Raw genomic sequence first — 66151 nt, 5'->3', positions numbered from 1 at the left:
TGGAATATAGGGTGAAGTTCGGTGGGGTGAGGTCCGGAGCCGACGACCAAGAAGGAATTCTTGAGACATCTTTGGTGCAAATAGGTGGTTTATTAAAGCACGGGGACAGGACCCATGGGCAGAAAGAGCTATTGCCCCGGGGTTGTGAGGGGTGACTGATTATATACTATACTATAGACCAACTAGGTATATAGTTATATACCAACTAGGGTTGGGGGAGGTAAGAGAAGGGAGGTTTTCAAAAGGTTTTTCATATGTTAAAGAAGATTCACAGGATACCCGAGGCCTTGCATTGTCAAGTTAAGGTTGTTTTTCCCTCTAGCAAGGCATGAAGATAGTTGGGAGCTTCCCAGAGGAACACTACACTTTGCCCGCTTCAATTATCTGTCAATAGGCTGCAGATTATAAGGACATTTAATTGTATCTACATTCCCTTCTGGAAGCTAGGCCATTGATAGAAATGCTTTGTTCTTGTAGATCGCTAAGACATTTGTAAACGGAGGGAGACTCATGTCTTGCAGGATTGTGATCTCTATAAGTTAACTATTTGTTTTTCCTTTCCTTAGCTTTAGGGCAGCCAGGGGTGCCTGAGAAATGTCACATATGTCCCATGGGGGGGGTTGTGGGGTGTCAGCTACTGCTTTGTCCTCAGCTTGCCTTCTGTTTCCTCATTAGTATTGTGCTCACTTATACGTGTTACATGTAATATGGTTGATTTTCTTCAGTAGCTGGTGGGCCTTTGTGGGTGGTCAGTATTCATCTGTGGCTGACCAGCAGGGATGGTAGTATGGGCACTTCCTCCTGTTCCTGGTGATGCTGGGCCTGTGGGGTGGGGCTGGGTGGTTCTTCCCCTGGCTTTGTTCCAAGGATGGATAGGGAGCAGGCAGGTAGGCTATCACTCCTCCAATCCAGACTATTGAGTAGGTAAAGGAATATAACTTATCCCAGGGCAAAGCTGACTCCCTTACTATTATCCCATCCATGTGCTCTGAGGTGGCCTGAATTGCCCCGGGGTTGTGAGGGGTGACTGATTATATACTATACTATAGACCAACTAGGTATATAGTTATATACCAACTAGGGTTGGGGGAGGTAAGAGAAGGGAGGTTTTCAAAAGGTTTTTCATATGTTAAAGAAGATTCACAGGATACCCGAGGCCTTGCATTGTCAAGTTAAGGTTGTTCATCTCTATGCTTTTGAGATTCTTACATCCATACCAGACTTTTAAAAAATTATTAATTTTAAAAATAATCAATTTTAATTATTAAAAATTATTAATTCTTATTAATCTCTTGTTTTAGAACTGTTCAGATTTTGTACTTCTTCTTGAGTAAATTTTGGTAGGTTGTCTTTTTCTAGAATGTGTCCATGTCATCTGGGTTCTCTAATTTGTTGAACAGTATCCGATTGTTCATAATATTTCCTTATACTCCTTTTTATTTCTGTGAGACCAGTAATAAGGTCCCCACTTTGATATTATTTTCATCTTTTCTCTTTTTTTCTTAGTTTCACTAAAGGTTTGTCAGTGTTGTCAATCTTTTCAAAGAACCAACTTTAGGGCTCATTGATTTTATTTTTATTCCTATTTCATATATCTCCATTCTAATCCTTATTGTTTCCTTCCTCTGCTACCTTTGGGTTTAGTTCGCTCTTCTTTTTCTAGGTTCTGAAGGTGGAAATTTGTTATTGGTATGAGATCTTTTTAAATGTAGACATTTCTAACAATGAATTTCGCTTTGAGCACTGGCTTCACTGCATCCCATACATTTGGGTGTGTAGTGTTTTCACTTCATCTCAAAGTAGTTTCTAATGTCCTTTGTGATGTCTTCTTTGACCCATTAGTTATATGGGAGTATGCTGTTTAATTTCCACAAATCTCAATTTTCCAGTCTTCCTTCTGTTACCGATTTCTAGTTGTATTCCATTGTGGCTGGAGAACATACTTTGATTTCAATCCTTTGAACTAGCTCTAGACTTGTTAGAGTCTAATATATGTTCTGTCTGGAGAGAGTTCCAAGTGTACTTGAGAAGAATGTGGGCTCTGCTTTGCTGTGTGGTATGCTTTCAATATGCCGTCTGAGAAGCTGCGTCTGTCTGGGGAAAGCCTGTCAGATGCAGCACAGGCAAGCCCTTCAGCCAATCCTTCAGGGACTGACCAGACACTTCAAAACCCACAGCCATGATTCCTCGGGAAAAAGGTCCATGTTGCTCCCTCCGGTAACAACCTACACCCAAAGGTGGGCCACGTTCTTCATGGCTGCTCCTGAGCTGGGGGTGGGAGATGTTCAGCAGGTGAGATACAATGTCACAGCACTCTCAGAAAAATGGAGGTTCCTCAAAAAGTTAAAAATAGAACTACCTTACGACCTAGCAATTGCACTACTAGGTATTTACCCATAGGATACAAAAATAAAGATTCAAAGGGGCACATGCACCCTGATGTTTATAGCAGCATTATCAACAATAGCCAAAATATGGAAAGAGCCCAAATGTCCATCGACAGATGAATGGATAAAGATGTGCTATGTGTGTGTATATATAATGGAATATTACTCAGCCACCAAAAAAAATGAAATCTTGCCATTTGTAATGACGTGGATGGAGCTAGAGTGTATGATGCCAGGTGAAATAAGTCAGTCAGAGAAAGACAAATACCATACGATCTCACTCATGTGGAATTTAAGAAAGAAAACAGATGAACATACGAGAAGGAGGAAAAGAAAAAAAGGAGAGAGGGAAGCAAACCGTAAGAGACTCTTAACGATAGAGAACAAACTGAGGGTTGATGGAGGGAGGTGAGTGTGGGATGAGCTAGATGGATGATGGGTATTGAGGAGGGCACTTGTTATGATGAGCACTGGATGTTGCATGTAAGTGATGAACCACTGAATTCCACTCCTGAAACCAATATTGCACTACATGTTCACTAACTAGAATTTAAATAAAAATTTGAAAAAGAAAAAAAAGAAGTGTATTATTTCCTTAAAAACAAAGGTCAGAAAACAAAGGTCAGAACCAGAAACATTCGTGGTTAATTTTTTTTCCTATTTTTTTTATTATGTTATGTTAATCACCATACATTACATCATTAGTTTTTGATGTAGTGTTCCATGATTCATTGTTTGCGTATAACACCCAGTGCTCCATGCAGAACGTGCCCTCTTTAATACCTATCACCAGGCTAACCCATCCCCCCACCCTCCACCCCTCTAGAACCCTCAATTTGTTTTTCAGAGTCCATCGTATCTCATGGTTCGTCTACCCCTCCGAATTCCCCCCCTTCATTCTTCCCCTCCTGCTATCTTCTTCTTTTTTTTTTTTTTTAACATATAATGTATTATTTGTTTCAGAGGTACAGGTCTGTGATTCAACAGTCTTACACAATTCACAGCACTCACCATAGCACATACCCTCTCCAATGTCTATCCCCAGCCACCCCATCCCTCCCACCCTCCACCACTCCGGCAACCCTCAGTTTCTTTCCTGAGATTAAGAATTCCTCATATCAGTGAGGTCATATGATACATGTCTTTCTCTGATTGACTTATTTCGCTCCAGTTCCATCCATGTCATTGCAAATGGCAAGATTTCATTCTTTTTGATAGCTGCATAATATTCCATTGTGTGTGTGTGTGTGTGTGTGTATACATATATATATATATATCATGGTTAATTTTTAAGACATAAATATTTTCATGAACTAGGTGTTCAGTACTGTTGAAGAAATGTGAAAATACAAGATATAACACCAGGCTCTAGAAAACAAAAAACAAACAAAAAAAACAACCCTTTAGCCTCAAGCCAAAGAACAGATATGTGTAGGTAGCATTTAAAGACTCTCATTGGAATAGAAGATGTCCAGCCTCACACATACTCAGAAATATTAACTCTCTTAGTAAAGACATTTTATATTGGGATATATGGTATAAACTTGTGTGTTAAACTTTTTTTGTGTGTCCACCAGTACTCATCCTCATCTAAACAGTAATTCGCTATGCTAGGACTTGAAAACTATCAAAGAGTAACAAAAAACTCAGAAATCTATGATTTATAAAAATTTTGACTAGAAAATCATATTTCCAGCCCATTTTCAAATAATAATCTGACATAGGATTTATATCCAAATAATCTAAATTTTATGATGATCTAAATTTAAAAATCATATTCCCGGACCATTTTGAAGAAAAATCGCCTTAAGACGTATGTCCAAAACACTCTACAATTTGAATATGGATTTAAAAACTTACATTTCTGTGCCATTTTTGGAAAAAATTATGGTGAAGAATTCATGTCCAAAACCTCCCAAGATTTAACAGATTTGGATAAAATATTTTGTTTTTGCACTATTTTGGTGGAAAAATATGGCATATGGTTATGTCCAAAAATACATTTTGGGAAAATTTGGATGAAAAGCCATCTTTCTGAACGATTTTAGAAGAACCATGGGACTCATATCTGAAGAACCCACTTTTTGGAAGAAAAAGCTGGCATAGAACTTATGTCCAAGAAACTGCATTTTGGAGTGAATTTAGGTTTAAAAAATATGGTTGAGGGCCACTTTGTAAGAAAATATGCCACAGGACTTATGTCTAATAAACCTCATGATATTAGTAAGTTTTAATAAAAAATAATATTTTATGGCCATATGCAAAGAACAATCTGGCACAGGGCTTACCAAAAAAACCTCCTACCATTTGAGGACATTTGGATGAAATGTCACATTTTTAGGCCACTCTGGAAGACAATCTGGCATAGAAATTATGTCCAAAAAAATGATAAAAAACTATTTGAGCCAATTTGAAAAATCACATTTCCAGGTCTTTTAGAATAAAAGTCTTGCATAATACTTATGTCCAAAAGATACTAAGATTTGAGTGAATTTGGATCAGAAATCACATGTTCTGGGGCGCCTGGGTGGCTCAGATGGTTGAGCGTCTGCCTTTGGCTCAGGTCATGATCCCAGGGTCCTGGGATCAAGTCCCGCATCGGGCTCCCTGCTCAGTGCAGAGCCTGCTTCTCCCTCTCCCTCTGCCATTCCCTCTGCTTGTGCTCTTCTGTCTATCTCTCTGTCAAATAAATAAATAAAATCTTAAAAAAAAAAAAGAAATCACATGTTCTGCATATTTTAGAAAAAAAAATCTGATGTAGGACCTAGTTCCAATAAGCCCCCAAATTCGAACAGATTTAGATGAAAACATCACATTTCCAGGGCATCTGGGACGAATATCTGGCATATGACTTATTTCCCAAAGCTCCACTATTTATATGAAGTTGGATTTTAAAAATCATGTTTCTTGTCCATTTGGGAGGAAAATTTGATGAAGGATTTGTACCCCCCAAAACCAATGATTTGAATGAGTTTGGATGAGAAAGTGTATTTCTAAGTAGTTTTGTAAAATAACGTAGCATAGAATTTATAACCACACCACCCTAACAATTTGAGCATATTTAGATGGAAAGTCACACTTTTTTGTCATCTTAGAAAAGTCTGGCAGGGAGCCTGGGTGGCTCAGTCAGTTGGGTGCCTTCAGCTCAGGTCATGATCCCAGGGTCCTACATCACATCTGGCTTCCTGCTCAGCAGGGAGCCTACTTCTCCCTCTGCCTCTGCTACTCCCTGCCCTGCTCTTACTCTCTCTCTCAAATAAATAAATCTTAGAAAAAAAAACTTTGGCATAAGAATTATTTCCAAAAACCCATAAAACTTAATGAATTTGAATTAAAAATTGTATTTCCAAGACCATGGTGTAGTATTACAGACACAAAATCCCACTTATTGCGCTAATTGGGATGAAAAATGTCTTTCTAGGCCATTTTAGAAGAAAAGGCAAGTGTGTAAGTTTAGGTGCAAAACTTAAAACTATTTGCGTGAATTCATATGAAAGGCTACATTTCTTGGACTATTTTGGAAGAAAATTCTGCTGTAGGGCTTCTGTTGCTGAAACTCCACTGATTATTGCTGTAGCTTTAGTAAGTTTTGAAACTGGAAGTGTAGTCCTTCAACTTAGTTCTTATTTTCTAAAAACATGTTCTATTGTTTTTTAATGTAAAACATAGCACACTGGCTGTAGCATTCTCAGACTGTTTTCCCCAACCCTCCTCCCATTTGTTAATCTTGGAGATCTTCCCACGTCAGTACATAGAGATGCTTCTCATTCTTTGACAATATACAGCATCTTGTTCTATTTAAGCATGGTTGACTTTAATTAGTTCCTCTATTGGTAAATGTTTTCTTCCTTACTAAAATTTGAAGTTACTACTGCACTGAAGAACTCATGTAAATCATTTTGCACATGAACGTGTACAGCTATTGGATAAATTCCATTGAGGTTATGGGCTCATAAGGGGAATATGAATTTTTAATTTTGGTAGATATCATCATGTTGTCCACCACAAGACTTGTACCAATTTATACTTCCAAGACTAACATGTAAGTGTACCTGTTTCCATAGTCTACAAGAGTATGTTTTCAACTTTTGTAATTTTTGCCAGTCTGACAGGTTAAATATCACTGTGTGGTTTTCATTTGTATCTTCATTAAGTACATTTTCAAATGAAAAAGGACTTCCTACACTGTGATCTGAGTCTGATCAGTCAGTTTGAGTATTTTTTGTTGCATTGTTGATTTTAGAAACTCTGTTTCTAGAGATATTTTGTAGATCTCTTTATAATACGGACTTCAGTATTTCCCTCCAGTTTGTCTTTTGTTTTGGCTGAAGGTGTGGGTTGTCTTGCAGAATTTATTTTGTGTAGCCAAACTTGACCTATTTTCATTATGGCTTCAAGATTTTGTGTCATAGTTAGAAAAGTCAGTCCTATGCTTCAAACGTGTTATGATTATCTATTGCCATGTAACAGGCAACACTACAATTTAGGGCTTAAAACAATTTATTATCATCATCCCTCACAGTTCTGTAGGTTGACTGAGCACAGCTGAATGGTTCTCCCCTGAAGTGTGAGGGCTTGGCAGAATGGGATTTCCAAGATGGCTCTATCATGCAACTGCACTTGAAGTTAGCTGTTGGCTAGTTCAGCTAGGGCTATTGACCCTAATACCTTCATGAGGCCTCTCAATGAGGCTTTGAGGTTTTTCACAGCATGGAAGTGGGATTCAGAGTAGAAACTGTAAGGCTTTTCATGAACTAGCATCAGAAGTCCCATAATATCACTTCTCCTATATTCTCTCGATCAAGCAAATCACTAAGGCCAATCCAGATCCATGGGAGGATAAACAGACTCTCTCTCTCACACACACACACACACGTGCGCGCGCGCACACACACACACACACACACGAAGGAATTGATGTCCATCTTGGAGATTATCTCCACAGTCTACCATCTGAACACCAAACTTCATGTCCATCCCATGTGAAATACACACTCACCCCTAAGACCCTCAAAGTCTTATCCCATTATGGCATCGACTCAAAGTTCAGAATCTTGTTATCTAAACCATATCCAAGCATAGATGATTCTTTATCTGAAGACTTGAGAGCTAAAGACACGTATCTGACATTCAATGTTGATTTAGGGATAAAATAGAACCACAATAAATGCTTCTATTAAAAAAATGGCGAAATAAAAGATATACAGCAGGTACCAGTTCATAGACATTCTGAACTTCAGTGGGACACAGGCCATCAGGTTCTTAATTAGTGTCCAGTACTGCTCCCTGGCAGTGATTCTCCATTATTTTTATGTCTACACTGAGTTATTCTTCCGAAATAGCCTGTATTTGCAGCTTAGATTTCTCAGCCTGCCTCCCCGTCCATAGAAAAGTAGGGATTTTAGGGCACCTGGGTGGCTCAGTTGATTAAGCATCTGCCTTCAGCTCAGGACATGATTCCAGGGTCCTGGGATTGAGCCCCGTGTCGGGCTCCTGGCTTAGCGGGGAGTCTGTTTCTCCCTGTCCCTCTGCCCTGCCCCCTGCTCATGCTCTCTCTCTCAAATAAATAAATAAAAATCTTAAAAAAAAGAAAAAAAGAGAGAGAGAAGTAGGGATTTTTCTGTCCTTTTCAGACTAGGCTGGTGTTTCTATTACAAACTCATGTTTCCCATGCCTCTTACAGAATTTCATTCCATTAGATAAAACCACATCTACAGAGCTTTCAGGGGAAGGCTCTCTCTGGTTTGGGTTGCCAGGGTGCGGTAGGATGACATCTTTATAATTCATAGAAACCTAGCTGAGAGTCTAGGAGCTATACACTTCAATCTTAAGTCTTAAAAAAGGGTTTACAGCTGCATCCTTGAGATGGGTCTTTACCCTAAAGGTCATTTGTTTTGAGCAAAGCCACTTTGGACCGGAACATGGTTAAAGTATGGTTAGGAGTCTTTAAATATGGCTGAATATCTTTAACCTTGAGACTGGAGAATCGCTGAGGGTGTGCAGCTAAGGGACCTTGGACCAGTTCCTGGATGGCTGGCATTGGGGCCTGGGCCTGGGACGGAGAGCTGAGGAGCCTGACTTAAGTTCTAAACCCTGGTATTCCAGGACTGATTTGGGAGAATGGCTTCAAGAGTCTTCTCCCTGTTAATGGAGGACTGAGGAGAGCATGTGGTTAAAGGTCATTATATTATTGGAGTGCCAGTGTGGTGGTGTGGCTGGGGGGTGGCTGGAGATCCTCCATGTTCTTGGTGGTCTGATAGGAATGTGACTGGAGACCCCAGGCTCTGAGATGAAGGAACCGGTTGGTCACAGCTGAAAAACTCCAGGCCTGAGGGACTGGAGTGTTGGGGACAATGTACTGTTGGAGGGGCCCCACGGTGGGAGGACCAGGGACTAAATAAAGCCTGAGAAAAAGCATTTAAGGTGGGTTAGGGGAGGATTCAGCAAAGTAGAGACATTTGAGAGCTAGGAGGAGAGAAGCGAGAAAGGGGGCTGTCACAGAAGTCAAGGGAAAAGGGTAGTTGCAGATCAAAGTGGACCTGCTAGAGGAAGCCATGTTTTCTGGAAGACACCTGGAAGATTCCCTCCCCTCACCTGAAATCCCTGAACACAGTTCCTCGATTTCCCCCCTCTACCAAGGACCAGACTTTCCAGTAAATATTCTAGTGACTCAGTTCCTGTCTTCCAAGGAAGTGAATTCTTGTGGAAGAGTGGACTTAGGAGTTCGAGCTATCTGTACCACTCCTTGTCCCCGACCTTTACAGATGAGTGAGTGAGGTATATAGTCAAGGTTACCGATTTGTAAAGAAGCAATGTTTATTAGAACAAAAGGCCACAAAACATGAAGACTTAGTGTGGAGAAAGTGAACTAAGTCAAATGTCCTCTGACCACTCCCGGAATGCACTTCTCTACCCCATTTCATGAAAGTGTAACAGTTTTGATGACTTAGTCCGCACCACTACCTTCGCTCTCAAAGACCGTGTAAGAGGTCAGGAGATTGTCCCGCACAGGCCTCAGAGTCGGGCTGGAGTGGAGGTTTGTAGTGGACAGATTTCATCCTCCTGTGTCTGCTGAGGTGGGACTTCTGGCTGAAGCCTTGGCCGCACATCTTGCACACGTAAGGCTGCTCCCCCTGGTGTGTCATCTGATGTAAGAGGAGGTGTGACTTCTGGATAAAGTCTTGGCCACACTCTCTGCACACACACGGCTTCTCTTCTGAATGTACCCGTTTGTGTGTGATTAAAGCCGACTTGTTGCTAAAGCCTAGTCCACACTGTCTGCACATGTAAGGCTTCTCCCTCGAGTGCTTCCTCTTGTGCCTGATGAGACCTGCCTGGTGACTGAAGCCTCGCCCACACTCCCTGCACACGTACGGCTTTTCCCCTGAGTGTGTCCTCTGGTGGGCAACGAGGTTCGACTTCTGGCTGAAGCCTCGCCCGCACTCCTCACACACCATGGGCTTTTCCCCTGAGTGTGTCCTCTGGTGTCTGATGAGATTTGACTGCTGGCTGAAGCCTCGCCCACAATCCTTGCACACGATGGGCTTATCCCCTGAGTGTATGTTCTGGTGTCTATTGAGGTGTGACTTCAGGCTAAAGCCACGCCCACACACCCCGCACACGTAAGGCTTCTCCCCGGTGTGTGTGCGTCTGTGTGAGATGAGAGTTGAATTCTGGCTAAAGCTGTGCCCACACACTCCACACACGTAAGGCTTCTCTTTGGAGTGTGTCCTCTGGTGGTTGACCAGGGTCGTCCTCTGCCTAAAGCAGCGCCCGCACTCTTTGCAGGCGTAAGGCTTCTCCCCGGAGTGTGTTCTCTGGTGTGAGATGAGGTTCGAGCGGTCACTGAAGCCCAGTCCGCAGTCACCGCACACGATGGTCTTCTCCTCTAAGTGTGTCCTCTGGTGTCTGACGACAGCAGACTTCTGGCTAAAGCCCTTCCCACACTCCCGGCACACGTAGGGCTTCTCCCCCGAGTGTGTCCTCCGGTGTATGATGAGGTTTGACTTCTGACTAAAGCCTCGCCCGCACTCACTGCACATATACGGCTTCTCGCCTGAGTGTGTCCTCTCGTGTATGATAAGCGTTGACTTCCGGTTAAATCCGCGGCCGCACTCCCTGCACACAATCGGTTTCTCCCCCGAGTGGGCCTTCTGGTGCCTGGCAAGGCTCTTCTTCAGACTGAAGCCCTTCTCACACACCCCACACACGTACGGCTTCTCCCCGGAGTGAATCCTCTGGTGACTGAGTAGGTTTGTCATCTTGCTGAAGCCCAGTCCACACTCTCTACAGTTGACCGTTCCAAATCCTAAGACTTCTATCCTCTTCAATAGTCTGTCTGCTTCCTCGGGGTTCCCCTTCGGGGCGGGGCTGGACTCTATTTCCACGCCTCTGAGGCCACTCCGGGAGCTGACCGGCTGCCTTTGGGGTGGCCTAGAGAATGCCCCCGAAGTCCTCTTCTTTGTCTTGCCAAACAAAGGCTTGGCGCCTTCTCTCTCTTGACCTTCTGCTTTATCCCTCCAGGGCTCTCGATCAGAGGCCTGTTGCTGCTGCTTCTGGTCCCCTGGGCACGGATCCCCCGGCTCGACAGGAGCCTCTGCACACAGGCACGTGAAGACCCAGGGGGGATGATTACACAGCATGTGCTGCACGTGGTCTTTCTGACTGGAAAAATCCGAAGGGCAGAAAGGACAGAGGTGGAGTTCTGGCTTTGGTTCCGCTGCAGAGGGAAAAGTCAGAGTCAGAACTGAGACGCCGTGGGGCAGCCTGAGCAATTCTGCCCAGTTTGCTGGGAGACCCGCTTCCCCGCTCTTCAAAATGCTTAAAACTTGAGAGCTACCCAGTCAAGACTTCCTTTAGATGACGTGCTCTTCCAGCCTCTTCCATTACAACCCAGAAAGCCCCCTCCCAAGCCTCTCCCATGTAGCCAGCTACAAAAATCGTCCCAGGCAGTTTCAGCTCTTTTATATAGGGCCACTAAGCAACAGTCCTCCCCGGCTCCCGCAACTGTCTCCTCGCCACCACGCACATGACCGAAACCGTGTCCACAAGTATCTTCTCTGACTGAGAGAGATCTGACCAGAGGACCTGTATGGAAATGTCAGGTCTTTCCCTATTTCCCCCTGAGAACAAAGGGACAGATGGAGAGAACACTCATTCAGAATGGAGAACCCCTAGTTGTAGGAAGCAGCATAAAAATGGTTAAAGAGATCATGTGTGAGATGCCTGGAGTTCCTCTACTCACTAACGAATATTTATTAGAGGATGACTTTGGGCCAGAATTTCCACAAGGCCATAGGGTTTCAGCAATGGATGACACAAACACAGGATAGTCCCCTACTCCCTTAAAGATGTTCCCTCCTGGGGTTCCTGACCAGTTGAAGCCCTGTTAATTTCCATAATTAATCTAAATAAAAATCTTCCCAGAAATCAGCATAGAAGCAAAAATTTCTCCGTATAGTACCTCGTGTGTAGAAGATGCTAACATTGAGTGTATTGTTTTATCACAGCTGCTTCTAGTCTTCTGAAGGCAAAACATGACCAAATAATTTGAGAAACCAGGTTGTGATGGTACTGGACCAACCTGAACACAATTTTCTTGATCAATGAACTGAACTTTTATTTTTTTATTTTTTTAAAGATTTTATTTAGGGGCACCTGGGTGGCTCAGTCGTTAAGCGTCTGCCTTCGGCTCAGGTTGTGATCCCAGGGCCCTGGGATCGAGCTTCACATCGGGCTCCCTGCACCGCGGGGAAGCCTGCTTCTCCCTCTCCTACTCCCCCTGCTTGTGTTCCCTCTCTCGCTATGTCTCTCTCTGTCAAATAAATAAATAAAATCAAAAAAAAAAAAATCTTAAAGATTTTATTTATTTATCTGTCAGAGAGAAAGAGAGCACAAGCAGGGAGAGGAGCAGAGGGAGAGGGAGAAGCAGACTCCCTGCTGAGCAGGGAGCCTGACGCGGGGCTCGATCCCAGGACCCCGAGATCATGACCTGAGCTGAAGGCAGACGCTTAACCGACTGAGCCATCCAGGCGTCCCAATGAACTGCACTTTTAAAAATCAACTGTATACACATCTATATTCCAGTATTCGATACAGAATGTTACTGTATTTGGAGATGGGGCCTTTAAAGAGGTAATTAAGTTAAACCTTAATTAAGCGGTAATTAAGGTTAAAGGGGTCACAAGGGTAGAGCCCTTATCCGATGTGAGTAGCGTCCTTATAAGAGGAGGCAGAAACAGCAAGGATGTGCACGTGCAGAGAAGAAGCCATGTGAGGACATAAAGAGAAGATGGCCATCTGCAAGCTTGCCTTCTTTCTGTAGCTCGCTGGGTTTTTTCTTACATTCTTACTCAATCTTTTTAAAAAAAGTAACAGAAAGAAGTCCATGAGGGGCGCCTGGGTGGCTCAGTGGGTTAAGCATCTCCCTTTGTCTCAGGTCATGATCCCAGGGTCCTGGGATCAAGCCCCGCATCGGGCTCCCTGCTCAGCAGGGAGTCTGCTTCTCCCTCTGCCTGCTGCTCCCCCTGCTTGTGTTCCCTCTCTCTCTCTCTCGCTTGTTATCTCTCTCTCTCAAATAAATGAAATCTTTAAAAAGAAAGGCAAAAAAAAGAAGCCCATGCCTACAGAAGAGATCTGAGTGAGGGAAAGAGGGCAAACCCAGTGGGAGGAAGAAAGACTTCTAGTGGCAGAAGGAGATGAGAGACACTAGGAGAGCCCTGCCCTCAGGTGAGGATGAAGGTCTAGAAGGGAGGCCATGCCAGGCAACGCCAACCACAGCGCGGGAGATCAGAACAGCTGCTCTCTAGCACCGGCGCAATGCCTCCTGTCTCCCACGCCGAGCTGCCCGCAGCTCTGTGCTCCATTTGCCCAGCACTCCCCACTCACCTGGACGGGTGGCTGGTGGGCATGTTCTCTCCTCTCTCCAGGTTTCCTTCCCTTGCTCCAGCTGGGTGATAAGTTTTGGCTTAGAAAATGGAATTCCTGCTCACAGGAAAAGAAAAAACAAGGTGGCTGTAGGTTAGGGGCACAAGGGCCAACTCAGAAAGCAAGATGGCTGCTTCAAGCACAGCCTAAAACGCCCTGCAGCAAGGACGTGAGTCCTTAGAGATTCCAGGGCTTACCCAGTGAGACCAGGTTGCTGTAGTTCTCCAGCATCACCTCCCTGTACAGGGATCTCTGAGCGGGGCTCAGCAGCAGCCACTCTTCCTGGCTGAAATCCACAGCCACATCTCTGAATGCCATGTGTGCCTGTAACAGAAAACACAGCTCTGCTCACTGAGGAGCCAGCCTTGCCCACGACTCAGGCTGAGGGGAAGGGAGGATGCTGCCCGGTGGGAGACGGGTGAGCTACCAAGATTCTGTCTTGGGGGCACCTTGTGCTCAGTCAGTTAAGCCTCTGACCCGATTTCAGCTCCGGTCATGATCTCAAAGTCATAAGGTCGAGCCCTGTGTCGGGCTCCTCACTCAGCAGGGAGTCTGCTTGAGATTCTCTCTCCCTCTCCTTCTGCCTCTCCCTCTGCTCGTGCTCTCTCTCTCTGTGTCTCTCTCTCTGAAATAAATAAATCTTAGGGGCACCCACTCGTCAGTTAAGTGTCTGACTCCTGATTTCAGTCATGAGAGCGAGCCCCATGTCAGACTCTACTGGGCATGGAGCCTGCTTGGGATTCTCTCTCTCCCTTTCTCTCTGTCCCTCCCCCAACTTGTATGTGCCCATGCGCACTCTCTCTCTCTCTCAAAATAAAATAAACAAATCTTTAAAAATAAATAAATAAATAAATCTAAAAAAAAAAAATATTCTGCCTTTGATTGTGACCCTGATGCCATGTGTTCCAAGACCTTTAAACCTCTGTTGCTATCCGGCCAACAACACCTGTGAATCTACATTCAAGATCTTGGCTGGGCTGTGTGGAGAATATGTGCAAAAAAGAGTCCCTAACTTTTAGGAACTTAAATCTAGGCAGATAGAAGAGCAAACAATAAATAAAAATTAAACAAAAGTAAAAATATAACAGACTTTGAATTTTAAGAATTTAAAAAATTAAGTAATATTACCAATCATGTTAGTATTGAAGCATCTGAATGACTAAAGTTCATACAATTCAATAATGGCACAGCCTAACTATAAGTCAGTCCTTTCCCTAAATGCCATGGTCCCTTGGCCTCCTTGGGTCTGAGAGGCACAAGTGGGGCATAGCGAGGAGCATGGACTTGAATGTACTGCCTGGGTTTGGGGTCCACCTCTGTGGTCAACTAGTGAAATGTAGATAATAGTATATTAAATTTATGGCCCCACACTGTGGATGCTCAGGGTGGACCTTTTTGGCCACTCAACCTTCAAATTCATCTCTATATTCATTCTCACCCCCCTGCCCAGTTTTACTCATCTCCTTAACTCTATTTCAAAATGGTGGGCACAGTGAAATATGGACATCAGGAAAAGGGTCCTGAGGCAGCCCCAGGAACGTCTCTTAAAGGATGGGCAGGAGTGAGGAGAAGAGGGAAGTGTTAGGTATTCCAGATGAAGCATGCGGGGAGTGGAGAAGACGACACTGTGAGCAAAGGAAGAGAGGAAGCCACCATGTGGACAGGGAGGACAACCCGGGAGGAATAAAAGGTAGAATACAGAAAAGGTGGAATGTAGCAGCCTATAGATTTTTAATTTTTATTGTAAAATATACCTAACAAATATACGATTTTTACCATTTTAAGTGTACATTTCAGTAGGATTAAGTACATTCACATAGTTGTACAACCATCACGGCTATCCATCTCCAGGACTTGTTCATCATCCCATGCCGAAACTGTAACCATTAAATAATAACCCCTCCTCCTCCCAAACCCTGGTAACTACCATTTTGGTTTCCATCTCTACGTATGTGGTTATTCTATGTACTGCAAGTTAAGTGGACTTACACAATATCTGTCCTTTTGTGTCTGGCTAATTTCAAGGTTCATTCCTTTGGAAGCATGAACTCAGAATTTCCTCTCTTTTTAAGACTAAAAAATATTTGATTTTATGTATATACCATTCATCCATTGATGGACATCTGGTTTGTATTCACTGTTTAATGACTGTGAATAATACTACCTCACAAATTGGTGTATAGTGATCTGTTTGAGTCCCTGGCTTTCAATTATCTGGGGGTATATACTCAGAAGTAGAATTACAAGAGCAAATGGGAATGTCATATTAATTTTTTTCAGGAATCACTGTGTTCCATAGCAACTGCATCATTTCACAACTCCACTAGCGATGCAGAGGGGTTCTAATTTCTCCATATCCTCACCAATACTTGTTGCTTTCTGTTTTATTTTTGTTGTTGTTTTTATAACAGCCATCTGATGAGTGTAAAATGGTATCTCACTGTGGACTTAGACTGCATTTCCCTAATGATTAGTGATGATGATCATCTTTTCACATGCCTATTTGCCATTTATATAACTTATTTGCAAAATATCTATTCAAATTCTTTTCTTTGCCCATTCTTGAATTGGGGTGTTTGTATTTTTGGTGGGTTACAGTTTTTTATATATTCTGAATGTTAATCACTTATCAGATCATTTATCAGATAAGTGATTTGCAAATATATTTGCAGAGGGGTTATAAATTCTGATGAAGACCAATTTATCTATTTCTTCTTTTGTTGCCTGGGCTTTTGGTGTAATATCCAAGAACTCATCACTAAACCCAATTTCATGAAGCTTTCCCCTGTTTTTTTCCTAAGAGTTTTATAGTTTTAGTTCCTTCTGTTTAGGTTTTCAATCCATTTTGAGTTCATTTTTGTATATGGTGTGAGGTTAAGGGTCCAGCTACATTCTTTTGCACGTAGGCATACAGTTTCCTAGCACAATCTATTAAATAGACTGTCCTTTCCACATTGAATGGTCTTGGTACTCTTGTCAAAATCATTTGACCATATACATGAGGGTTTATTTCTGGGCTCTGTGTTCTATTCCATTAGTCTGTAATTCTGTCTTTATCCCAGTACCAAACAGCTTGGATGACTGTAACTTTGTAGTAAATTTTGAAATCAAGAACTGTGAGCCCTTCATGTTTGTTCTTTTTCAAGATTGTTTTGGCTATTCAGAGTCCCTTGAGATTTCATATGAATTTTAAGGTGAAGTTTTTGATTTCTTTTTTTTTTAAGATTAAGTTTTCTATTTCTGAAGAAAAGAAGAAAAAGCCATTGAGATTTTTGTAGAGATTACACTGAATCGACTTCAGTACTGTTGTCATCTTAGCAATATTAAAATTTCCATCCATGAACATGGTGTCTTTCCATTTCTTTAATTATTTCAGGAAGGTTTTGTATTTTTCAATGTACAAGTCTTTTGCCTTCTTAAGTTTTTTTAAGTATTTTATTCTTTTTGATGCTATTGGAAGTAGAATTGTTTTCTTAATTTCTTTTTCAGACTGTTCATTGTTAGTGTGTAGAAATGCAGCTGACTTTTGTGTGTTAATTTTGTATCCTGCTATTTTGTTGAATTTGTATATTAGTTCTAACAGGTTTTGTGTGTGTGTCTGGAATCTTCTCTACATATACACAATCATGTCATCTGCTAACTGATAATTTTACTTCTTTCTTTCTAATTTAGATACTTTTTTTTTTTTTTTTTTTTTTTTTTTTTCCTATTTATTTTGGCTAGAATTTCTTTTTTTTTTTTTTTTTTTTTAAAGATTTTATTTATTTATTTGAGAGAGAGAATGAGATAGAGAGAGAGAGCATGAGAGGAGGGAGGGTCAGAGGGCGAAGCAGGCTCCCCAGTGAGCAGGGAGCCCGATGCGGGACTCGATCCCGGGACTCCAGGATCATGACCTGAGCCGAAGGCAGTGGCTTAACCAACTGAGCCACCCAGGCGCCCACTCTGGCTAGAACTTCTAATACTGTGTTCAACAGAAGTGGCAGAAGTGGGTATATGTGTCATATCTGATCTTTGATCTTACAGAAAAATCTTTTAGTCTTCGACCATGGAGTATGTTAACTGTGAATTTTTCATATACTGTGTTTTTCATATACATGAGCTATTCCTAGCTTATTGAGTGTTTTTATCATAAAAGAGTGCTGGATTTTATCAATACTTTCTGCATCAGTTGAGATGACCATGGGGTTTTTGCTCTTCATCTGTTAATGTGGTATATTTATTGATGCTTACAGGTTGAACCATCCTAGCATTCTAGGACTAGACTTAAGTCAGTGGGATTCTTTTAATATGCTGTATAATTCTATACAGTGTATAGAATTCTTTTACTAGTGTAGAAAAGTATATAATTCTAATATACTGAATTTGGTTTGCTAGTATTATGTTGAGAATTTTTGCACCAGTACTCAAAGAGATCTTGGCCTGTAATTTTCTTTACTGGTTTTGTATCAAGGTTTGTCTGATTTTGGTATCAAGGTGATGCTGGCCTCACAGAATTAGCTAGGCAATGTTCCTTCTTCATGTTGGGGGGGGGGAGGAAATGTTTGAGAATTGGTGTTTTTCTTTAAATGCATTATAAAATTCACCAGTGAAGGCATCAGTCCAGGGCTGTTCTTTGTTGGGAGCTTTTGATTACTGATTTAATCTCCTTACTAGCCTAGTAAGACTTTCTAATTCTTTTTTTTTTTTTTAAAGACCTTCTATTTCTTAATGATTCTGTCCTGGGGTTTTCTGTTTCTAAGAAGCTGTCCATTTCATCTAGGCCATCCAGTTTGTTGGGGTACAATAGTTTATAACAGTCTCATATAACCCCCCTTATTTCTGTAGAATCAGTAGTAATGCCCCACTTCATTTCTGATTTTAGTAATCTGAGCTTTCTTGTTTTCTCAGTCAAGCTAGCTAAAGGTTTTGTCAATTTTGATAAACTTTTTGAAGAAATAATTTTTGGTTTTATTGGTTTTTCTCTATTATTTTTCTATTCTCTACTTAACCCTGTTCTAATCTTGACTCTTTTCTTCCTCTGCTACCTTGGGTTTAGTTTGTTCTTTTTCTAGACTCTTAAGTTGTAAATTTATGTTGTTTCCTGGAGATCTTTTTTTTTTTTTTAAGAGAGGGAGGGAGAGGGGAAGAGAGAGAGAATATCTTAAGTAGGCTCCATGACCAGCACAGAGTCTGATGTGGGGCTTGATCTCACAACCCTGAGATCATGACCTGAGCCGAAATCAAGAGTCGGACACTTAACCAACTGAGCCACCCAGGCACCCCTTCATATCCCTTTGTGTACATTCTGTATCTATTTTCATTAGAGTTATCACAGTGATTAAATTTAACATCCTAAAGTTATAACCCCCTAATGTGAATTGATATCAGCTTAACTTCAATAGCATACACAATTCTATATACCTCTATCCTCACCTCTTGTCAGTTATTAAAGTCATAAAATTACACCTCTATGCATTGTGTCCAAAAATATAGACTCATAATTGTGTTTTAAGGCATTAATCTCTTAAATCATGCAGAAAACAAAAAGTGTAGTAAACCAAAGTGACAATACACTAGCTTATATAACTGCCAACTTATTTACCTGTAGAACTTTATTTCTTCCTATAGCAGCAAGTAACTGTCTAGTATCATTTCATTGCACCCTCAAAGACTCCCATTAGTATTTCTTGCAAGGCAAGTCTGGTGGCTGCAAACTATATGACTTTTTCTTTTTCTGGGAATGTCTTGATTTCTCCCTTACTTTTGAAGGACAGTTTTTGTTAGATACAGAATTCCCGGTTGACAATTTTTTCTTTCAGCATGGAATATACCAACCCATTGTCTTCTGGCTTCCAAAGTTACTGATTAGAAATCTGCTGATAGATTTTAGAGGACCCTCTGTGTGTGACAAGTTGCTTCTCTCTTGCTGTTTTCAAGATTCTATGTTGCCTTTGGCTTTCAAGTGTTTGGTTACACTGTATTGTGGTGTGGGTCTCTTTGACACTTTATCCTACTTGGAGTTTGTTGAGCTTCTTATTTGCTTTTTATGTCTTCTGTCTCTTTATTTCTATTTCCATTTTGTCCTAAAATAATCTTCTTGATTTTGTTCATGTCTTCCTTTAGCTAAGAGAATCTTTAAGACATCTGTTTTAAAGTCTTTGTCCAGTAAGTCCCACCATCTGGCCTTTATCAGGGATAGTTTTTAATGATTTATTTTTTTCCTCTGAATGGACTATATTGTCCTGTTTCTTTGTATGCCTCCTGATTTTTTGTGGAAAATTGGATATCTGAATCTTATAATATGACAACTCTAGAACTCAGACTCCCTAGTATCTACTGGGTTTTAAAATTATTGTAGGCTGTCTGTGCTAGGATTCAGCCTGTGGTGTAAACTTAGGGTTTTCTTGAGTCTTTCTTATGCTTTTCTGATCCTGTGCCTTTCCACGGGCATGCATGGTAACTTTCTAAATCCCCTATACATGCAGTTGTTTTGGATGTTCCATCCTGAAATGTCTGACGAAAAAGGCGAAAAGGGAAAAAATAAAGGGGAAGAAATTTCCCAGGATCTGGTTCTTTAAATCTCCTACTTCAGCCAGTGGGGGTTGTAACAATGTAATGCCCATTTCTGTAATGAGAAGCAGCAATCAGGAATCAGAATACAGATCCTCAGTATTTGGAGGACAAGGTCCTTACTGCCCACCCTGGCCTCCGCAAGCTGTGTGCAAACTGCTTCAGGAACACATGCATGGCTTTCTGCCATGGGGGAGGGGGATGGGTGATGGGTACTGCACTAAGAGCTGAAACTGACTGTTCCAAACCTTCCCTTGGAAGCTGCAAGCATTGAACTAGACTCCAGAGTTCCAAAATAGTTACATCAGACAGATTTTGCCAATAAAATTGTTGCCTATGTGGGGAGACAGATTCCTGGTGCTTCCTACTTCATTATTTTCCCTGATATCACTCTCAGCTTATAAAAGTTTTAAAGCTGAACAAAGGAATGTAGACTCTCTCCTGTCCTGTATAACTGTGTGTTGTTCAGGGTGAGCCACTTGGTGAGTGACTTAAATCATAGGTGGAACAGGCTTCAGGTAAGGTAAATCACACCTCCAAGACTAATGCTAGACTCTGCCAGGTACCAACAAGGCAGCCAGAATAAGAAAATGAGTCTATCCTGAGACAGCCAGTGTGGAAATACAGAAAACACTCACCATTACCCTGGCTTTCCGGGACCCTGAGGCCATTTTCCCTGGTATCCCTAAAGAAGGATATCTCAGAAGGCAGATCTGGGTAAGGAAAACAGAAATGAAAGGGTGTCAGGTAGAAATGCTCTCCCCATGAGTGAGGCAGGACCTGCCTCAGTTGGGGGACAGGTGGCATGATGTTACCAGGCTGATTCTCAACTAGGGCCTTGGAAAAAGGTCCAGAAAGCCAGGCCTTCAACAGGTTCAGTTCCAAACTCTCCTGATCACAAGTTAAATGTAAAAGGACATTTTTGAGGCCATTCACTTGGAAGTAGATAATGTTAAATGCAGCATTACGAATTTGAGGGGTTGTGAAAATAGTATTCTGGTTGTTTTTCAAAGATACATACTGAAGTATTTATGAATGGAAATGATTAAAAACATTTCAGAAAAAATGAGACAGAAACATGAAACCAGATTGCAACATGGTGATGACTGTTAAAGTTGGGGCTTTATTATACTATTCTTGCTGCTTTTGAACATGTCTGGAATTCTTCCATTAATAAAAATTATTTTAAAATTCTTAACCAGCAAAAAAACTTATGCAATATGGCAAAATGTTAAGAAGCGTTAAATCAAGATGATGTATGTAAGGATGGTCATTATGCTGTTGTCTCTTTTATATTTGAGAATTTTCATTAAAAAAGTAAAAAGTATACAGTTTTTTCATTGGATAGCCAGGACAGAAAAAACACTGTGTTGAGAACAAAACTAGTGGAATCCAAAGCAATAACCAAGGACAGAAACTGGCAAGAATGAATTATCAATTTTAAATAATAAACTATGACAACTCAGATTAAATAAATAAATATTATGGATACTTCGACGAAGTGGTTAGGGAAGAAATGAAATAAAATGGCAAATCGTTCATAGGGAAGTCAAAAGACATTTTTCAAGAAATTTATTCTTGTGGTTTAATTTCATTTGATGTAATTATACATGGGATTAACATCTCTGTTAGCGTTAGAAAGAATCCAGAGTAGTCTGAAGATTATAAAGGAAAAAGTTTAGTTCTCTTTCTGGACTTTGCCCCAGGCCCACATCTGGGTAACTGCTGTTAACTATTTCATTAGTGCTCTTTATCATTTTGTCTCATCATTTTCATTTGTATTTGGGTACATGTGTAAACAATGTTACTTTCCCATAAATAAAAACCATCTGTATTCTGACTTATTTGCATTTAATATCTTGGGGCTATGTGTACACCAGTACTCACAGACCTAACTCCATTGTTTTTATTTAAAAAAAAATTTTTTTTAAACTCCATTCTTTTTAATAATTGTTATACTTTGTCCAACAGCAGACCACATTTTCTTTAACAAAGTATTCTTCTGTCAGTGGACAGGCTGTCGTATTTATCACCGAAAGGTTATAAGCAATACCTTTTTGCAAACATGTCAGTCTTTCTGTATGAGTGCTAACGGAGTGGAATTACTGGGCTTAATTTTGAACATGTGCTTACACTGCCAAATTGCCCTCCAAAGGCTGACCAACTCACAATGTCAATGACCACATATTAGTGTGCCCCTTTCCACACTTTTGGTAATACTTGATTCATCCAAGGGATTCTTCAAGTAAGAAGCCTATAGGAAACAAGTTTTACATATGCAAGAGCTTGGGGAATTCTACAGCCTTGAGCTCTTTGTGAGGAATCTATTGGAAGATGAATATTAAACATAGTAAGACAGGAAAGGGAAACTAGGTAAAGAACTGATGGTGAGCATCTAATATACATAATTGTAGATCTAGCACTACACAGTGGGTAAGAGAGCAGGGAAGAAAAATATATACTAATGGTATATGGCATGTGTTCTGATAAAGTAGAAATGCCACTAAAATGGGAGGAGAGACAAGGGAAGGGGAAAGTAGAAAAGGTTTACTGAATGTTGCATTAGGTGGGAGTTGGAGGGAAAACACAAATGAAGTCACAGAATTTCTAAAAATAATAATGAAAACACTGTGGATGTGTGGGATTCATTTAAAACAGTGAGATGAGGGAAATGTACAGTTTTAGATATATTAATAAAGATAAGAACAGAAATTAATGAACAGAAAAAAGTGTAATAAGTGAAATCCTAATTTCTTAAAAATTTAGTGAAATAAACACAGCTATCTTAAGAAAAGAGAAAACATAAATATTGAAAATAAGAAACCACAAAGGGAAAATGCCAGTTTTTTGAACTGTCAATGTATTGGGTTTAAAACAACAACAACAACAAAAACCCAACTAATTGTTTTCACTTGCTTTCTACTCCAGAAAGTAGGAAAAAAACAAAAACTGAGAAAAAGAGAAGAAACTGTTTTTTAAAAGAACAAGAAAGAGTAAATTAAAAACCAGTAGCATTAGATTGTGATACTGAGAACAGCTTGTATCAAACTAACCCTTTTACTAATAACTATACACCCTAATCAAAACATAAACAAAGAAAATTGAAGATACTGCAACCAAAAGCAGCGTGAAACCGGAGGGGGTACAACCCTTGAAAGAAGGGATGCATACTGGGTGAGACCTGTATTTAACTCATTTTTCACCTGAGGGCACTCCCCAGTTCAAGTGGCACAGGAGGAACAGATCAATAGTCTGTGGCTTCCAGACTTTCTGGAAACAGCATGGCAAAATCCTAGAAAAGTGGGAGCAACTAGGGATGGAGCCTCAAATCTACACACAAGCACCTCCTAAAGTTGGTTGAATACTTTGGCTGAATGCAGAAGGCAAGAAACAAAGAGCTCAAGTGGCTAACAATGGATGGAAGGTGAATGGAGCCGTGCAGGTTTCTGCTACTGTTCACAAGTGAGACTGAGTTTAGAGCTTGAGTCCAATCAAGTCAAAGATTGCTAAATACCTTAGATAAGCTTCTACTGAAACACAGGTCATTTACACAAAACATATATCCTTTCAGCATACCTGGACAGAGGATATTCTAACTTCAAATTACCTGTGAATAAATTACCTATAAAAAAAGCAAAAAATAAAAAAAAAATCTTTAAAAAAGCATAAAACACGAAACCAGTGAGCTATCTCGTTTACTTTCAACAGTAAGCCATCAGAGAGAAGAGCAGCTCAGGGGGGAAAACTACATGAAAGAGAGAAGAGAGGCATTAACAGCAGATTTAAAGTTGATAGAAGGCGCGCCTGGGTGGCTCAGTCGTTAAGCGTCTGCCTTCGGCTCAGGTCATGATCCCAGGATCCTGGGATCGAGTTCCGCATCGAGTCCCGCATCGAGCCCCGCATCGGGCTCCCTGCGCCGCGGGAAGCCTGCTTCTCCCTCTCCCACTCTCTCTGCTTGTGTTCCCTCTCTCTGTGTGTCTCTCTCTGTCAAATAAATAAAATCTTTAAAAAAAATAAAATAAAAAAAAATAAAGTTGATAGAAAACAACCATCAGAAAAGAAAAATTACCATGCATGAGAAAATGCTGAAAATGGGTACTGATAGGTCAGAATACTTACTACAGGGATGGGACTTAAAAGCGTAGGCAGAATGAGCACATGATGTCTTGGAAAGGGGAAGCTCCAAGGGAAAAGGGGATTACAAGCAAGAAAAAGGCACCTCTTGGAAACTCCAAGGTAAAGAGAAAAATAAGCAAGGGGGAAATACAGGGTCCTGCAAAAGAGAAGAGAATTGAAAAAAGAAGAACACACAATCTCTCTTCCTGCTGCAATCCAGCAAAGAAATCATACTAGTTACACTAACAGAAGAGTTTCCCTTCAAAAACACAAGAATCTGACAGTTGTTTACAGAAATGCAGATCTGCAGTCCTCCTCTATAGAAAACCAAAACAGAAAATGAGAATCCAAAGTTCAGCTAAAAAAAATTCTACTAAAAAAAAAAAAAGAAAAGGAAAGGAAAGAAAAAAATAGTGACAGAGAAAAAGAATAACAAAACACTACAAGCTGAATTCAATATTCTCAAACATTTGGGCATAAGAGAAATCATCTTGAGTCAAAAATTCAAATTTGTAACTATGTTGAGGAAATAGTCTTAAACTTATTGTGATAATCATTTCCCAACATATACATGTATCAAATCATTATGTTGCACACCTTAAACTAATACAATGTTACATGTCAATTATATTTCAGCAAATCTGGAAACAAAACTCAAAAGCTAAGAACAGAAATGGGCAAAAAAATAAACAAAATAAGTGTTGACTGAAGTTCAGAGAGAAATGAAATTAAGTTACAAGACAGCAAAGAATAGATTGAAATGAAAACAGGATGGGCGTTGAAGTGTAGCAGGAAAACCACTTGAGAGAATAAAAATGAAACAAGACGGGCTAGAGAGAAAGTGGTTGAAATGGAAATCAGACAATAAAGGGAATATCACCCATATAATTGTAGTTCCTGAAGAAAACAAACAAACAAAAGGAAACAATATTTAAAACTACAATCCAAGAAAACTTCAAGAATAGAATCTAAATATGAAAGGACCTACAGAGTACCAGGGAAGTTTACTCACAACTACCCACTTTAAGATATCTACTAGAAAAGCTATCAGGCCTTTAAGAACAAGAATCCTAAGGGATCTTAAGCAAAAAATATACCAGACTTTCATCAGAATTATCAAAATCATCATTCAACCATCTTGCACTGCTCAGAATATAAAATGGTGCAGCCACAATGGAGAACAGTATAGTGGTTGTTCAAAAAATTAAAAATAGAATTATCATATAATCTACCAATCCCACTTCTGGGGATATCCCAAAAGAATTGAAAGCAGGGACTGGAACAGATATTTGTACACTTATGTTTATAGCCATATTCATAATAGCTAAAACATGGAAACAACCCAACGTCCATTAACAGATGAATGGATAAACAAAATCTCACACACACACACACACACACACACACACAGATAAAAAAGGGAAATCCTGACACATGGTACAACATAGTTTAACCTTGAAGACATCAGACTAAGTGAAATAAATCAGACACAAAAAGACACATATTGTATGATTTGACATACCTGAGGTAATTAGAGTAATTAAATTCACATGGACAGAAGTAGAGGATGGTTGAGAGGGGCTCAGGGGAAGGGGAAATAGGGAGTTATTACTTAATGGGTACAGAGTTTCAGTTTGGAAAGATGAAAAAAGTCTGGAGATGGAGAGTGGGGTGGTTGTACAATAATGTGAATATACTTAATGCTGCTGAACTATACACTTAAAATGGTTAAAATGGTAAATTTTGTGTTATATATATTTTACCACATTAAAAAAATGTATGGAAAAAAAAAAAAGTCATCCAAAGCAGCGGAGCTACATTTACCAGAAACTTAAAGGAAAGACATTATGAGCCAGAGATTTCATATTCATCCAAGGGATTCTTCAAGTAAGAAGCCTATAGGAAACCATTTTACACATGCAAGAGACTGGGGAATTCTGTAGCCATAAGCTCTTTGTGAGAAGCTCTTCGTGAGGAATCTACTGGAAGATGAGTATTAAACATGATAAGACAGGAAAGGGAAACTAGGTAAAGAAGTGATGGTGAGCACTTAATATATATAACTGTAGATCTAGCACTACACAGTGGGTAAGAGAGCAGGGAAGAAAAATATATACTAATGGTATATGGCATGTGTTCTGATAAAGTAGAAATGCCACTAAAATGGGAGGAGAGACAAGGGAAGGGGAAAGTAGAAAAGGTTTACTGAATGTTGCATTAGGTGGGAGTTGGAGGGAAAACACAAATGAAGTCACAGAATTTCTAAAAATAATAATGAAAACCCTGTGGATGTGTGGATTCATTTAAAACAGTGAGCAAGGGAAATGTACAGCTTTAGATATTTTAATAAAGATAAGAACAGAAATTAATGAACAGAAAAAAGTGTAATAAGTGAAATCTTAATTTCTTTTTTTTTAAGCTTTTATTTATTTATTTGACATAGACAGAACCAGGGAGAGAGACACAGACAGAGAGCAAGCACAAGCAGGGGGAATGGCAGGCAGGGGAGAAGCAGGCTCCCTGCTGAGCAAGGACCCTGGGATCATGACCTGAGCCGAAGGCAGCCGCTTAACCAACTGAGCCACCCAAGCACCCCGAAATCTTAATTTCTATAAAAAAATTAGTGAAACATGGCTAGCTTAAGAAAAGAGAAAGCATAAATATTGAAAGTAAGAAATAACATAGGGGAAATAACTACTGAATCACCAAAACACATTTTTAAAAAGTCATATAAGAGTATTTTTCAGACCTCTATAAAAAAATTTGTATACCTAGATGAAATGCATAACTTCTAAGGAAATGTAACTGACGCTAGATGGTCACAAGGGATTTTTACCAACCTTTCGAACCAGATAGTCCCAATGCTCAAAACACTGTCCCAGAGCACTGAAAAATGAAAGGAACTTCCTTATTCTTTTTATAAAGCAACTCTAATGTTGACACCTAAACTTGATGGCAGTTCAAAAAACTGAAAATTAAAGACCATTATCACTTATGAATATTGAAGCAAAATTCTAGAAATATCAGCTAAGAGACTCCAACATGACAATAAGAAAATATTTCACCAAGACAAAGTGGGATTCCCAGAAATTCAAGATTGGTGCAGTATTAGGAAATCCATTACTATAATATACCATATTAATCAACATATCTAAGGAGAAAAACCAAGTGTTTTTATGCACGCTGAAATATTCTTTAACAAAACTCAACACCCATTCCTTACTTAAAAAAAAAAAAAACCCAAGAACATAAGATTGATGGATTTTTAAAACTTTTTATTTTGAACTAATTTTAGTCTTACAGAGAAGTTGCAAAAATATCAATTCTCATATAACCTTCACCCAGCTTTCTCTAATGTTAACATCTTAGAAAACCATAGTACAATGATCAAAACCAGGAAATTGACATTGACTACATCACAGTCCTTAATCAAATTTGTCGGTTTTTCCACTAGTGTCCTTTTTCTGGTCCAGGATTCAAACGAAGTTCCCATATCGTATTTAGTTGCCAGGTATGTTTAATTTCCTCCAATCTGTGACAGTTCCTGTCTTGTCTTTCGTGAACTTGACACTTTTGAAGAATATCCCTCAATTTTGGGTTTGTCAGATGTTTTTTTCATGATCAGAAGGAGGTTAGTTCATTTTTGGCTAGATTATCTCAGAAGTGATGTCATGTCCTTTTCAGTGCACTGCATCCAGGAGTTAATGATACTGATATGTCTATTACTGATGATATTAACCTTGATCTTGATCACTTGGTTAAGGCGATGTCTGCTGGGGTTTTATAATAAATACCTTGGGAGAGATACTTTGAGATTATACAAATACCCTGTTTCTCTTCAAATGTCCACTCACTAATGTTGGCAAGCGTTTGTGGGATGTGCCCACAATAGTTATTACTGTGGTATTTACCAAATGACGACGGTCTCTTTCCCTTTTTAATTTTAAATTCATTAATTATTCTGTAAGCAAGTGCTGTCCCTTCTCCCCCATTTTTTTAATTTATTCAATTCTTTATATCAGTATGGATTCATATCTTATCCCATGGGTTATAATAGAATATCATCACTATTTGGCTGCTCAAATCATTCCAGCTTCAAACACTGGGAGCTCCTTCGGGTTGGCCTTGTTCCTGCTTTACCCAGTAAATGCGGCCCAAGTGACACTGTGCCAGTTACAGGTTTATGTCTTAAGAAGGCTAGAGAGCTTATGCTCTACAGAGGCCCAAATACCATGTAAGAAGTTCAACTCCTCTGCCGGACAGACCATGCAGAGAGAGAGGCCCTGATACTATGTGGAGAGAGTGAGGCCCAGCTGTCCCAGCTGACCCCAGCCTTCTAGCCAACCCAGAAAGGGCCAAATATATGAAGGAACCATCTCTGATGTTTCAACCCAAACAAGTCCCCAAGGGACTGTGGCCACAGCCAGGTCCATAACTCACACAGAGCAGAACCACAAAGCTGATCCCAGTAAACCCAAAGAATTGTGAGAAATTATAACATGCTGATTCTTCTGAGCCACTAAGTTTTGGGGTGGTTTGTTGTGCAGCAATCAATAATCAGAACCCTTCCAGACATGCCATGCCTTCTCCCTCCTCAACTTTCTTAATGACAGAAGCACCTTCCCTCTCGCCCACATGCCTCACTCAGACACCAGGACAACTTCCCCGCTTGCCAGAGAAAGCCCATTACCAAGGCTGACTGATTCTACCTCTGAAAACTCTCTCAATTCCTCCCCGCTCCCATACCTGCTGGGGGAGGAGGACAATGGCCATAGTCCCTCCTGGTAGGGTCTGCAGACCCTCTCCCAGCATTCCAGTCGGCCTCTTCCATTCCTCCCAGAATCAGCTCTACGTACATATGGTTGGATCATTCACTCATTTAGTAAAATATTTATTAAGCTTCTACTGTATGATAGGCACTATTTTAGACACTGGGGATATAAAAGTGAACAAAGACAAAAAACATCTGCCCTCATTGACACAAAAGTCCAGAGGAGGAAGATGCATTCTAAATTAATGAGTAAAACACACAGTACATCAGGAAGTGATGACTGAGATGAAGACCAATATAGCAGGGAAGGAGAAAAGTAACAGAAGCAGGGTGGGGTTTTGGAATTTTATTTATTTATTTATTTATTTATTTAATGGGAGGGGCTTGGAATTTTAAATAGTGGTTAGGCATGGCCCCTCTGAAAAGGTGACGGGGTAAACATCTAAAGCATGTGAAGGAGTGAGCCAAGTGGGTACGTGTGAAAAGAGCCAGTTCACTGGGGCTGGTATGCTGAGCATCGCAGGCAAGAGCTGGTACATGGTCAAGGTACAGAGTTCACTGTGGCTGGTGTGCTGTGCTTGAGACTGAGTAGGAAAGAGAAAGTTCGAGTGTAAACATGGGGGGAGATCATACCCCACTTTGTAGGATACTGATTCTGACTTTGACTTAGATAAAAAGCCACTAGAAGGTTTTGAGCAAATGCATGACATGATTTGACTGACATTTGAAAAGACCCCTCTGGTTGCTGTACTTACTAATATACTTTAGGGGGATGAGGGAAGATGCAAAGAGATCGTTCAAGAGCTATGATTATCCAGGTAAGCCAGGTGAAATAGTGGTGGTTTGGGCCACGGTGGAAGCAGCAGAGGTTGGAGATTGTGTGTGTGAGTCCAGATTTGCTTAGTAGGGATGGAGTATAAAAAGGCCAAGGTTTTGACACTGAGCAATCTGAAGGAAGGAGATGTCATGTCTCTGCTCTCTATTAGAGCTAAACTCCCTGAAAGAGTGGTCTATACTCTCTTGGGGTGGAGCATGTTTGGGGGAGGCGATCAGAGTTGTTGTTGGACACATTAGGTTTGGGATGCTGAGGACATATCCAAGAGGAAATTTGAAGTAGACAGCAGGAGACTGGAATCTGGGCTGAAAGGCACAGGCCTAGGCTGAACCTCAGAGAGATGGCATTTAAGGCCTTGAGAGGAGATGGGGCCACCATGGAGACAGTGTGGCTGGAGAAGATGAGAAGTCCAAGAACAGTGGGGGTTTGGGAGAAGAAAAGCTGGGAAGAGGGACAGGAGGAGCGGCCTATGAGGTAAGAGGAAAACCTGGAAACCAGGAGCCACCATGTAAAAGGATATTTTAAGAAGGAAGTATGATACAACAATGTAAAATGTTGCTGAGAACTGACTGTGGCCATTAGCCACAGGATGCACAACCTCGTTGAGAATGTTTTTCAGTGGGTAGAGGTGAATAGGCCTCATTGGAATATTTAAGAGATGAAGGAAGGATAGACATGGAGATAGCAGCAGGGACAATTCTTTCAAGTTTAGCTCTAACAGAAAGGAAAGACATACAGCCATAGCTGGAGGGGGAAATCATGTCACTGCTTTGCTCCCCGCTGCCCTCAGATCAAGGCCACACTCACTAACTTGTCATTTAGGGCTCATTCCAACAATGACCAACCCACGCCTTTCCAATAACATCCCCCTCCCCGGCCCCGCCCGGCAGGCGTGAACGTCCCTTCCAGCCAGCAAGGATGACAACGCGAGTCTTCAAACTACATCACCCGCTTAGCCTAACCAGGTGCCAGTGACTCAAGAGGAGAAGGATGAGGTACCCAATCCAGTGGGACAGCTGGATAGTCACAATGCAGCCTGAGAGCCCAAGAGTCCTGATAGTGTCGCATGTTCTGCTGCTGACAAGGACACACCGGATGTATTCCCTGGGGGAAATCCAGGAATGCTCTCCAGTGGGATCGCATCTGAGTTCAATCAACAGAGTTTATACTGAAGCAGAGAGGCATGGAGAAATCAAAGGGCTCACGAATGAGGACACAAGGTCTGAAGAATAGTCCCTGTGAAAACTGTCATCTTGTTTTCCTGGGAATGGGACACTGTAGGGCACAAGATGTCAAAGTTGAGCAAAGGAAACCCACCGAGGTTTGGCATGCAAATGGGAAGGGGTCCCCACCTGAAGCTGGACTGTCAGGAGCCCGGGAGTCCTCTCTTTGCCCACCAGGCAGTCCTCTCTGGGCAGGCAGGGGCTGCAGAGGGCAGATCAAGAACAAAAAAGGTTCAGAAGAGTAACTGGAAACCCTCCGCTCCAGTAGGGTAGGGCCTCCTCCTCCTTAAAGGAATGGACCTATCACTGAAGAAAAGACTGTGGGCAGCTTGCTGGGAACACAGCCTGCCCTGACATGCTGCTGACACTGAGCATGAGCTGAGCTGATCCTCCCTCACCTTTGTTCTTAATAAGAATAGTACTTTTTGGGCACTGAGTATATGTGACTGTTCCAGGCACTGTAGGAGTTTCATCGATTCTCCTCACCCAATGAAGTACAATTTCTTATCTTCATTTTACAGATGAGAAAATTGAGACACAGAGAGGTCAGTCTCTTGCCCAAATGGCGCAGCTATGAAATGACTGAGCCTGGATGAGATCTGGCTGTAGAGGCCATATTCTTAACCAGTAAGGGCAGTGATTGCTAATCTCTGTGGGTTGTAAGGATTCTCAGTGTATGCATTATGAGAAGAATCAAAATTGGTCATAAGGTGATAAGCACTGAATTTGAGTAATGGGTCTATGGAGTTCTATCTACTTCTGACTGTTTGAAATTTCTCCATCATAAAAAGTTAAAATGGACCTTCAAATTCCAAAGCCTGTTCACACCAGAGATGTGGGAATCTGTGATTCCTGTGGTCAGCGAGGATCCTCGGGACCTTTGAAAAACTTGCCTAGAGCACCCTAACCCGACCTCTTCCTCCAAAGCCGGAACCCTGGGGCGACCAGCCAAATTGAGAGCCTAGGATCGCGCCAAAATGGCCACTCCACACCCAGTGCAACTCGGGCACGTCTGGCCAAGCCAGCCTGCCTGTAGCCCCGCCTCGGCAAAACTGAGGGGTAGCTGGACCCAAAAAAAGGACGATCTACATCCACCCACCGAAACTCCGGACACATGTCCCCAGGGACGGCTCCCACACCACCACCTAGGAAATATCAGCGCCCAAAAGCCTACTTACTGAACTCCCCGCAAACCCGGGGAGTTGTGACATGAGCGACCCCCTCTCTCAACATCGCGATTTCGGCCAAGGCCGAACCTGTCCCCACCCGCAGGAACCTTTGGACGAAAGGCCCAAGGCCAGCACCCACCACCACTGCGCTTTGCGGCTGAGCTTCACCCACGTTCCTCGGAGATGCGCGCCCACACCCCCCAAAATAAAACATCCGGGAGAGCACGGCCTGAGCCACGACAGCGTGTCCCCACCACTACCTCCTCTCCCCGCCATCTGCACCGTCCCCAGCCTCAGCCCATAGACCAGCCTTTAAGACCTACCTTGCTGCGCCAGGAAGGGCACAGTTGCTGCAAGGGTCCCGCGGGAGCCTCACTCACCAGCGCCACCAAAGAACAAGGGGTCACTCCAGCCACCAGCTGGGGACCTACTTCTGTAGGGTGCCGGGACTACACTATCCAGCATCCTCGGCGTGGCGCCGGGACCACACCTCCCAGGTTGCTCCGCGCAACCAGAGGGGCACTGACAGCCCACAGCTCCCATTGGCCTCCCAGGGAGCCGTTTCTGGGTAACGTGCCCCAGTCATTAGAGAATGACCACCGTGGCACCTGGATCCCCGGTATTTTTTTTCTTAAGATCACGTTTACAAAACATGTACAGGGTCCCGGGTGAAGCTTCTCGCCCTGCCGTGACCGCTTCTCTAACGCTTCCGCCTCAAAGACTACACTCCCCAGTGGCCCCTGCAGTGACTTCCGCATCCGGTGCCGGCCCGCCTCCCGACCGGCGGAAATGACGCCTCAAGAGGCGGTTCGGTTTGGCTTCTGGGATTGGCAAGGGTCAGCGGCCGTGGGGCGGTGAGGTCGGGGTTCTTCAGCTGCAGTGTGGCACACCTTCGTCCCGTGTTCCGTGAGCGACCGGCAGGCGTGGTCTCGTCCAGCTCACGTGCCCTTTTAACTCCGTTGAGGCCCATGGAGGGAGCGAAGCTGAGAGATGCAGAGCAGTCTTCCTGAGGTCTCCCATCTGGTGCGAGGTAGACCCGGATTCTGAGCACACGCCCTCAACCCGAAATATCCACTGCGGGGTCCCTGAGACCTTTTTCCTCTGTTGGAGTCCCCAGAGTTTTGGCAAACTCTCATTTGTCTCCTGGGGGACAGGAACCTCACTCTTAGACCGTAGCTCGGGGTAGAGGCCGCTGTCGGCTTAGCTCCTTGGGTCTTTGTTCCGGGCTGTGGTTGAGAACAGGGTTGCGTTGGCGCGCGTCAGGAACACCCCAGTCTAGAAGCTGGAGAACAAGTCCCACTGAAGTCGTGGGAGGGTATTTACACCCGGCCACCCTCTCACTTCTCTTTACCTTCCTCAGATAGGCTTTCAGAAATTTCGTTCTTCTCTAGGACGTCCACGTGGCCTGAAGTAGGGAGAAAAAAAGGATTTACTAAAATTCCTTCTTAGCTTTTGGAAAATGAATCCATCCCCTTCTTTTGCCCCGCTGCTTTGTTCATAGTGAATTCAGTTCATCCCTGGCTCTGGAGAAGTGCCTAGTCTTACGTGGAGCCCTCTATTGACAGTTCCTCTCTGCCCCACCCATGACTTATTCACCAAGAAATTAGCTGTTAACACCCATGGAGGTTCAAAGTAACAATGCAAGGGTTACACAGTCCATGTGTAAGTGTCCAGTGATGCTTGCTGTATGCCAAGGGTGGAGATGGCTGGGATCCCAGGGGCCTTGGAGATGAGAAAACGAGGAAGACTTCCAGGATAAGAGACTGCCTGAGCTTCCCTAAGGGGAGTAGGTGAGAGGAAGAGTTGGAGAAGGACCGGCCAGTGGGAAGAGAGCAGGAAGTGAGGTCAGAGCCTCAGAGGCTTAGTCACTGGGTAAACTTCCCTGGCCTCAGCGAGGGAGGTTTTCAAAAGAAAAATGGTCTTGTGTCTGGCTGATTTTCCGTGCATATAGGCAAGGATGCCGTGTGGCTGTTCATATGTGGCATACAGAGGTTTAGTTTGGCCAGCCTTATGGTTCATATTTGAGAGTTCTTAGCATTTAATAACTAGGAGTTTCCATCTAAAAATCTGAATTGCCTGCCTTTTTTTTTTTTTCTTAAGATTTTATTTGTCAGAGAGAGCACAAGCAGGGGTAACGGCAGGCAGAGGAAGAAGCAGGCTCCCCGCTGAGCAAGGAGCCCAATGCAGGACTCGATCCCAGGACCCTGAGAATATGACCTGAGCCAAAGGCAGATGCTTAACCAACTGAGCCACCAGGCATTCCGAGGGTTCCCTGCTTTCTAAAAAGACTCCTGGCCTCTCTTCTCTATCTCCTTTTCCCCTACGATACTTCCTTCCCACTCTATCCCACTTCTTACCTCATCTGGAATACCTTGCCTCCTCTTCCTTGACTTCTAAATCTTGCAAATCCTTCAAGACCAAATTCCCAACTCTTTTTCCTGAACCCCTGGCATCCATTGTTTGTAAATAAAGCTGCTTTCACTTGAAGGGAAAGTGTCATCTGATAATGTAGAGGACAGATTCTGTTTTGGAAAGAAAGTTTCATTCTTGATTAGTTGTTGCTATTGCTGAACCCACATACCTGGGTAGATCATTTAACACAGTGCGTCTCAGGTGTGAATGTCCATCCTATCACCTGGAGTCTTGTAAACATGCAAATTATGAATCAGCATGACTGGGGTGGAGCTCAATCATCAGCAGTTCTAACAAGCTTCCAGATGATGTTGACTCAGACCACACTAGGCAGCAAGAATGGAATCTAGGGGCTCAGATCTTTCAATCTAATACCATTAGATCAAGTAATCTCCAAATTCCTAAAACTCAGATCTGACTATGATTGTATATTTATGTTTTATTTTCATGTATAGTTTTCTTAAGTTTAAAGCACTTCAAGTTTAGGAATTCTATTTTTGCTTTGCTTGGAAACCCCATAGTAACTAGACCAGTACCTAGACCGTAGACAAATGATGTTGGTTGGATAGAGACCAGAGTCTTGGAATCCCCACAATAGTGTTATAGTGAAAAACGGGATCAAGACATTTTCCCTGCTTTTCTCAGGGCAGCTTTCTTGCTTCTTCACTTTGAATCATAGGCAAGTCTGACAACAGAGTGAGGAGGACTATTTGGTATAACGATTTCGGAGTGTTTAGGGGTGTGGCTGTGGCTTTCATCTAGGAGGTGTGGAGGCTATGGAGTCCTGCACAAGTCCTCTACAGACAGGCGATGGTGGGGAACTATAGCAACTTGGTCTCACTGGGTACTGATGGCTTCTCTTACAGCTTCAAATCTGACCTAGTTTAAACTTCTCATGCAGCTGCCCGGCATAGCTGACCTTTGCCTCAGGATTGGACCTCACTACAAAGATGTGCTTTTCCAACATCCCTCCAAGGAAAGTCTGCTTTTTTGTACAGTTGAGAATAGGTAGATGGTGGAGTGTGGGAGGGTGGGTGTTTACTACACTTCAGGCATTTTTCCCCAGGCTGGATTCTATTCCTAGATACTCTCTTGCTTCAGGCAGGGAAGACTTTTTCATCTACCCAGCAAGAAGTAGACATAATGTGCTGCTTTGCTGATCTGAGGTTCCTTTCCTTTACTCATCCCTTTTCTGCTGCTGAGAGTTCACTCTCCCAGTTTAGCTCTGAGTTCTGAAATGGCTCCTTAAGCCTGTATTTTATAGTTATGTTGTTTTCTTTCTGTCTGCGCAGGAATCCCATTTTTGCAAACCAGAACTCATCACTCGCTGGAGCTGTCCAGGAAGGGCCACAACATCTGCTGGGCCCCTGTGTAGGTCAGAGAGTACTGAGTGCAGTTGACATGGTGAGCAGGTCAGGAATTAGGAGACGACAATGAGGTGCTAGGGAAGAAGCTGTTTCCGTGGCTTTCTAGGTTACTAGTTTAGACTGCCTGGCCTTGCCTTTCTTCCAGACTTTCATCTTTACCCGAGAGGGGTTTCTAGCATACTTTGTTTTCTTTCTCTGCTGGGAAACCACCCTTCGTCCCACTGGGCTTGCTTTTTCAAGCTTACACAGTCTTTCTCTATTCATGCGCTTCTTTCGATTGGCCTAATCTTAAATGAGCGCCAGACTGTGTGCCCAAGGATGCCCAAGAAATTGTGTGTTGAATGTCAGAGGTATCCAATAAAAACCTTTTCTCTGCCCCACCTGCACTTTGGTATTCTGAGTCAACAGGTTTGGCTTGGGGTATTTGGTCCCAATTGGCTATGTGATCATGGGCAAGTGACTTGCCCTATTAAGGTTGGTCAAGATCATGGTTTTCAGTGCATGAAACAAAAAAAAATGGAACTTCACTAATGTGCCTTGTGAGGAGACAGGAAGCCTCATTTTCTTGGTATGTGTCATAGCTTTAACTTTTATATACATCATGAACCCCCATCTTACAGCATTACATCTAAAGAGTCAGTTGTATCATTGGGAAATTATGAGAAGAAAAAAATAAGTCATATATTTGCCATTTCTAGTGCTCTTTATTCTTTTCTGTAGATCTGAGTTTCCATCTGGTCTTAATTTCCTATAGCTATAAGAACATTCTTTAGCATGTTTAGTGTGGATTTGCAGGCAACAAATCCTGTATTGGTTTATTTGGAATAGTCTTTATTTTGCCTTCATTTGTGAAGATTATTTTTGCTGGATACTGAATTGAGTTCACAGATTTTCCTTTAGCACTTGAAAGTTGTGCTTCCATTTTATTTTGGCCTCCATCATTTCATTGAGAAGTCAGCTTTAATGTAGACTGTTGTCCCCTGTATATAATGCTTCTTTGTTCTCTCACTGTTTTAGAGGTTTTGCTTTCTCTTCAATTTTCAGCAGTATGACATTGATAGTTTGTTATTGTGTTGATGTTGTTGTTTGGTATTTATGCAGTTTGAGGCTTGTTAAGATTCTCTATTCCATAACCAATATTTTTCATTAAATTTGGCAACTTTGGCTGTCATATCTTTAAATACTTTTCAACCCTTTTCTCAATTTCTTCTCCCTTTGGGTCTCCAGTTATACATATGTTAGACCATTTGATTATCCCACAGTTCACTGAAGCTCTGTCCAATTTTCTTCAGTATTTTTTTTCTATTTGTCAGATTGGCTAACCTCTATTATCTGTTTTCTTTTCTTTCTTTCTTTTTTTTTTTTAAAGATTTATTTATTTATGTATTTGTCAGAGAGAGAGAGCACACCAGAGCATGAGCAGGGGGAGCATCAGGCAGAGGGAGAAGCAGGCTCCTCGCTGAGCAGGGAGCCTGATGCGGGACTCGATCCCAGGACCCTGGGATCATGACCTGAGCTGAAGGCAGACGTTTAACCCACTGAGCCACCCAGGCGTCCCTCTATTACCTGTTTTCAAGTTCACTAGCACTACCTTTTGTCATCTTCAATCTTTTAAGCCCCTCTGGTAAATTTTAAATTTTTATCTACTATGCTTTTCACTTATAGAATTCCCATTTGGTTCTTTTTCATAATTTCCACCTTTCAGCTCAGATTCCCCCCATCTGTTCACTCATTATGTGCATATGTTCCTTTATTATATTTATAACTGCTGTTGTAAAACCACAGGGCCATCTCAGGATCTATTTCTGTTGACTGCTTTTTTTTTTTTTCTTAACTATATTTCTGTGCATGTCCAGTAATTTTTCTTTTTTTTTTGTAGTTTTTAATTTTATTATGTTATGTTAGTCACCATACAATAGATCATTAGTTTTTTATGTAGTGATCCACGATCCATTGTTTTCGTATAACACCTGGTGCTCCATGCAGTACGTGCCCTCCTTAATACCCATCACCGGGCTAACCAATCCCCCCTCACCCCTCCCCTCTAAAACCCTGTTTGTTTCTCAGGTCCATAATCTCTCATGGTTCATCTCTCCCTCCAATTCACCCTGCCCATTTTTCCCTTCCTTCTCCTAATGTCCTCCATGTTATTCCTTATGTTCCACAAATAAGTGAAACCATATGATAATTGACTTTCTCTGCTTGACTTATTTCACTTGGCATAATCTCCTCCAGTCCCATCCATGTTGATGTAAAAGTTGGGTATTCATCTTTTCTGATGGCTGAGTAATATTCCATTGTATATATGGACCACATCTTCTTTATCCATTCATCTGTTGAAGGGCATCTCGGCTCTTTCCACAGTTTGGCTATTGCTGTCCAATAATTTTTCAATTTTATACTGGACATTTTTTGTTAGCAAGACTAAATTTTCTTCTGTCCCTCTCCTTTGAGTGTGTTCTTTGTTCTTATAGGCAGTTTAGTTATGAACTGGTCAATTTGAGCTTGTATAGGCTTTATCTTATGCTTTGTTAGGGTAGATATTTGGGTGTTCAAAGTATTTATCAAGCCTCTCTAATGTGGTAGGACTCAAATTCCAAGTTCTTTCACCCATGCAAATGTTACATCTTTTAGTTTCTGTTAGAGCATGTTTAAAGAAGACCTTACTGTAAGATGTGGTTTTTCTTAGAGGTGGGTTAAACATTACATAAGATAGTTGAGAGAGCATTAGTCAAGTGGAAGATAAAGGCCACAAATTTACACAGAATGTAGCACAGAAAGACAAAGAGGAAAAAAGTGTTAAGGAGCAGTAAGAGATATGGAAGATAAAATAAGAAGGAGACAATATAGGTAATGGAGGAGAGACAATAAACAAAGAGATAAAGGATGAATTTTTTCCAAAATTAATTTTTAATCTCTAGCAGCATAAGAGGAAGTCAATAAAAAATAAAGTAAAAACTAGGAAATAAGAGGAAAGGGTAAGCCATGCCTAAACACATTAGTACTCAAAGACCAAAAAAATATATCTCAACAAGAGCAAGCAAGAAAAGAATGCTTGGCTATAAAGAAATGGCAATTTGGGGCACCTGGGTGGCTCAGTCAGTTAAGGGTCCGATTCTTGATCTCAGCACAGGTCTTGATCTCAAGGTAATGAGTTCAAGCCCTGCGTTGGGCTGCACACTGGGTGTGGAGCCTACTTAAAAAAAAAAAAAAAAAAAAAGGGAGAAGAAGAAGAAATGGCAATTAGACCGAGAATAGATATTTCAACAGCAACAGCGAAGACCAAGACCAAAACCCGTGGAATCATATATTCTGAACACTAAGAAATAATAACTCAATTTTGAATCATATACCAGCTAAATTATTATTCAAGAATAATGTATAGGGGCGCCTGGGTGGCTCAGTCGTTAAGCATCTGCCTTCGGTTCAGGCCATGATCCCAGGGTCCTGGGATCGAGCCCCACATCGGGCTCCCTGCTCTGCAGTAAGCCTGGTTCTCCCTCTCCCACTCCCCCCTGCTTGTGTTCCCTCTCTCGCTGTGTTTCTCTGAGTCAAATAAATAAATAAAATCTTAAAAAAAAAAAAATGTATAAAAAGATGTTTTCATCTAACCTAAAATTTTGAAATTTGGGGTTATTACAGTTATAGATTATAAGAATTAGGGGAAAACTGTTGGAGAGAGAAATTCACTGAAATAAAATGTTATCCTGAAAATAAAAAAGTGTGATTTTTACTCCTCTGGCATGGCCCTCTGGTTTCTCAGCTTGAATGATTGAGGTGTTAATGAGGTCTCTCCACTCTGGGGGAATCAGAACTTCTGCAGTTGCCAGCCCTGCCCAACTTCCAGTATCTTTGTCCTCTCAACTGGACAGCAGCTCACGTGATTAATCCTTGGGTAGTCTGCACCGCACAGGCAAGGACAGGCTCTGTCCCTTCTGCACAGCTGCCTCCTTGGAGATCTGCCTCACTCTTTTCATCTGCTTTACTATCATCCCTGAAGTCTTTTTTGCCTCCTCACCTTAGTGGGAGACCAGTATGCTCTGGCCCCACCACCCTATAAGAAATTGCCCCTAAGCCTGGCAGCCAGGGAAATGTGGGACTCCCCTTACAAGTTTCCCCTCTCAGGGATCAAAGTCTTGTGCTGCCTATGGTCCAGTGCCTAAAAGCAGTTACCTCATACTTCCCATTGTTAGGGTTATTTATCATGGAAATGATGGTTTGGTACCAGCCACTCCATCAGAGCCCGCAGAGCCAAGTTCGTCTGGTAACTACTTTTAATCACTAAATTTATATTTATTTTTCTGACATTATAATTCTAGGAGTAATCCTTTATATAAGCAAGAATTTGTTAGAATCAGTAAGGCCACTCAGCCTTAAGAAGGAAACACTACATCCACAGATGGACCCGGAAGACATTTTGCTAAGTGGAATAAGTCCACCACCCAAGGAGAAATACTACATGATTTCTCTTATATGAGGCATTTAAAATAGTCAAAAGTATAGAAATAGACAATAGAATGATGGTTATCAGAGGATTTGGGGAAGGGGACATGGGGAATTGTACAAAGGGCATAAAGTTACAATTATGCAAAACAAGTAATTTCCAGAGAACTGCTGAATTACATAATGCCTGTAGTTAACAGCAAGATACTGTGTACTTAAAAATGTGTTGAGAGTAGATCTAATGTTAAGTGTCCTTGCCACACACACAAAGGAGCACAAGGAAACAGAGATGATGGATATGTTTATTACCTGGATTGTGGGGATAGTAACATGAGTGTATACACATGTCCAAACTCACCAAATTGTATACATTAATCATAAGCAGTTTTCTGTATACCAATTACACCTCAATAAGGAATTAGTAAGGCCATGGCTGTATAAGGAATTTTAGTAAGTGTTGGGTTTGTCATTCCCTCTCTGGAATACTTGTCAGGTACATTTTACTAGGGTATCCTAAAAAAATCTTCAGCAGCAATTGTGATAAAGTTCAGCCATAAACAAAGTTAATTATGTTTCTCTTTAACTCACACACACAAAAAAGTACCTCACAGGTTAACGATGTTCAGGAACCAGTTTTGACGTAAAATAAGTTAGTTTAATGGATTGAAAATTTTAAAGGTGTGTGACTAGTGTTACTATTATCCCTGGCAATACAACACAGATATTTCAGCTGTACGATATTTTAGTTTTTTTGTAAAACCTTGTAATACATAATTGTGCTGCTATTAGATTACAGGATATAACTAATAATACTTACTACATTCAACTAGTTAATGTCTTTGTTCTGGTTTAATTAATTACACCTTTAAATTATAACCTCATACATATTTTGTTATATTGTATTCCTGACATCTGAGAAATAGTTACAGAATGTATCAAATTTACTCATTTTACCCCTCCAGGCTTGATGTATTTATTCTAAGGTATGATCACCGGATAATGTCAGCTTTGAAGAGAGGAAGGAGTCTGCCCCTGAGGAATGGTTTTATGTCACTATTTAGTTTAATATGTCTACACTCCTTGCCGAGATCTCAAAATGACTTAATCTTTTCTCATCAATGTGCCTGTTGAAGTGCAGACTTCCCAGGAGGAAGTGTAATCCTTCCAGGAGACAACTGATTTCCATTGCTTTGTGTCCAGCTCTCTCCCTGGAGCACCTGAACTTAGTAGGATACATGTGGCACCTGTCTCTTACGATGACAGTCTTGGCCCATGTAATCTGTGTCTACTATACAAACAACAGAAAAGCCTTAAGTCACTTGCTGCAAAGATGCTGGGTACAAGGGAATTGCTTTGGAATATTTATGTACCAAACAAGTTGGCATTTGTGTGGTGACCATCATTTTTGGTTGTATTCAGATACATGTTTCTGAATAATAAAGTTCAAGAACAAGCTGGTTGGTTATCCCAGACAGGACAAACTCCACCATCAAATTTTCTTTTACATGACTTGGTTTGGCCAAATAGGAAGTTGGTTGAAGGATCCCCTACAAATCTTAGGCCATTGTTATACTTGTTCCCAATGGTTGCTTCTGTCAAGTGTATTGTTAACAAAGTATTAAATACTTTGGCAGAACTACCAACCCATCGGTTCAAACCACAGGTGATTTTATATCAAAAGGAAATTCAAGCAGCTCTGATAGAAGCAAAGAAATTCTGGGAGAACGACACTGAAAACAGTATAGAGGTATATAACTGAAACCCTGATCATTTGGCTATTATTATATATTTGCATGGTCATCCCATCATTTTAGGAAGAGAAAGGACCTAAAGGAGGGACAGTAAAAGGAAAATATTTTATTTACAGCAGCACTTACCTAGAAGATAACTAAATGCTGTCTCTTTTCAGCGAAATCTGTTAAGAACCATGAACTTTGAATGACCCCATTAGGCCAAAAACTTTCTGGATTTAACTCAAGAATTTTTCGTGACTTGAAAAATGGACCCTCTTTTAATCCATCATGTAGCAGTTTTATGGATTCATTCCAACCTGTCCAGAGTGCTAGCTTTCAGTCCTTGATGAACACAGCCACAATGAAACACTCTTTCTACTTTTGAACATTCTAAGACATGTGAAATTTCCCCATTAATGAACACCTTAGAAAACTTTTCAGTGGTACATATAATAAACTAAGCCTTTTTTCTTAAGCCCCAGTAATTTTTGTTTTACATTAGAAACAAAACAATACTATATATGAAAACCAGAATTCTGATCATAGCAAATTCACTGACTTAAATGATTATATTATGGAAAGAAAAAAATGAAAAAGTTCAGAAAACAAAGCCCAAGTTAGGAAAAAATAACAAAAACACAAAGGCAGGACCCCTGGGTGGCAAAGTCAGTTAAGCATCGCACTCTTTTGGTTTCGGCTCAGGTCTGATATCAGGGTCGTGGGATAGGCTGGCCTGTGTGGAGCTAAGGGTGGAGTCTGCTTGAGTTTCTCTCTCCCTCTTCCTCTGCTCCTCCTCTGCTGCACTCTCTCTTTCTCTCACTGAAATAAACAAATCTTAAAAAAAAAAAAAACCTCTGTGTGTATACACACACACACACACACACACACACAGGCATACACACCCACATTTCCCCTGAATCATTTGTTGGGTAGGTATGTCAGCATGCGTTTCCCAAGAGTAAGGACATTCTCTTCCATGACCACAGTAGTTATCAGGTTCAGTAATTCAACATGGATGCGATACTTTTACATAAGCTATCACCCATATTCCAATTTGACAATTAACCTGTTAATGTGTTTTGTACATTTCCCCCACTCTAGTACAGAAGTCAGTCTAGGACTTTACCTTTAGTTGTCATGTCCCTCCTTTCCTTAAATCTGGAATATTTCTCAGTTTTGTTTTTGTTTTTGTCTTTTATGACAATTGCATCTTGAAGAAGAGGGACCTTCTTTTTGGTAGGTGAACGTTTCTTGCTGGGGGAGTTCCTACATATTAGATTCAGGTTGAGTACTGACATGCATGGGTTGTGTCCTTCACAGGGTATCACATTAGGTGGTGCCTGATTCTGCCTTGTACAGTTACACTTCTTTCTCTCCTACCTAAGACCATCTCTGGGGAGACACTTTAAGACCATATATCCATTAATGATTCTTGCCAAAACCGGTCTTTACTATGAGGGTTACAAAGTGATGAGTTTCCAAAGCCTGCACTCCTTCCATGTTGTCCAGTCAGCACTAGGCATTGGAATAGAATGGTATTTTTTTTTAAAGATTTTATTTATTTGAGAGAGAGAGTGTGTGCAAGCACAAGCAGGGGGAGAGGCAGAGGGAGAGGGAGAAGCAAACTCTCTGCTGAACAGGGAACTAAGCAGGGAGCCGGATCCCAGGACCCCAGGATCACGACGTGAGCCGAAGGCAGACACTTAACCGACTGAGCCATGCAGGCTCTCCTAGAATGCTATCTTAAGCAGTATTTCCACGTAGCAGTGAGAGATGGATGTGCACAGACCTGATCCCAGTCACTGGGGCTCTTCAGAGGTACAGATTGCTGTGACGGCTTGGGGAGTGGATCAGGGGTGGGGTGAAGGTGGGGGTGGCAGGAGGCAAGGCTGGTGAGGGAGGCTGGGGCTGCATAGGTTTCCTCCCCTGTCTGGCTGTGGTGTCCAGACTCGATCCTGAACATTGGTGAGCCTATGGAAGTCATAACGATATAAAACCTAATGGTGGAGAAAAGAACTTTATCAATAAATAATGCAACCATGTACCCATATATTTAATATTGTCAGAAAAGCCGATTGTCCTTTAATAAGTTAATTTTTAAATCATATTCATAGTTAAACAAGACTGAGCATCATCATTTTTTTTTAAATGACAATAACACAGCAGCGGTAAAGAGCAGGTTCTGAAGAATGAAGAGATATGGGGCCATAAGAAGTAAGATGAAGAGGGCGCCTGGGTGGCTCAGTTGGTTAAGCGACTGCCTTCAGCTCAGGTCGTGATCCTGGAGTCCCAGGATCGAGTCCCACATCGGGCTCCCCACTCAGTGGGTCTGCTTCTCCCTCTGACCCTCTCCCCTCTCATGCTCTCTCTCACTCACTCTCTCTCTCTCAAATAAATAAATAAAATCTTTAAAAAAAAAAAAAAAGAAGTAAGATGAAGAGCGTAAAGGACGGGGGGTAGCTCTGCTAAAAAACAAATGAGATTTATCATCAATGGGCAACTGGGAGTCATCAGAAATCCCATCTAATGCAGACGAGAGCTTCTCAAAGACGAATATGCTGGGGATTCTGATAATAGGCAGATTGTGACCCAGGGACCTGAGCTCCCCAGCGAAGGAGATGCTCCTGGTCGGGGCCCACACTCAGAGCTGTCAGTCCCCAGGAGGCATGTCATAAATGACAGGGAGGGTGTGGATAAGGCAAGCTACCGAAAGAGCAGTGGAATGACGAGATATCTCAGTCTCGATAAGCGTGAACAGTCACTACCACCACCACAACCACCAAACGCTTTGGAGTTTTTGTCCCCAGTAGTTCCTTGAGGGCTTGATGACCCAGAGGTGGCTCAACCTTGGGTATGGGCTACTTTTTTAAAGCTATTCTCAGGAGCCAGATACTGTGCTCTACCTACATCATCTCATCGAAGCTTCAGTACAGCCAAGCAGAAATTACTCCCTTTTCAAAGATGGGGACACGGAAGCTCAGAGCTTGTGGTAGCAGGTAAGATGCGGAAGCCAAATCTGAACCTGTCTGGCTCCAAAACCCTGCTCTGACCACACATGAATGAAGTGCCCACCAGGCACCATTCACAGAGTTCATGAAACCAGGTGGCACTCCCCGCCCTCCGGCAGCACAGACCGAGGGGAAGAAGGATGTGTCTGCAAGGAGCTCCCATCCAGCCATGGCAGTAAAGAAAAGGACCACCCAGGTATTAGGCTTCTGCTCTGCAGACTTCTTTGGGTAGAGCTGTAATAAATGCCCTTTTACAAAGTAGAATCTTGAGGGGGTGCCTGGGTGTCTCAGTCGGTTAAGTGTCTGCCTTCGGCTCAGGTCATGATCTCAGGATTCTGTGATCAAGCCCCGCGTTGGGCTCCCTGCTCAGTGGGGAGTCTGCTTCTTTTTCTCCTTCTCCCTCTGTGTTCTCTCTCTTAAATAAATAAATAAATAAACAAATCTTAAAAACAAAACAAAACAAAGTAGACTCTTGAGAATGAAATATGCTGGAGTATCATTATATTTAAAAATAATAAATGATCGAACCTACCTTAATTCTCTCCGTCTCAACATTTTACTTTGAAGATTTCCTAATAAAAGTTGGGACAATTGTGCAGTGAATATCCAGATGCCCACTGCAGTTAACATTTTACTATATGCTTTTGTCACACACCTCTCTGTCATCCATCAGTCCCTCTAAATTTTTAATGCATTACAAATTTCCAGATATCAGTCACTGTACCTCTAAACGCGTCCACATGCATATCATTAACTAGAGTTCAGTATTTGTTTACAGTCCTTTTCTTTAAGTAAAATTGACTTACAATGAAATGCACAAATCTTAGGTGTACCATTGAATGAATTTTTTTTTTAAGATTTTATTTTATTTATTTGACACAGAGAGAGAATGTGAGAGAGGGAACACAAGCAGCGGCAGAGCGAGAGGGAGAAGCAGGCTTCCCGCTGAGCAGGGAGCCTGATGTGGGGCTCGATCCCAGGACCCTGGGACCATGACCTGAGCTGAAGGCAGACGCTTAACGACTGAGCCACCCAGGCGCCCCGTCATGCTATTTTTTTTTTAAGGTTTTACTTATTTATTTGACAGCAAGAGAGGGAGAACAAACAGGGGGAGCAGGAGATTTATTTAAGTTAAACATATTAAATTAGATTTCTTGAATTTAGAGGAAAAAGGAGAAATTAAACAAGTCTAAATGAACTTTGAACACCAGCTAAACATTTATAATATGACCCTCCTCCTTTAAGTTATCCTTTTTTTTTTTAAGATTTTATTTATTTCTTTGGGGGAGAGAGAGTGAGAGCACGAGGGGGGGTGGGCAAGGGGAGGGGAGGAAGAAGCAGACTCCCTGCTGAGGAGGGAGCCTGACTCAGGGTGAGGAGGAAGCCCAAAGTGGGGCTCAATCCCAAGACCCTAAGATCATGACCTGAGCCGAAGGCAGACGCTTAACCAACTGAGCCACCCAGGCACCCCTAAGTTATTCTTCTAGTATATGTGCTGCCGAAGCGAGCACCCTAAGTTATTCTTCTAAAGAAAAGGAAAAGATCGGGGCGCCTGGGTGGCTCAGTCGTTAAGCGTCTGCCTTCGGCTCGGGTCGTGATCCCAGGGTCCTGGGATCGAGCCCCACATCGGGCTCCATGCTCTGCAGGAAGCCTGCTTCTCCCTCTCTCACTCCCATTGCTTGTGTTCCCTCTCTCACTGTGTCTGTCTCTGTCAAATAAATAAATAAAATCTTAAAAAAAAAAAAAAAGAAAAGAAAAGGAAAAGATCATGAAAAACATAAAGCAACTGAGTATTTTTTTAAAGTACATATTTCTATTTTAGGCAGGACGTAATGATGTGCTGTGAGAAATGTGGAAATCAGCATAGAAATAAACTCCCTCAGCGCTCAATTTCTGTGAACTATTTTTATTCCGTAAAAATTCACAGAGTTTACATTCTATCAATTACCCTGTAATTCTCACGATGGCTTCATTTTGGATCTGTATTAAACTGGATTCTGTGCTCGGTAATAGTCCATTCCCGGCAGCTCCTCTAAATGTGAGTTCTTCATTAATGTCACACTCTTGTTGGCTGGATTTCAGCAACTCATTTTTATGACGGTTTAAATTTTTAAAAAGGCAGAAGAGATGAGTTCCAAGTTCAATTTCCCTCTTTGGGAGGCACAGGTAGGGGAATCCAACTTCTACCCCTTTAAGAGATTTAACCAACAAGGTGCCCGGTGGTGAGACATTTGACCTCTTTGGGCTTCAGTTTCCCCATCTGTAATGTGTGGGTTTGAACTAATCGCCTCTGCGGTCCTTTCCAGAAATGAAATAGGTGGTTCTCTGACCTTCCACCCAAGCTGCTGGTCCATGGAAAGGCCTGCCCGGTTTTCCCAGCGGCAACACTGAACAGCAGGGGGCGCCCTAAACTCAGTGATCCATTCCCTTGCCTGCAGGCACTCCTGGGGATCCAGGGGGACAATGGGAGCCGGCCAACTTCTCAAAATTCAGTGTTCAGTTGTCCAGAGGTCAGCCTCCTCTCTGAACAACACGACTAGCCAAAGCCTCAGAGGAATCCATTGATTTTTGTATCTTTCCAAATATTTGTGAGACTGAAACATTTTGTTGTATTTTAAGTCTGGATATTATTGAGGAAGATGGAAATAAGGACTCATATTCTTATAGTTCTATGGCACTTTACTGCTCTAAAATTAAACAGAAATACGTAATATAGCTAGTCTTTTTTGGGGGGGGTACGGAGTTCACATAATACCCCAAGGTTCTCAGAACATGAATTCATTCTTTCATTCATATTTATTGATGGTCTACTTCATGCCCACCACTGTTTGTTTACAGCATTAACAAAACAAAGTCCTTGCCCCCACTAAAGCCTATACTGTGTGAGCATTTTAAGATGGTGGGCTGAAATAGGGTCTCAGGTGTCGGAATGCATAGGCAGAGTCATATTTGAGCTAACCACGGGTGTGGCCCTTACAAACACCAGATAATATTCAAAGGAAATTGCTCACGGGGTAGAAAGTCTGCTATCTATTCAGGAATTTTCTCACCAGCAAAATGCGGTAACTAAGAAACTGACTGTTGAATGAGTTCAATGTATAGAGAAAACATTCTGGAAAGAAAGACAAGAAAGCCAGCTCAGTTTGTATTTCTCAGTGTCAGGGGGAGTACAAGTGGGTGGCAGGATATTAGTGTTCAAACTAATCATGGTAGCTAAAGCACCTATTGTGGTCAACAGCAAGGGTTCTGGAATTAAATCACCAACTGGCTGTTTTGGGGGAAATTTCTTATTCTGCCTTCAGTGGGTCATGAGGATTCCATGGGTCCATACACCTGAGCCATCAGAACAGTGGCCTGGCACATAGTCATTGCTCTGTAAATGTTCACCATAGTCATCAACGTGATTATCATTATAGTTTTAAATTGGCCTGATTTCTTTTCATCCTGACTGAAGTCTTTCAAAACTTAGTTTCAATTTGCTTAGTCAGCAAAAAATGTAAAAGTCAAATCAAATCAAATTGAGCACCTACTATGTGCCTGGCACTGTTCTAGGCACTAAGGATTTGGTGATAAACAAGACAGCGTGTACCTTCTCATGAGCTTACAATTTCCAGGGAATAAATTAAAAAAAATAAAAATAAACAAGTGAAGGTGTAATGGATGGAAGTTGTGTTTCTTTCTTTAGAATTAATTTTAACAACCTTAAAATATTATTTGTAGTATTCTTGAAGATATGCTGCTATAGATGGAATGTTTGTATCTCCCCCCCCCCCCAATTTCGTATGTTGAAGCCTAACCTCCAATGTGATACTGTTTGGAGGTGGGGCCTTTAGGAGGTGATGAGGCAGAGCCCTCATAAAAAGGATTAGTGCCCTTGCAAAAGAGATCCTGGAGAGCTCCCTCATCCTTTTCACCATGTGAGGACACATGTGAGAGTTCCAGGAAGTGGGCTCTCACCAGACATGGAATCTGCTGATGACTGTTAAGAAGGTCCTCATGACCTTGTCTACACCCAGAACTGTGAGAAATCAATGTTTATTGTTTAAGCCACCCAGCCTATGGTATCAGCAGCCAGAACGGATTAAGACATGGGTTCGTGTAAGTAAACATCTTCCACTTAAGGAATTGATACATGAATCCTAGCAAAGAACTTAAATCAAGATCGCTCTGGCTTCCTTCTCCACTTCCACAACATGGAAGCAGGAGGTGAAGATGCTAGACCTTCTCTTTTGGTCAAAGAATATTGCATTGGACTGTGAAAAGATTTTAGACCTGATTATGTCTTGAATTGTGTTTGTCCTGGCTAAAGACTGAATTTCAGGCTGATACCCACAGTATGATTCCAGCAACTAGAGAATGAGTGGGTCATGTTTCCTCAACCTTCAAATAATCTGGGTGAAATGAGTATATGTTACTGCTCTTACATTTCTCACCAGTGAGCCATCTTCAATAGGAGAGTTTCTAGAAAAAGATGCCCCTTTCCTTAAGGCATTTTACTCCCATCTTCTTTAAATTTTCCATGCTAGGTATCCATTTCTACAAGGTCTAAGATGTGAATTGCACTCCCTAGCTTTGTTCAGTGCACGCCCTGTGCGGTGATATCAAACAGCTCTCCTGGTAGGTCTCATCAAGTCCTGTGAAGCGAGAAACAGGAGAGCAACTTATTTCATAACCTTATTTTGTAACTGCCTTCTTTCTACCCTTTCCTCTAGTCACCAGCTCTTCTCACCTGCAGGCACACATAAATTTTTATGCCAGTGGATAATAAGTCTATTCCAGATCCTAGCAATTAAGTACATTCTTGGGGGAAGACAGTCAGCTCCTATCTAGATGACGACCACAAACAAGCAAGCAAATAAAACTGCATGCACACATCTTCAACAAAACAAAACTAAACAAAATTTTAAAGCCTAGGAGACATCCCCATCTGGGCTGGCGTTGGCCCATTGTTTTCCGCTGCCAGATTAACTTTCATGCTCTCATCCCACCTTCTGAATGTGTACTGCTCCATCGTTTCGGAATTACGAGAGCCCTGCCATCTCTTCAATCAGAACCAAACTCTGCCTGTAGCATGTAAGATCCGTCTGTTCTGGAACATTCTGGAACTCCAGACCTAGTCTCCGGTGCCAGGAGCCTGTCTCTGCGTGACCGTCAGGCACCTCTAGGTCAGCATGTCTCAGACTCACCCTGGTCCCCTCCTTCCTGGTCCTCCACCTCCTCCTTCGTCCCCAATCTCCACAGATTTCATTGTTCCTCCCTCAGCTTCTCCGGCGATTAACCACCTCCTTAGATTCTTTGTCCACAACTCCCTTTCCCTTCACCGCGACATCAAATCAGTCACCAAGCCCTCTTTGGCCTAGATTCTTAAAGCTGTCGGGTTCTCTCCGTGGCATTGCCTCCGGGGAGGAGTGCAACGGCTTCTGACCCAGTGCTCTGGCATTCGGAAGGCCCTCACCTCCCTTCAGTCCTCTGCTCCCCTGCTACCCAAACAGAGCGCTGCCCATTCACCTGAACTACTGATAAACCTCCAGACGCTCCTTACTGCCTTCAGGATAAAAGCTCAATTCTGGTCCAGCCTACTCCACTCCCTCCTAGTTTTAGCCACTATTCACTGTCCTCTTTTTTTTTTTTTTAAGATTTTATTTATTTATTAGACAGAGAGAGAGAGAGAGCGTGCACGCACAAGCAGGGGGTGTGGCAGGCAGAGGCAGAGGAAGAAGCAGGCTCCCTGCAGAGCGGGGAGCCTGATGTGGGACTCGATCCCAGGACCCTGGGATCATGACCTGAGCCCAAGGCAGTCGCTTAACCAGCTGAGCCACCCAGACACCCAATTCACTGTCCTCTTTTCTGCACCCCCCTTCCTCATCTCCTGCTGCTCTCTGCATTTCAAGCTACTTAGAGTTTCCTTAAAACGTTGTGCTTCAAGCCCCTCACCTTTCAATGCCCCGTGTATTGAATATCACCTTCTTCCCCCTCGGCAAACTCTTATTCATCCTTCAAGGTCCCTCTCACGTGTTGCCTCTTCTCTGAAACTTCCCCACTCACCCCCCGCTTTGTGTGGTTTTCCCGGCCATGTTACAAGCCTCTGCCCTGATGTTTCTTTTCTTTCTTTTGTTTTTTAAGATTTGACAAAGAGAGAGAAAGGGAGAGAGAGCACACAAGCAGGGGGAGTGGGAGAGGGAGAGGCACCTGAGCAGGGAGCCCAACGAGGGCCTCGATCCCAGGACCCCAGGATCATGACCTGAGCGGAAGGCCGATGCTTAATGGACTGAGCCACCCAGGTGCCCCTGCCTTGATGTTCCTTATCATGGTATGGTGCAGCATGTTTCTCCTGGCTTTTTCTCCCAACAGGAACAAGCTCCCCCAGGAGAGGTGCCAGGCCTCATTTTATCACCTAATGCCCTCAGAGCTGACACCACAAAGTGCTCAGAACTTGGTTGGAACCTTGACATGGAAAGATAAGAACAGTGAGATAGGCAGGTGACTCCAGGGCCTGTTGAGCAACTTTTGATGAGCTTCAGAGATAGAAGGGAGGAGACCGCTGTTGCCCGGCAGGTCCCTGGCTGTTCAGAGAGATGGAAAACTCAAGAGTGTTAACAATCAGAACTTGCCCCCAGAATGTTTTCCTTTTTCATGCACTTGACATTCTGGGGTCCTGTTGGATTAGGGCTTTACAAAATGAAATAAAAGGATCTGTGCTGTTACTATAAAGTGATCATCTTTAGGAAGATAGACACCAAGGAAAAAAAACCTTAATTCAGGGAATTGGAAGTTCAGAATTCTAGAGTTGATCTGTGGACTCCGGCAAGGGGTCAGATATTAAATGGTTATTTTTAGGTCTTCTTCCGGTTCATTATTCAAAAATATTACAAAAGCTAAATCAAGGGGCACGTGGGTGGCTCAGTCGGTTGGGCGACTTATCCTTGGTTTCAGCTCAGGTTGTGATCTCAAGGTCCTGAGATCTAGCCCTGCATCTGGCTCCATGTTCAGTGGGGAGTCTTCTTTTCTCCCTCTCTCTCCCCTCTGTCCCTCCCCCTGGTTGTGTGTGCTCTTGTTCTCTCTTTCTAAAATAAATAAATAAATAAATAAATAAATAAATAAAATCTTAAAAAAAAAAGCTAAATCAGTCTTGCTTATATGATATATTTTGAATTCCTCGGAGTTCAAGATTCTACTGAAAACAAAATATGAATGGGTCTCATTATCTTGCCTGCTTAAATTTCGTTGATGAAATGTCACATTTTCTTGTTGCCTAGGAACAAGTTTATTCAGAAATTTTTTTTTAAGAAAAAAATGTCATCTTAGATTATGATTATTTAAGTGAATTAATTTTTAAAAGAACTATGCATCTCCTACAAATATATCCATTTCTATTATATTTATATTATTTTGATATATTAGTTAGATATTTGTATTGGTTTGACAAATGCTCTAAGGTATAGACAACTAGGAGCTGTGTACTGAGTGCTTGCTGTGTCAGCTGGGTTGCTGGGATTCAAAGGGGAGGAGCCTCAGTCCTGGGCTCCTGGGGAGGTGATGAAGTAAAGAAATATTCACGTCAATGTAGTAAGCGTAGAAAGGTCTTTAACCTCTGTTGGCACACAAAGTTCAATCAGATTATTATTTGGCGAGGCTTGGATACACATCACAAAGGGCGACACAAGCTGGCTCCAAGTGTGGCCAAAAAAGCAGGTAGTCTCATCAAGCAAATTCGTGCATAAGCAGGTGGGAGTTCAAGAAAGGGGCTCCGAAAGTCTTCCAATTTGGCCCTATTCTTTCACAGTGAAGTTTCCAGACATAGCAGGTATGGTGTGTGCAAGGTCGCCCAGGTCTAGTGCCTCATCCCACCTGACAAGATGCTAGGAAAGTTTTGTGTTACCTGGCCAGGTGGAAACCAAACTATACACTCAATGCATTAGAGAGATGCTTTCGATTTCTATTTTATTTTTATACTATGTTGTACTAGAGTCGTAGTTAACTTTTCTGATTTAGGAAATAAGCTTCGGGTTAGCAATAGGCTAGGATACTTCCAGCTCAAGGGTAGACATTTATGTCAACCATTGGGGTCATGAATACATCACATGTGCTGAGGGAATATGTGTTAATCGAGAAGACCCTAAGATGCTTCAGATTCTTGTTTGTCACTGAAGGATATGCCAAATAAGAAGAAGATTGCAGTGAATTGGAGATGAAAATTAGATGTCTTCAAAAGGCAAATTATTTCTTTCCTTTTCTTGGATTCTCTTTCATGTGTGAGTATTGTAACGCTGAGGGATCCAGAAGGAATCTATCTCTCTGTTACCTGCACTGTTTTGTTAAAAGCAATGTTTCTTGATTTTATCTCTTTCTTTTTTATTCCTATTTCTTTTCTTCCTTTTTTTCCCTCTTATTTTCATGGTGTGATACTTAGAAGCCCCTAGTGCTTTTGGCAGGCATGCTAGCCGGAGATACCCTACAGTTTCTTTTAGTGATATGTTAGAATCCTTTTTGTTCGCCCTTGTAGAGCATTTCAAATGACTAGGCTTTGATAGTGCTGTTTTCACATTTGGATGGCAAAATGCAGATGCACTTTCCCAAATGTCTCACATGCCTTGCAGCCAGGGGCCACAAGCTCTAACAGGTCTGGAAGGAAAGTGAAAAGTACAAGACTGTTTCCAGTCTCTTCTTTATGGTCAATTTTCCAGGTGATCTTGAGATGGTCCCAACTGCATAAGACATAATGGGGATGATACTACTTACGGATAGGTTTGTCATACGGATAAATAAGGTCATGTCTGCAAAAGATTCTCAGCTCTTTAGAAGATGATGATATTATGGAGCCATAATGATTAAAGCAGTTAAGAGTCTAATTGTTTTTAGTGAGATCTGCTGTAGTGTACCTTGTCCCTGTCTGGTTTCATTATAACAGCAGCTTTCTCAAGGAAGGGGGTGCTTCATGAGAACATGAAAGGATTGGAGAATTAAGAATACCAGTCCATGTGTAGGATGATGTGTTATAATCATGCGTTTTCTTCACAACTATTTTTAACAACTGGTCTTCTCCTAGAGGCAGTGGTATGGCCCGGGGTGATTACTCCTGCACTCATCAATGTACTTCAGAAGGTCCTCATGACCTTGTCTACACCGCTTTGTCTAGTTGGCACATATTCCTCGTGTCTTTGGAAGTGGAGGACAGGACAAGTAAATGTGGGCTGAGGAAGCCACGTTGTGCATTTCCACCCTAGACTTTGACTTCAATCCACAGCTTGAACAATTTTGAGCCTTCCAGGTGGTTGAGTGGGTTTCAGAATGCACATCGGACTTCTGGAAGAAGGTACTCACATGAAAGCTTCCTGCACATGGGAGGCCCTTTCGTGGATTGACGGATAGCCATTCTCTGGAAGGCCACAAGATCTTACAAGTAGCTCAGGGGGCTGCGGGGTAGTCAAGGCCAATGTCACGGAGGACACTGCGTTCAATCCTTTTCCGACACTCTGGGACCCTTATGTCAGAGGTCCTCAACCCTATGAGACCTAACAACCTTCCTAATACAAAGGGGTAACTCCCCTCTACTGTCTGGAAATGAAATTCACAGATAATAAATGTATATAATTAAATACATGTATACATATATACACATGTACATATCACATATACATCATATATCATGTGCATATATATATTCCAAACTATATATATGTAAATATATGTATATATTCCAAACTAAAATAGAAGTAGAAAAAAAGTAGTTTATAAATACCATGTAATGTGTATTTCCATATGTAGTTGTTCTATCATGACTACACTAGAAAGCATAATAAAAGAGCCAATGCTTATACCTGTATGTAGAAGTTAAAGTTATACTTACTTGTAAGTAATAGTTTTGGATTTAAAAGTAAGTGAGAAGTTCCGAATACATTCCAGATGAGAAGGACAGAAAAATAAAGGATGACATTTCAGGGTGGAGGATAGACTGAAAACTAGTGCTCAGGTAAGACAGAGCAGACTTATTTGCATATGTAAGCGAAATGGGGAACTAATCTTAATGTAAACAGGGATAACATGTCAGGACAAATATATGTCTGAAGAGGGACATGGTGGACATACGAAGTACCCACGTGCTCCCCAGCAGGACACAGATGGCACGCTTGAAGGAGGAGGTGAAGGATGTTTCATGAAGGTACAAGCAGGCTTCCAGGAAACCATCAGCGAAGGAGGAGGCTCTCGAGTGGCTAGCAAACGTTCCTGCAGCAATGGATGGAACTCAGGGAGTTGTGGAGCTGGCTACACCAGCCCTGTAGCCGTGGGCGCAGGAACTGGGCCGCCGCCAACCCACCGCTGGGTGGGAGGAAACCAGAATATTAAGTAGTCTGACCTCTCTCCTTCTACCCTCCATTCTCTTCTCAGGGCCTCACGTTGGCCAGGTGCAACAGGAGCCGGGGGCAAAGAACATAGGAAAGCTGTGTGGGACGTTGGCTAGTTCTTTCTTTTGCAGGACTGCCTTGCACATTGCTCCACCCCCAACCACACTTCCACAGATTTCCAATATGGCCTCTGGGAATGGTACCCCCCTGAGAATCACTGCTTTACCTTATCAGACTGAAAAATGCTTTCCTTGCCTCGACCCTTCAATGGCCTTTGGAAAATAAGTGGATGACAGTCATCTGCAGCCTGTGTCTAAGTGTTAGTGAGTGGGTCCGACTGTGGAATTGCTTTAAAGATGCTCTAACTTGTCACAACAAACTGGCTATACTGGTTTTCTATTCCCGCATAACCAATTACACCAAGCCCTGGTGGCTTACAGCATAGTAATCATTTCTTATTTGTCACTGTTCCTGGAGGACAGGCATTCAGACAGGGCACAAAGGGGATGGTTTATCAGACCCAAAGCTTTGTTTGCGGCTGGAATCGGCTGAAAGCTCCTTCACTCACATGTCTGTGAGCTGAGGGCCTGAGGCACCCAGGGAAACGGCCACACGTGCCCTCTGCATGTGGCCCAAGCTTCCGCACAACATGGTGACTGGGTTCCAAGAGCAAGAAAGAAGAGTGCAGGAAGCTGTATGACCTGGTGACAGCTCATCAGTTCTACCACATTCTGTTCATCAGAAGCCCACATATATTCAAAGGCAGGGGCAGGCGAGAATTCTACAGGAGCGGATTAGGTCCACCCTTCGAGGGGAGGCATTTCAAAGAATTTGTGGACTTATTTTAGAACTACCACACTGACCTTCCAGAAGATCAAGCTCCTGCCCTCTATAAATACAGGAGGGGAGACAGTATGTCAGAGCCTCATCTTGGCCTTCCTTTATAACCCCAAACTTACATGTGAGGCCCTTCAGCTATCTGAATGCTTGCAAGCCAAGGGACAGCTCCCGGTTGTCTGGGTAAGTCAGAAGGCAGACACGGGTAAGTCTACCTTTGTCTTCTCCAAAGGGGACCTCGAGACAGCTGTGAAAAGGAGGGACCTGCAGGTACTCCATCCATTCAACTTTCCAATTCCTCCCAAAGCACTCACTGGAGTGTCACCACTGCTCTGGACCTCCAGTTGACTACCTTAGTTAGCTCTGCAACGGTAGCAGCCCAGCTGTACTGGTCATTCTCTGCAGAATCCCCTCGGGCAGCAGTGCCAGAAGCCTTACTGTGTGGGCTGGCCTTTTGGGAAGACCACTGCTGAGAGAACACTGAGCCTTTGCCAAAAGTGGGTCGTGGGCCGGTGAGTCTCAGCAAGCATCTTAAGCGACCATGGTGTACCATGTGTCCCTAAGAAAATCATATGGTGATAAGCTTGAACTCATCACTTATTTTTTTTAAGATTTTATTTATTTATTTGACAGAGAGAGAGAGACCGTGAGAGGGGGAACACAAGCAGGAGGAGCGGGAGAGGGAGAAGCAGGCTTCCCACTGAGCAGGGAGCCCGATGCGGGGCTTGATCCCAGGACCCTGGGATCATGACCTGAGCTGAAGGCAGACACTTAACAACTGAGCCACCCAGGCGCCCCTAAAAACCACTCTTTTAATTGCGTCTTGTTGCTTCTCTAATTAAATGCCAAGATGAGAATGAAATCTTGAATTTGAAGTTTGAAACCTAATTATTTGGGTATTTTATATCTTGCACTATTATCTATCTTTCATTTATCTTTTATCATGCCTTGAGGAAGATACTCTTCCCGAACAGTGATTATACAGAAAGAGAAACTAAGGGATAAGTAATATAATTACTTTAATATTTTTAATTAAGGTTTTAATAGGCACCATAAAATAATCACTAAAAATACTAACATGGCACAATGAGATCATTTATCCTAATTTAGAGTGCATTAAGGACCAAATTCGTGTGAGGATTTGGTAGCCACACACTGGTCATCTGTTTTCTTTAAATGGTAGCCGTACATCCATCATCTATTTTCTCTATCCACTTGTACATAGTAATGTATAAGAAGTATGTAAATATCTGTTGAATGAATCATTTTATCTGAAATGAAATCCTTCCGTTTGTAATTTATTAAAAGTGAAAAAATCAGTAGGTATATTTTTTTCTATAAAAGTATGTATGTTGGGGAGGGTTACCTGGCTGACTCGGTTGGTGGAGCATGACTCTTGATCTCTGGGTTGTGGGCTCGAGCCCCATGTTGGGTGTAGAGATTACTTAAAAATAAAAAAAAAATTGTTTTTTAAAGATTTTATTTATTTGACAGAGACACAGAGACACAGCGAGAGAGGGGTACACAAGCAGGGGGAGTGGGAGAGGGAGAAGCAGGCTTCCCACGGAGCAGGGAGCCCATTGCGGGGCTCGATCCCAGGACCCTGGGATCATGACCTGAGCCAAAGGCAAACACTTAACGACTGAGCCACCCAGGCACCCCACTTAAAAATAAAATTAAAAACAAAACAAAACAAAGGTATGTACATAAGTAACCAAAATGATGGAGTAAGAGACCCAGCACCTCCATCCTCTGACAAAGGTCAACAGTTAGACAAGTATCCATGAACCAAAGCAGATCTGGGAGAGCTCAGGAGTCCCCTAAAGAGGTTTCAGCAAGAGAGTGGAACAAAAAAACCTGAGAATAACTGCACAAAAAGAGTAGAAGAACAGCTCTATTTTGTTACCACCATCCCATCCCCCAGGCTGGCACCACTCAGTGCCAAGAGGAGCTCCCTGGCTTGAAAGAGTTCCCCTTGCCACTAATTAGTAACATGAAAACATATAAAATATACAATACACTGATAATGGTAGGCATATAGTAAAATTCAGAATACTCCAATACCATAATATAGCAGTGTGTTGATCACTTAACTCTAGTATAAAGGTTAAGAGACAGAAGTATTAAATATAGCTATAACCACAATAATTCATTAATGTACACAATGTAAAAAAAAAAGTAAATTGTGATATCAAAACCATAAAATGTGGACAGGGAGTAAAAGCGTAGAGATTTTGTATGTCATCAAAGTTGTTATCAGCCAAAAATAGACTGTGATATTTAGATACCCCAGGGTAACCACAAAACAAAAATCTATAGTAGATACACACAAGATAAAGAGAAGGGATTCAGAGTATACCAGTATAGAAAATCACCATCAAATCACAAAGGAAGAGAGATAAAGAGATAAAGAAAGGAACACAGTGATAAAGAAAGGAACAAAAGAACTATGCAACAGTCAGAAAACAATATGGTGGCATTAGTAAATCTTTACCTATCAATAATTACTTTAAACGTAAATTAAACTCTCCAAACAAAAGGCAGAGTGGCTGAATGGATTTAAAAAACAAGACTCAACTACATGCTGTCTATAAGAGATTCACCTCAGCTTCAAGGACACACATAGGCTAAAGTGAAGGGATGGAAAAAGATACTCCACACAAATGGAAACTAAAAGAGAGCAAAGGTAGCTATACTTATATCAGACAGACCATCAAAACAGACTGTCAAAAAACTATTGCAAGAGACAAAGAAAGTCATTATATAATGAAAAGGGGGTCAATTCGTCAAGAGGATATAACAGTTGTAAATATATATGCACCCAACATTACAGCACATAAATATATCAAGCAAATACTAACAGATTTGAAGGGGAAATAGACAACAATACAATCATAGCAGGGGGCTTCAGTGCCCCACTTTCAACAAAGGATAGGTCATCCAGACTTAAAAATCAATAAGGAAATATTTAACTTGAACTGTACTTTAGGCCAAATGGACCTAACAGATATATAGAGAACATTCCATCCAACAGCAGCAGACTAAACATTCTTCTCAAGTGCACATGGAACATTCTCCAGTATGGATCATATGTTAGGTCACAAAGTAAGTCTCAGCAAATTTTAAAAGGTTGAAGTCATATCAGATATCTTTCCTAAATACAATGGCATGAGACTAGACATCAATAATAGGAGGAAAACTGGAAGATTCACAAATGTGTGGAAATTAACCAACACACTCCCAAACAACCAGTGGGTCAAAGAAGAAATCGAAACACATCTTGAAGCAAATGCAAATGGGAACACAACATATCAAAATGTATAGGATACAGGAAAAGAAGTTCTCAGAGGGTGATTTATAGTGATAAATGCCTACATTGGGAAAAAGAAAAGATCTCAAATAAACAACCTAACTTTACACCTCGAAGAACTAGAAGAACAAGAACAAACTAAGGCAAAGTTAGCAGATGGAAAGAGATAAAGATCAGAGCAGAAATAAATGAAACAGAGAATAGAAAAAGAATACAAAAGGTCATTGAAACTTTGAGTTGGTTTTTTGAAAACATAAACAATGGACAAAACATCAGCTAGAGTTACCAAGAAGAAAGAAGAGAGAGTAATCAATGAATGAAGTTATAAATGAGAGAAGAGACATTAAACAGATACCACAGAAATAAAAAAGGTCATAAGATACTCTTATGAACAATTATATGCCAACAAATTGGACAACCTAGAAGACACAGATATATTCTTAGAAGCATACAACCTACCAAGACTGAGTCATGAAGAAATAGAAAATCTAAACAGGCCAATAATGACTAAAGGAGATTGAACGAGTAATCAAAAGCCTCCAAAGAAAGAAAATCCCAAGGCCAGATGGCTTTACTGATGAATTCTACCAAATATCTAAAGAAGAATTAATGCCAGTACTTCTCACACTTCCAAGAATTTAAAGAGCAGGGAATACTTTCACATTCATTTTATGAGGCCAGCATTACCCTGATATCATAGCTGAATAAGGTCACTACAAGAAAACTGTAAGTCCATAGCCCTGATGAACATAGATGTAAAAATTCTCAACAACAACAAAACAAAAACAAAAACAAACAAACAAAAAAGGAAATGCTAGCAAACCAAATTCAACAGCACGTTGAAAGGATAATACACCATGATCAAATGGGATTTATCCCCAGGATACAAAGATAGTTCAACACTGGATCGTGTAGCAAGAATAGTGTACTTTTGGTGGGATGAAAACTGGTGCAGCCACTATGGAAAATGGTATGGTGGTTCCTCAAAAAGTTAAAAATAGAACTGCCATATGACCCAGCAATCTCACTTCTGGGTATATATCCAGAGGAAACGAAAACAAGATCTTGTAGAGATACCCGCACCCCCATGTTCACTGTAGCATTATTTACAATAGCCAAGAAATGGAAACACTCTAAATGTCCATCAACAAATGAGTGGAGAAAGAAAATATGGTATATACACACAATAGAATATAATTCAGCCATAAAAAAGAAGGAAACCCTGCCATTTGTGACAACATAGGTGGACCTCGAGGGCATTATGCTGTTTGGAAATAACTTTTAGATACAACACCAAAAGCACCATCTATGAAAGAAGAAAGAGGTAAGTTGGACTATATTAAAAGAAAAGACAAATCATGGAGTGGGAGAAAAACTTTGCAAAATACATATTTGATGAAGGGTCATTATCCAAAATATACAAAAAACTCTGAAAAGTCAATAAGAAAACAAAGAACCCGCTTTTTTAAATGGGCAAAAGAATTAAATAGATGTATCATCAAAGAAGTTATATACATGACAAGCATATGAACAAATGCTCAACACCATACATCACACAGGAATTATAAATTAAAACAACAGTGAGATACCACTACAAACCTGGTAGAACAGCTAAAATCTAAAACAATGACAACACCCAATGCTGGTGAGGATGTGGAGCAACAGGAACTCTCGTCATTGCTGGTGGGAATGCAGAATGATACAGTCACTTTGGAAGACAGTCTGGCTGCTTCTACAGTCCTTGCCGTCACACTCCCAGGTATTTAAAAAAACAAGTTGAAAACTTATGTCCACACAAAAACCTGCGCATGAACGTTTATACCAGCTTTATTCGTATTCACCAAAAATTGGAAGCCATCAAGATGACCTTCAGTAGGTGACTGAATATACTTACCGTGGTACCTCCGCACAATGGCATGTTATTCAATAATGAAAGGAAATGAGCTATCAAGCCACAAAGAGCATGGAACCTTTAATGCATATTGCTACATGGAAGAAGCCATTCTGAGAAGGCTGCATACTGTATGATTCCACCTATATGACATTTGGAAAAGGCAAAACTACGGAGACAAGATCAGTGGTCACCAGAGGTTTGGGGGTTGAGGGTGGGGATGAATAGTTAGAGCACAGGATATTTTCAGGGCTGCGAAACTATTCTCTTTGAAACTGTAATGGTGGATACATGGCAATATGCATTTATCAAAAACCTATAGTTCTGTACAACCAAAAAGTGAATCTTAATGTAAATTATGGACTTTTAGTTAACAATAATGTAATAACAGTGGTTCAATTATTACATAGGTGGTTCAATTACTACATAGGTTACTATGTAGTAACTTAATTACTCACTTAAGATGCTAAAATAAATATTGTATAAATAATAGATACAAAGAGTGTGTGAGTATGTGTGGTTATATAACATATAGAGATGTACTATTTAAGACAATAGTATCATAAGGAAGTGAAGGGAATGGATCTATACTGGCGAAAGATGGATATATTTTATCGGAATTCAGTCAGTATTAACTTGAAGTGGGCTATCAGTTAAAAACACGTATTATAATACCTAGAACAATCCAAAAGAACGTAACAGAGAAAAGAGGAAACGACAGGGTTCTTGAAAGTACTTGGTAGAGTCTCGTGTTGCTGTGGGTGTCGTCCATGGGAGTGTGGCACCTTTCACCGATCACATTGATGGGAAAACAGAAACTACCAAAAGCCACAGGGAGAATTGGCAGCTGACCCCAGGAGCACATAAAAAGCAGGTTTCTCCAGACTCTGCCACACCTTTCTGGGGACTTATTAGGGAAAAAAAAAAAAAAAATCCTATAAGTCCTTGTGAGCCTTAATTTGTGATTTTCTTTGGGGCAGGGAGAAGACGAAACAAAAATTGTCACCAGAATTTAAGATGTCGACCTAATTAGCAGAGTTTCCAGGTCCTGAATCTAATGTATGTGTTTTAATTATTTGGTGCTTTTTCCAAACCCACCTGACACTCTGGATAACAGCTGGATAAGTGCTCCATAACGTGCTTATGTTTGAATCAATAAGATGGAATCTTCTTGAATTTTTTTTTTCAACTTGAAGATTTCCTGTACTTGAATCTTAAATGCTTGGTCTGAGAACAGGAACAAGACTTTTGAGCACTGATGTAGTATAATATGTGAGTAACACGGGATAATGAAAGCTGTGATTTGGACAGTCTTTTAATATAACATGTTGCTTGCTGGCTTCCCAATGGGCATTTCCTCTCTCACCAGCGCCAGAGCTGACCACCCTGCAGACACCTAACCCTACAGCCGTTCTGGGTATATCTTTGTCCTAGCAATCCTTGTCATGTCCTACAAACGTCCCTGTTATGCGTGGTGAGTGGAATGCAAGGTGAGCCCCACAGCACCCACTCACCTTCAGGCTGGCCACCCTGGGGAAGTGCTCATCCTGCACCTTACCCCGTGGGTCTGCTGGACCCCAGCAAGAGCTTGATTAAAATAGGTTCATTCACTAACGTGGTCAGCACACATTTGCAGCCTCTTTTTTTTTTTAAAGAGAGGGAGAGGGGGCAGTCAGAGGGAGAGGGAGAAAGAGAATCTTAAGCAGGCTCCATGCCCAGAGCGGAGCCTGACGCAGTGCTCAATCTCACGACCCTAAGATCATGACCTGAGCTGAAATCGAGAGTCTGCCGCTTAACCAACTAAGCCACCCAGGCGCCCCACATTTGCAGCCTTTTGATTGAGTGGGGCCAAATGGATTACATTTTCTACATTACAAACACTCCCCAAGGCTCTGCACCCCACACTCTTGGTCCCAGGTGGGGTCCTTGCCATCTCTTACCTGGACATTGCAGTAGCTCCCTAATCAGACTTGCTACCTCTGGTCTCATCCCCTCTGAACCCAGTCCACACACTGGCCAGAGTCATTGATTTAAAACTCGGACATGGCCAGCTCTCATCCCTGCTCAGTGCCCTCCAGGGGCTCCTGCCACTGTGACCCACACTGCTCAGTTAAAGGTACCAGACCTTTCATGGTCTCACTCCTCATGCAGACCACCCCATTGCTGCAGCCTCCCCAAATCCTCCTGCAATGCTGATTCATGGTTCTTCAGGCACACCCCTTATGGGCATTGTTTTAATTACCTCTTGTTGATCCTGCTGGTGAGGAGGGATTTCCGTCTCAGGTTGGCCAAGTACACACGCGTGGCACTGGACAGGTGGAGACGGAGGGCAGTTTATCAGTCACATATACTCACAGCCCAGGGAGGAGGACCCCGCGTGCCACACCGGGGCTGCACTGGAGACAGAGTGAACAACCTGTTTTCTGTGGAGGTTGGCTTCCTAGTATCAAGAGGATGGGGTGACCTCTGGCTCAGTGGGAGGATATGGTTGGCTTGCTTGAACAATTCCGTGGGCTCCCAGATAAGCCGGAGGTGCACCTGCTCCTCTTGACAAGGAAGGTTGTTTGGCTGGGGGACCTGATCCTCGGGAGCAGAATGGGGTGGGGAACTTGCGGTTGGGGCGTTTGGGGTTTTCCCTGTTCCACCAGATGTCACAGCAGCACTAATATTGGCCCTGATTTTAGACCCTATGTCACAGGCCCGAGGGTTTCCTCTCTGTGCTTCCCCACTGCCCTGCTCCCATTTGCTCACGAGGCTAACTCCTGCTTACGCCTTATCTGTCAGCTCAGGCACCCTCTCCAGCAGGACGCTCTCCTTGGCCTCTCTTCTCCAGCGGGCTCACTTCCCTATCCTAAGTAACCCGCCTTGCATCCTCTTGCCCAGAAGTTAAAAAATTCCAGTTAATTTTCTGTCTTTCCTCTAGAATATAAACTCCTTGGAGGCAGGGGCCCTGCACAACTTACTTGTTTTTGAACCCTCAGTGCCTGTCCAAAAGAAAAAAAGGATGGTACATTTTAAAACTATAACTCAAAAATTTACTTTTACAAAAGAACAAATTCACTTTTACTAAATTTTATAGTGCCGGAAAAAGCAAGTCAGTTGGAGTCCCTCAGGGGAAACAGGCAACAATGAAAATGCTAAATGCTACAAGAAAACTGTGAGGGGAAATTGTTTAAGAACTGTTTTGCGAATACATCCTCTCCCTCTTCCTCTTCTTCCCAACGTTTAGTTTGACCCTCCCGGAACACCTGCCCTCCGGCTGGCTGGCTTTGGTGATTTTGCTGCCTTTCTTTTAAAGGCCGGGGGTAAGCCTGGGTCAGAGAGAATTTGTCATTCTAAAGCACCGTTCCCAAATCAGCACGCTGGTAACCAGTTCACACGGCCAGGAGTTGAGCTCATCGTCGGTATCATACAGGGTGTATTGGAATCAGCCGTGAATGTTAGTCCTGGGCTGAGCCATTTGGAGTTGGTCCCTCAGAGACTTTCAAGGGGGAAACAAACACAGGGAAAAGGCTGTCTGTAGAAGTATCCAACATCTCGTGCCTAGTCAGGGGCAGAGCCAGGATTAAAACCTAAGTGTGCAGGCGCCTGGGTGGCTCAGTTGGTTAAGCGACTGCCTTCAGCTCAGGTCATGATCCTGGAGTCCTTGGATTGAGTCCCGCATCGGGCTCCCTGCTCAGCAGGGTATCTGCTTCTCCCTCTGACCCTACCCCCTCTTGTGCTCTTTCTCTCTCACTCTCTCTCTCAAATAAATAAAATTTTTAGAAAATTAAAAAAAAAAAAACAAACCCTAAGTGTGCCCAGCTCTTGAGGCTGGCTTCCAGATCTGGGCTGCGCAGGAAAGTGGACAGAGTGAACAGGCTGATGTGGAGGGTCACAGAGAGCAGAAGGTACAAGCTAGCAGCCTCAGGCCCCACCGGGACAAGAAACAAGTTTTGTTTGGCCTGCACTGTACTTTAACCACTTTTTCCCCAGTGTTTTTAATTGTGGTAAAATACACATAACATAGAACTTACCATCTTAACCATTTTTCTTTAAAGATTTTATTTATTTGTCAGAGAGAGAGATAGAGAGAGCACAAGCAGCGGGAGCAGCAGGCTCCCCACTGAGCAGGGAGCCCGATGTAGGACTCGATCCCAGCACCCTGGGGTCATGACTTGAGCCGAAGGCAGATGCTTAACCGACTGAGACACCCAGGCGCCCCAACTTAACCATTTTAAAGTGTACGGTTCAATGGCATTAAGCACATTCACACTGTTGCACAACCATCTCCACCATCGTCTTGTAAAACTGAAACTCTGTCCCCATTCAACAATTAACTGCCCACTCTTCCCTCCCCAGCCCCTGGGAAGCCATCCTATGCTCTAGAGAATTTCTATGAATTTGACGATGCTAAGTACCTCATGTGAGTGGAATCATACCGTGTTTGTCTTTCTGGGATTGGCTTATTTTGCTTCGCATGGAGTCCTCAAGGTTGTCCGTGTTGTAGCATGTGCCAGAATAGCCTTCTTTTTTAAGGCTGAATAATATTCCATTACGCTTATATCACATTTTGCGTGCCCATTTATCCGTCAATGGACACGCGGAGTGTTGCTCTGTTTTTACTAATGTGGAAAATTCTGCCATGAACATGGCTGTACAAAGATCTCTTCAAGACTCTGCTTCCAATTCTTCTGAGTCTAAACCCAGAAGTGGAATTGCTGGATCATATGGTTGTTCTATTTTTAATTTTTGGGTGAATAGCTGTGCTGCTTCCCACATCGGCTGTGATATGGTCTTCCCGACAACACTGCACAGGAGTTCCAATGTGTCTACATTTTTGCCAACACTT

At 42.0% G+C, this 66151-nt stretch overlaps 1 protein-coding gene across 6 annotated transcripts; it reads right to left on the bottom strand.

The window, feature by feature from the left end:
• Nucleotides 1–9072: 9072 nt before the first annotated feature.
• On the bottom strand, nt 9073–34070 carry ZNF133 (zinc finger protein 133). Of its 6 annotated transcripts, none has more exons than XM_032419712.1 (6): nt 32116–32266; nt 30937–31009; nt 20501–20575; nt 13511–13637; nt 13275–13370; nt 9073–11106 (listed from the first exon to the last, which is right to left on the bottom strand). In XM_032419712.1, exons 1-6 carry the CDS (start codon nt 32250–32252, stop codon nt 9359–9361), a joined length of 2256 nt encoding a protein of 751 aa, XP_032275603.1. In that variant the 5' UTR covers nt 32253–32266; the 3' UTR covers nt 9073–9358. The 6 variants fall into 6 exon arrangements, with proteins under 6 accessions (XP_032275603.1, XP_032275604.1, XP_032275605.1 ...); XM_032419714.1 differs by lacking the exon at nt 32116–32266 and adding an exon at nt 32300–34070 and having other exon boundaries at nt 9076–11106; XM_032419713.1 differs by lacking the exon at nt 20501–20575.
• Between the last annotated feature and the right edge of the window lie 32081 nt (nt 34071–66151).

This window comes from Phoca vitulina, unplaced genomic scaffold, assembly GCF_004348235.1.
Source record: "Phoca vitulina isolate PV1807 unplaced genomic scaffold, GSC_HSeal_1.0 scaffold22, whole genome shotgun sequence".
NCBI classification, from domain to species: Eukaryota; Metazoa; Chordata; class Mammalia; order Carnivora; family Phocidae; genus Phoca; species Phoca vitulina.
Note: the sequence above shows the minus strand (reverse complement) of the source record. Positions and strands in the feature narration are given on the sequence as shown.

Bases quoted from the DNA above. Each gene is read 5' to 3' on its own strand.
- ZNF133 (XM_032419712.1), bottom strand. From the start codon at position 32,252: ATGGCGGGGAGAGGAGGTAGTGGTGGGGACACGCTGTCGTGGCTCAGG. The intron at 20,576-30,936 runs GTGGGGACCCCT...TTCCTTACCCAG, and splicing joins TCCTGACAGTCCAGCTTCAG to ATCTGCCTTCTGAGATATCC. The intron at 11,107-13,274 runs GTGAGTGGGGAG...TTCCCTCTGCAG, and splicing joins CCCACCAGCCACCCGTCCAG to CGGAACCAAAGCCAGAACTC.